Here is a 72,089-nt window from a genome sequence, read left to right as displayed (position 1 = left end):
TAATGTTTTGTTTTTCTAGATTTGAGGAAACCTTTTTCTCATAAGCTAAATATGACTTACAGCGATTTGGTAAATTATACATTTGTAAGCAGAATCGAAACATTTGTCTTTTTCTCCCTACATGATTCCCCCAAAATTTGGAAAGTCTTAGTGAGTGAGTATTCTTATTTTCATGGAAATATAGTTATTTACATTAGTTCAATAAGAATCTGTTCTTCTTATAAAGGGTCACAATTGGAAACATTGGTTATACTATCAAGGCTTGGACTGGAATGTCATATTTGAGAGAGACATACATAGACTCAGATATGACTAGACAACTTTAAGGAACAAAGGTAGACTTTATGGAACAAAATAAAGCCCCTTGGAAATATCAGCCTGTTACCTCGCTTACAGGGTTCTCAGCAACCCTGCCAGATGAGTAAAACCAGTCACTTCCTGGCAGGTGCTGTAACCTCAGAATATTTGGAGGGCCTCAAGTAAAGAGGAATTCACTTAAATCTATAGGTATTGCAAATGAAGTCTGATGACAAGTCTTTGGCATGGCTTCCTGGCCTTGAGAGGCCTTTAAAAATTCAATCTGAGATTCCTTATGAAAAGTTCCATCAAAGCAGATTTAAAAGAGCCTACACGATCAATCACTATTCTTGTTTCACTTATGCAAATAATTGGGCCAAGTTTATCGAAATTAGACTTATGTTGGAAACCAATTAGTCTTAATTTGGCTATCTTGGGAAGAAATGAGGGTGATTTTAGAGAGAAAAATTGTGTTTTAGCAGAAAGGATAATACACATTTGTGGATATTTGATTCTAGTTCTGTTAATTGTCTTTAACATTTTGTTTTCCACCTGTAAACTGGACCGGATCCTAAATTCTTCTAGGTTCCTCAGACGTTTGGCTACAACTCTCCAAACTAACGCTTCCAATTTTTCTCCTTCTTTGACTTAGAATCATTGAAACTAAAGTTGCCCTTTCCCTGAAACCCTGATAACTGAAGCTGAACAAATTCTTACAAACCTAAGAGAGATCACCACAATAGCCCATGTTTAGATATTCTTCCTGCCTGTTGCTGTGTAAGCCACTCAGCAAGTTACCTGAGCAACAGGAGACATTTCAAACTGAAAAGATGCTTTGACTCAGACATCTAGAAATCTTGACTGGTTGTCCCCTGGGCTCAGGAACTGGTTTATAATTTGCTGCAACCATTAATCTTTATTTTTCTTTTTTTTCCCATAGAAATGCCTCATGAGATAAGTGACTGCTTGCTTACACAACATACAGATAACTTTGGGAACCCACCTATATCACCACCTCCTGAAATGAATTCAACTGGACTGAACCATTGCTAAGATTAAGAGACTGCTTCAATGAGATGGAACAATATATCAACTTAGCTCCTGGACTGTGAAATTTCTTGATTGAAATTTCAAAGGCAGAACTGAAGGGGAACAAAATTTGCCACCCCTAAAAGTGTCTCTTTAACATGACAATTATGTTAGGCTGAATATTTATAAGAAACAAAAGACTTAAAGTTTTTTTTTTTACCTCCCCCTTAACTGCCTAATAGAATTTTGTTTGTTTGTTTGTTTATTGCAGAAACATTGGTTTATAACATTGTATAAATTTCAGGTGTACATCGTTATACTTCTATTTCTGCATAGATTACATCATGTTCACCACCCAAATACTAATTACAACCCATCACCACACACATGTGCCGAATTATCCCTTTCACCCTCCTCCCTCTGCCCTTCCCCTCTGGTAACCATCAATCCAATCTCTGTCTCTATGGGTTTGTTTGTTGTTGTTATTATCTACTACTTAATGAGGGAGATCATACGGTATTTGACCTTCTCCCTCTGACTTATTTCACTTTGCATGATACCCTCAATGTCCATCCATGTTGTCACAAATGGCTGGATTTCATCGTTTCTTATGGCTGAGTAGTATTCCATTGTGTATATATACCACAGCTTCTTTATCCATTCGTCCCTTGATGGGCACTTAGGTTGCTTCCAAGTCTTGGCTATTGTGAATAACACTGCAGTGAACACAGGGGTGCATGTCTTTACACATTGGTGTTTTCAAGTTCTTTGGATAAATACCCAGCAGTGGAATAGCTGGATCATATGGTAGTTCTATCCTTAATTTTTTGAGGACTCTCCATACTGTTTTCCATAGTGGCTGCACCAGTTTGCACTCCCACCAGCAGTGTATGAGAGTTCCCTTCTCTCCATATCCTCTCCAACACATGTTGTTTCCTGTCTTGTTAATTATAGCCATTCTGATGGGCGAGAGGTGATATCTCTAGTTTTGATTTGCATTTTCCTGATAGTTAACGATGTTGAACATCTTTTCATGTGCCTGTTGGCCATTTGTATATCTTCTTTGGAGAAATATCTTTTCAGGTCTTTTGCCCATTTTTTAGTTGGGTTGGTAGTTTTTTGTTGTTGAGATGAGTCAGTTCTTTATATATTTTGGAGATTAAGCCCTTATCAGATGTATGGCTTGCAAATATATTCTCCCAATTGTTAGGTTGTCTTTTCGTTTTGTTGATGGTTTCCTTTGCTGTGCAGAAGCTTTTTAGTTTGATGTAGTCCCATTTGTTTATTTTTTCTATTGTTTCTCTTGCCCGGTCAGACATGGTGCTTGAAAATATGTTGCTAAGACCAATGTCGAAGAATGTACTGCCTATGTTTTCTTCTAGAAGTTTCATAGTTTCAGGTCTTACATTCAAGTCTTTAATCCATTTGGAGTTAATTTTTGTGTATGGTGTAAGGTAAGGGTCTACTTTCGTTTTTTTGCGTGTGGCTCTCCAGTTTTCCCAACACCATTTGTTCAAGATACTTTCTTTTCTCCATTGTATGATCTTGGCTCCTTTGTTGAAGATTAGCTGTCCATAGATGTGTGGGTTTATTTCTGGGCTTTCGATTCTATTCCATTGATCTGTGTGTCTGTTTTTGTGCCAGTACCATGCTGTTTTGGTTACTACAGCTTTGTAGTATATTTTGAAATCAGGGAGTGTGATACCTCCAGCTTTGTTCTTTTTTCTCAGGATTCCTGTAGCTATTCGCAATCTTTTGTTGTTCCATATAAATTTTAGGATTCTTTGTTCTATTTCTGTGAAAAATGTTGTTGGAACTTTGATAGGGGTTGCATTGAATCTATAGATTGCTTTAGGAAGTATGGACATCTTACCTATGTTAATTCTTCCAATCCAAGAGCACGGAATATCTTTCCATTTCTTTGTGTCTTCAATTTCTTTCAGCAATGTTTTATAGTTTTCAGTGTACAGATCTTTGACCTCTTTGGTTAAGTTTATTCCTAGGTATTTTATTCTTTTTGTTGCAATTGTAAATGGGATGGTATTCTTAATTTCTCTTTCTGCTACTTCATTGTTAGTGTATAGAAATGCAACTGATTTTTGTATGTTGATTTTGTATCCTGCAACTTTACCATACTCGTTTATTACTTCTAAAAGTTTTTTGGTGGATTCTTTAGGGTTTTCTATATATAAAATCATGCCATCTGCAAATAGTTACAGTTTCACTTCTTCCTTTCCAATTTGGATCCCTTTGATTTCTTTCTCTTGCCTGATTGCTCTGGCTAGGACTTCCAGTACTATGTTAAATAGGAGTGGTGACAGTGGGCATCCTTGTCTGGTTCCTGTTCTTAGAGGGATAGCTTTCAGTTTTTCACCATTGAGAATGATATTAGCTGTGGGTTTGTCATATATGGCCTTTATTATGTTGAGGTACTTTCCTTCTATACCCATTTTATTCAGAGTTTTTATCATAAATGGATGCTGTATCTTGTCAAATGCTTTCTCCGCATCTATTGAGATGATTATGTGATTTTTATTCTTCATTTTATTAATATGGTGTACCACGTTGATTGATTTGTGAATGTTGAACCATCCCAGCGTACCTGGAATAAATCCCACTCGATCATGGTTTATAATCTTTTTAATGTATTGTTGTATGCAATGTGCTAGTATATTGTCGAGGATTTTTGCATCAATGTTCATCAGTGATATTGGCCTGTAATTTTCTTTTTTTGTGTTGTCCTTGTCTGGTTTTGGTATCAGGGTAATGTCAGCTTTGTAGAATGAGTTAGGGAGCTCCCCCTCCCTCAAGTTTTTGGAAGAGTTTGAGAAGGATAGGTATTAAGTCTTCTTTGAATGTTTGGTAGAATTCACCAGGGAAGCCGTCTGGTCTTGGACTTTTATTTTGGGGGAGGTTTTTGATTACTGTTTTGATTTCCTTACTGGTGATTGGTCTATTCAAATTCTCTATTTCTTCTTGATCCAGTTTTGGAAGGTTGTATGATTCTAAGAATTTATCCATTTCTTCCAGATTGTCGAATTGGTTGGCATATAGCTTTTCATAGTATTCTCTTATAATCTTTTGTATTTCTGAGGTGTCTGTTGTAATTTCTCCTCTTTCATTTCTGATTTTACTTATTTGTGCCTTCTCTCGTTTTTTCTTGGTGAGTCTAGCTAAAGGTTTGTCAATTTTGTTTATCTTTTCAAAGAACCAGCTCTTGGTTTTATTAATTTTTCTATTGTTTTTTTAGTCTCTATTTCATTTATTTCTGCTCTGATTTTTATTATGTCCCTTCTTCTACTGATTTTGGGCTTGGTTTGTTCTTCTTTTTCCAGTTCCTTTAGGTGCATTGTTAGATTGTTTATTTGAGATTTTTCTTGTTTGTTGAGATAGGCCTGTATTGCTATAAACTTCCCTCTTAGAACCGCTTTTGCTGTATCCCATAAATTCTGGCATGTCATATTTTCATTTTCATTTGTCTCCAGGTATTTTTTGATTTCTCCTTTGATTTCTTCATTGACCTAATCGTTGTTCAGTAGCATTTTGTTTAATCTCCATGTATTTGTGGCTTTTCTGATTTTCTTCCTATAGTTGATTTCTAGTTTCATACTGTTGTGGTCAGAAAAGATGCTTGGTATTATTTCAATCTTCTTAAATTTATGGAGACTTGCTTTGTGGCCTAATATGTGATCAATCCTGGAGAATGTTCCATGTGCATTTGAAAAGAATGTGTATTCTTCGGTTTTTGGATGGAATGCTCTGTATATATCTACTAGGTCCATCTGTTCTAGTGTGTCGTTTAAGGCCAATGTTTCGTTATTGATCTTCTGTTTGGATGATCTATCCGTTGGTGTAAGTGGAGTGTTAAAGTCCCCTACTATTATTGTGTTACTGTCTATTTGTCTTTTTATGTCTGTTAATAATTTCTTTATATATTTAAGTGTTCCTACATTGAGTGCGTAGATATTTACAATTGTTATATCCTCTTGTTGGATTGTTCCCTTGATCATTATGTAGTGCCCTTCTTTGTCTCTTTTTACGGTTTTTGTTTTAAGGTCTGTTTTGTCTGATATGAGTACTGCTACTCCAGCTTTCTTTTCATTGCCATTTGCGTGGAGTATCTTTTTCCATCCCTTCACTTTCAGATTGTGAGTGTCTTTAGGTCTGAAGTGTGTCTCTTGTATGCAGCATATATATGAGTCTTGTTGTTTTATCCAATCAGCCACCCTATGCCTTTTAACTGGAGCATTTAGTCCATTGACGTTTAAAGTAGCTATTGATAAGTATGTACTTACTGTTATTTTTTAACTTTTTTTTCTCAGTGTTTTAGTAGTCCTTCTCTGTTCCTTTCTCCTTCTATACAGAATTGATGGTCTCTTTAGTTTGACCTCTGTCTGAAAGCTCTACTCTTTAACTCCCCTCCTCTCTCAATTTATGTTTTTGATATCATATCTAACCTCTTTTTTGTGCATTTCTATCAATTACCCTCATATCATGGAAGTATATTATTTTTCCTATTTGTGGTCTTCTCTTTTCCCCTTAAATCAGTCCCTTTAACATTTCTCATAGCACTTGTCTTGGTGACAAACTCCTTTAACTTTTGCTTGTCTGGGAAACTTTTGATCTCTCCTTCCATTTTGAATGATAACCTTGCTGGGTAGAGTATTCTTGGCTGTAAGGTTTTTCCTTTTAGCACTTTAAATATATCGTGCCACTCTCTTTTTTTCCTAGCCTGTAAGGTTTCTGCTGAGAAGTCAGTTGATAGCCTTACGGGGTTTCTTTTGTATGTAACTTGTGGCTTTCTCTTGCAGCTTTTAGGATTCTCTCTTTATCTTTAATTCTGGACATTTTGATTATGATGTGTCTTGGTGTGGGCCTCTTTGGGTTTAGCTTGTTTGGTGCTCTCTGTGCTTCCTGTACCTGGATGTCTGTTTCCTTCCTTAGGTTAGGGAAATTTTCATCTATTATTTCTTGAAATAGATTCTCTGCCCCTTTGTCTCACTCTTCTCCTTCTGGGACACCTATAACACAGATTTTAGTGTGTTTGATGTTGTCCCAGAGGTCCCTTAGACTGTCCTCACTCTTTTTAATTCTTTTCTCTTTTACCTGTTCAGCTTGGGTAATTTCTTCTAGTCTTTCTTCCAGCTCACAGATCCGTTCTTCTGTATCCTCTACTCTGCTTTTGAGTCCCTCTAGTGAATTTTTCATTTCCAGTATTGTATTCTTCATTTCTGATTGGTTCTATTTTTATATCATCCATTTCTTTGTTGACATTCTCACTGAGTTCATCTATTCTTCTCCCAAGATCAGTGAGCATCCTTAACACTCTTTGTCTGAACTCTCTGTCTGGTAGGTTGCTCACTTTCTGGGGTTTTGTCCTGTTCCCTTACTTGGAATGTATTCCTTTGCCTCCTCATTTTGCCTCTTTCCCTGTGCTTGTGTCTATGTATTAGGTAGGTCAGCTATGTCTCCTGCTCCGGGATAGGTGAGCTTATATAAGTGATGCCTTAGGAGGCCTGAAGTGTGCTTCCCTCAGTTCTCAATGTTCCAGGGGTGACACCTATGTGGGCTACGTGTGTCCTTCTGTTGTGGTATGTTTGATCTCCCTGTAGGCGCCCAGGGAGGCTGAGTTGTGCTCCTGGCCAGCTGTTGTAATGCTCAGCTGCTTGTAGTTGTTGTGGGCCCTTCAGTCTCTTTATCCGGTGTGGGGAGCCCCAGCACAGTTGGCTGCAAGTTCTAATACCACATTTGTGTTTCAGTATTTCCTTTAAATGAGTAGGCCTCCAGCATGGCAGGTTGTTAGGCTCAGGGCCTTACAATTGCTATAAGCCTGCAGCCTTTAGGTCTCTTGTCAGCTCTCTGAGGATTGCAGCTGTGTGTGGCTGGCCTCCGGCACGGGAGCACCCAATTGTTTCAGGCTTTGGAAGGTGGGGCAAACCCCTATGTGGGTCTTTGAGAAGCACAAGTCTTCTGCAGCTGACACGCCCTGCCGCCCACAGGTCCACAAACACAGTCAACAAAGTCCTGCCCCATGTGCACGCCCCAACCTCCCGAAGTGGACCCAGTCTCTCCACGGTGGGAGCCCCACATACTCCACCACTGCCCTACACTCTCCACTCACTCCTTGTGCATGCCCTACCCCACTGAAGTGGGCTCAGTTGCCAGGCTGCAGAGAATCCAGTCACCAATCTATGCAGGCCCACAAGTTCCCTGAGGTCTTGTTGTTGGATGGGGCCAGTCTCCAGGGTGGGCTGCCTGTCCTGGCTGAGCTGGATTAAATTGGTGCACTAGTGGGTGGGGCAGACCCTGGGCTAGCAGGCCCCAAGGAGAACTCCAATGGCATCTGTGTCAGCATGCCCACACCAGGCCACAACAATGGCTGCCGCCAATGTCCCAGTTCCTGGAGAGGTCTCACCTCTCAATGCAATGCACTCAGAGCCTATCAGGTGAGTCTCTTTTCACCAAAGCATTGTGCACCTTTCTTTCTGGTAATTTTAGGTTGCTTTCTGAAACGGGTGAGTTCGCACGTGGGCCCTTTAAGAGCCGGTTTTAATTTCTTTGTGCACCAGCTTTTCTGGGGGTACTCCCCAATGTTTTAGCAGCAGGCAAAACCAGATATTATGCCACTCGTCTTGATTGTGCTGGGTCCACAAAGTGCCCACAGCGGGAGCGCTCCCCGGCTCAGGGCCCTGTGCCTCCAGCGAGGGCTGCGTGCCTTTGGGCTGCTCCCAGGCGGCCGTGAAGCGCTGTGGCTTGTGAAGGCGGCGTTTTTTTCTCTCCAGAAGGGAGTTTCTGCCACTTCCACCTCAATTAGGATTGTCCTTTGTTGCAGGAGTTCCTCATCCAGTTTTCAGTTCTCTCTCAGGGGTAATTTTTCCATGAGTAGTTGTAAATTGGCTGTGTCCGCAGGAGGAGGTGAGTTCAGAGTCTGCTTATGCTGCCATCTTGACTTCTCCTCTGCATAATAGAATTTAGATAAATAGCCTGTAACAGGAACAGAACTATGACCAGAGATATTTACAAAGACTATTGGCTAAGTGTGGAGGGGAAGACTGAACAGGGCCTAGAGATCAAAGGCCTCTCCACGTCCCACAGTCTTTGCATGGCATGGCAAACATTTGTTTATCAAACATTTGCTTTTCCATCTCCATGTGAATTGCTTTCCTCCCATCTGAAGTCCAAACCACTACCCCCAACATCCTTTTTTGTCTTTAGAGGAAGATGGAATTTAAGGTGGTGGCTTCTGTCGTTTTGGTGAGTTACTTAGTTTTCCTAGATCTCTTCCATGAATACATGTCATTAAACTTTGTTTGATTTTCTTCTGTGCATCTGTCTCCTGTCAATTTAATTCTTAGACCAGCCAGAAGAATATAGAATTGTAGAGGATAATTTCTTCCTCCCCTACAACACTATATATAGTATAGTATATAGCATACACGTAAAATATGTATAGTATACATATTATATATCTAGTAAACATGTTATCTATAGTATACAGTACATATATAATATATATAGGATAAATTTTATGTATATATAATGGATTCTGTGTCCCTGAAGAACCCCGACAGATACATCATCCAAGAAGTTCAACAAAATCTAAGTGGGATAAACACAAAGAGATTAACAACTAAACATAGCATAATCAAAATGTTAAAAGAAAAAGTCTTGAAAGCAGCAAGAAGAAAATGACTCATCACATACAATGGAGCACTAGTAAGGTTACAGCTGACTTCCCTTCATAAGTAATGGAGACTGGAGGCAGTGGGATGACATACAGTCATTCCTCAGTATCCATGGGGGATTGGTTTCAGGACCCATCTGTGATACCAAATTCCAAAAAGGCTCAAGTACCTTGGTTGGCCCTCCATATCCTTGGGTTCTGCATTCCACAGATATGAAGGGCCAAGCCGTTCAAACTGCTGAAAGGAAAATACTATCAACTAAGAATCTTATATTTAGAAAATTTATCTTTCAATTATGAAGGTAAGATAAAGACGTTCCCAGATAGATAGCCAGTGGAGCAGAGGCTTTGTAAATCACTGTCTTATCTTCTGGGTGTTCTCCATACAAAATAGAGAGATTTCTACCAAATTACATATGCTTATGTATAAAATGCATCCCAAATCTACAATGAAAGAATTTGAAGGAAAAAAACAATTAGGGGTTTTTGTCTCATACATATATTGAAAGGGATTTTTTATTGGGTGGTTGGGAAATAAATCTTCCCCTGATTTCTTAGTGCTCCTATAAAAAGGTCCAGCCTCTTGGGACATGGAGATGTATACAGTTTAAAGATAAAAATGTTTGCTTTCACTGCTCCTAGAAACACTTCGCTTTTCATAGACCATGAGAATTACACCTTTAACTATTTATCTACTTAATTGCTCTGATCCAGAAGAAGAATAAAATTCTCTCATCTCTCTGAAAGGGCCAAACAGTTACAGCCTGAATTTGGCCCTGAGGGGCAGCTCCCAAGGTCCTGGGAAGATTGGAGCGCCCTTACCCAAGGCATTGACATCTCAGGCAACGATGAGTTCTGGCTTTGGAGAGACCTCTAAGAGGAGAAGGCCACAGACAGCTGCAGTTATCTAGCCCCTAGGAGAGATTCCACTTACATAGCAGAGAGTTACAGTGGGAATCCCACAGGAACTTTCATATCCCATCTCTATGGGGCAAAGATTTTTCTTCCTCCTTTCAGGAACGGATTAGGATGGTTATCTCTCTTATAAATATAAATGGCCAAAAATCAATTTTCTCCAAATTTACCTATTGAATGTCCAGCCAATTCTTAAGAGATTTTTCTTTTCATCATTTATTGCACCACCAGAAGAGGAAAGATTGGAGCAAGGGGAACCACAGACTTAATAGTTACTATTAGACAATTGATACAAAACGCCTCTGATGTAGAGCATCTTGTGTGCACATTAGGGGTAAAATTAGTAAAGAGAAATGTTAAGAGCCCAATAAGTGATTCATTAGAAGTAAACATTGTTCTTCTGCATATATTCAGTATACTATACACTGGAACCTGGTAGAGAGTCATATATTCTGGATACAGTGATATTTTAGTAACTCTGAAAACAATTAATACCTCATATCTTAAAAAAAAACAACAACAAAAAGTATTGGCATTCACTGCAGTGGAACAAAATCATCATAAAATTTAAGTATAAAGTATTTCCTTAGAATTATTAAGGGCACACAACTGGGAAAACTCATGTTGATGTTCATCCAGCCGGTGTTGTTGGAATCCCAGAATCATAAAGCGGGAGCAGATTTTGCCCATTGTCTCACCCTCAGACCAGACACAACAGCAGTAATGCTTACGATTCACAACACTGTGCGAGAGCCACCAAAATGTTTAAATCCTTTTAAAATCAGAAGAAAATAAACTTTTAAGCCAAAGATAATATTTTAATATATGATATTAATATATTTATCTTTATATCAATGCATTATTAAATTGACTTTTAATACATTTTGTGGAAGAAGAGGCCTATAAATGCAAAAGTCTCCTAGGGCACACAGAAGTCATAATGCAGCCCTGCTTCAACAGCATCTATTCAATTTACTCAGGTATGCGCTAGAATGAAAGTCTGCATCAAGGTAACAATTTTTCCTCCAGGGGCTGGGAAATTGGGGTCAAGCAAGCCCCATCCACTTAGGTCCCTTGAGAAGGCCACCAGATGAGGCAAGGCGGGGGACTCAGCAGCACCTGTGACCGGAGCAGATGCAAGTGGGCAAAGGCAGGAAGACACAGGCACATGGCACCCAGCCTTCCAGCCCAAATTTGGGCACGGTAGACTCAAGAGAATATGCAGATTCCCTTGGAGATGAGTGAGGGAGATACGCTTAGGTTGGCCAAGATAAATATTTTGGATACAGTTATAAAGACCTTTCTCCTTAAAGAAAACCATGTAGCTTGGATTTTTGGTACTTGTGATCAATTGAATATTGGTCCTCAAAGATGTCCATGTCCTAATCCCTGGAAGCTGTGAATGTGATCTGAAACAGCAAGGAGGGGCTTTGCAAATGTGATTAAGGATCTTGAAGTGGGGAGAGTAAATTGGATGATCTGGGTGGGTCAAATGTATTCAAAAGGCTGCTTATAAGAGGAAGGCAGAAAAGACCAGAGTTCATAGCAGATGTGATGATGGAAGTAAGAGGTGGGAGGGAATAAGAAGGGGCCATAAGCCAAGAAATGCTAGCGGCCTCTAGAAGATGTAAGAAATAAAGAAAGGACTCTCCCTTGGAAACTCTTGAAGGATCCAGCACTGCCAAGACATTAGTTTTATCTCCACAATACTTATGTCGGACTCTGAACACTAGAACAGTAAGAGAATGCATTAGTGTTGTTTTAAACCACCAAGCTTGTCATGACTTTTTACAGCAGCAACAGGAAAATAATATAGTACTTTTCAGCTTTACACTGAATCTGGGACTATACTTTATTCTTCCCTAACTTAAGTGAACAATTGCAGATATTCCATTCCTTCTGTCCCTCCTCTCCCAGCCTATGATCATAAAATCCTCTAAAGGAGAGAATTTATTCTGTAAAGCTATTTTCATTTTGCATCAGGTCCAAGGCATCAAGAAAGTTAAATTAACCCTCAAATAATAATGAGTACTTTCAACTGAGCATTGACCCAGAGCCAGCCACTCTCCCAAGAGCTTCATAAGCATTTTCCACTTGATCCTCCATACTTCCAATGTGGTAGGTGTTATCACTCCTGTTTTGTGACTAACACAGAGAGTAAGCAATCTGCCCAGGTTCACACAGCTAGTAACCCTCATTCCACACTTGGGCTCCAGATCTCTGTAACACATCACCTGGGGGCTCCCTGCCTTGACACAGTCCTGGAAGACTCTGTTCTTCTCCAGGAGACAGTCCCGGACACATGTAACTATCTCAGCAGAAATTGCTTTTCCATGATCCCTATGCTCACCCCCACCATTACCACAGATTTCCTGAGTCTAACCTTAGGTAGAATTGGCCCTTTGGTGATGTCTTGGCTTTCTGAGAGGTCTTATTTGTGCCCCCATCCTGACCTCCAGAAGCATATGGACTAAGAAGAACTATTTCATCAAATGGTTCTTCTTATGCTCCTGATTCCATAAATTCTGAAGAGCTCAGATAGGAAGAGGGAGTAGGCCTAGCTGCTTAAGTCAGCCCGGAGAGGTTCATTCCCTTGGAGATTCTCCATGATTCTCTCTACAAAGGATCCGGTCCAGAGGACCCTTCTGGCTTCCAGTGCATAGTGCGCCCTTCCTGGGTTATGACAGCGTTGTAATCACTTCCTAATTACCCCGTTGGTGAAGGAAAGATTTCCACCCTAGGGTTATGAACGTGGCCAAGTATGCAGCCTGGGACATGGGAAAGATGAGATGAGAGGGGTTTATCAGTCATGTATTCTCGTAGCCAGGGGGAAGAGGACACAACATGTCATACAAGGGCATAGAGTGTTGCATGTAGGAACAGAGTGAACAAGTAGGGGCTGTGGAAGGCAGGCTCTGTAGTATTAGGAGGGCGGGTGAGCCTGGTTCTCTAGGGAGTGTGTGACTGACTCACTTGAATCATTCCCTGGCTGGCAGGGAATTGAGATGTGCTCCTCAAGGAGCGGTAAGTGTACCCAGAGCCCTTCATGAGGAGGCTTGTTGGGCTGGAGAACCTTCTTCCCAGGAGCAGAGTCAGAAAGGGACTTAAACTGTTAGGCCATTTGAGACCTTCCAGGGTTCACCAGATGTCTTAGCAGCACAGAATATCAAACCTTAATGTTAGGACTTACCCCCCACAGAGACTGAGGGCTGAACCTCTGGACCTCACAGAGCCTGCTACTGGTACAGTGATCCCCGTGGTGTGTGTGTATGGGAGATGAGTGCTCATATGGGTAATATCTTATGTTCTGAAAAAAAAAATCAAGGCAAATTGCTTTCATAATACAACCTACAGAAGGTAAAACATGACAAAATGCTGACTAATGAGAATTCACAGAAAGAATACTTCCACAGACTCTCAGTGGGTGCATTGGGCCTGGAACAGGAAGGTAGACACCACACTCCCTTAGGCAGCTTGTTATCTTGGTGGTATTTGGGAGAAGAGGATTGACTATGTGAAATATTTATGATTAACAAAATGGGTGGAAAGTTCTTAAAAGATTGAGAAGATGTGCTACAAGGCCTATGGCTGTCACTGGTAGGAACTGCAGGTCCTGTGGGTGGGGAGGGGGTGCACGGGGACAGCGCTGCTCTTCCCAGGCTCATGGGGTGGGGGTAACCTAGAGATGGCAACTGAATCTGGTAGACAGCAACGTTTTCATCCAGTTTCCACACAAACATACAGTTATGGGCTGAATTGGGTCCCCAAAATTCATCTTTTGAAGTCCTAACCAGAAGTAACTCAAAACGTGACGGTACCAAAATTTAAAATCTTTAAAGGAATTATTATGCTAAAAAGAGGCCATTAGAGTGGGCTCTAATTCACTCCAACTGGTGTCTATATAGAAGAGAGAATTTGGACACATAGACAGACAGCAGATAGACTGGCCCGGGCAGAAAGGCCCATGTGAGGACACAGCAAGAAGGTGGCCATCTAGAAGCCAAGAAGAGAGGCCGCAGGAGAAACTAATCCTGCCAACACCCTGATCGTGGACTTTTAGCCTCCAGAGCTGTGAGAAAATTCATTTCTGTGGTTTACGCCACCCGTCTATGGTGTCTGGTTGTGGTAGCCCTAGCAAACTGAGACAGCGTCCACACTTACATTCAATAAGGCTTCAGGCAAATAGCCCACGTGTCTCTCTCTTCTCTGGCTCTGTCCTCACCTCTGTGAGGCTTCGCCTCTGAGCCTCCCACATGGAAGGTCCTTTTCTCCATTCTAGGTCAGGAAAACTGCAGTTCTTCCTTGAGGACCCAGCTCATATGTCACCTCCTGGTTTCCCAACACTCTGTGGTGATCTGTCACAGCATTTACCCACACTGCAGTCGACTTGACCTGTTCGTGTGACCCTCACCTGGGCCCCTCAGAGCCCTCATGGGCAATACCATGCCCTGGTTCTCTCTGCATCCCTAACACCAGCTGGTGTCTGGCACAGAACAGGCCTCAGTGAATGTGGAACACTACGCAGGGCAATGAAGTTCTGGGTCACAGCTTTTGAAAAAGAAAGACATAAACTGATTATAGAGGAGACTTTCTGGGCACAAAACAACGTGAACAACCCAAATGTCCTAGGCCTTAGCAGTTATTGTAGTCATTCAAATCACATAGTCCTTGGCCAATGTCCCCCAGCAGCACAGGAGATGGGCCTTTGTAGACTACCCCTCCTCCAGGGGAGGGGCAGCATCCCCCTGTATCCATCCAGACGCTGTCTGTGCTGACACCCTTGCTCAGCTCCAGGCTCCCCCACCTCCAACACCACTTCAGCCCCTCTGTTCTCCCCTCTGTGGGGACCTCAGCCCACCCTGGGGGTGCTCAGCTGGAGGCTGCCTGCTCCACTCTGCACGGACAGCTATCAGCAAAGTGCCCGTCCCCTCCAACGTGTGCCAAGGGAAATGTGTGGGCATGTGGTACACATGCTTATTTCTCCTAAAACGTTTAATACTAATGCCCCGTCTCATTTCTCCTGTAAAAGGGTGGTCATAGTTTTCTTCTATGTGTTTCTTTTCTACATTGATGAAACTTGTGGTTTTATTTATTTGTTATTATTTTTGTGTGTGTGAGGAAGATCAGCCCTGAGCTAACATCCATGCCAATCCTCCTCTTTTTGCGGAGGAAGACCGGCCCTGAGCTAACATCTATTGCCAATCCTCTTCCTTTTTTTTCCCCTTTTTCTCCTTGAAGCCCCAGTAGATAGTTGTACTTCATAGTTGCGCATCCTTCTAGTTGCTGTATGTGGGACGCGGCCTCAGCATGGCCAGAGAAGCGGTGTGTCACTGTGCGCCCAGGATCCCAATCCGGGCCACCAGCAGTGGAGCACGCGCATTTAACCACTAAGCCATGGGGCTGACCCCTGAAACTTGTGGTTTCCACACTGTTTTTGAAATAAATGGAACATAAATTGTTTCACAGTTTACTTAAAACTACAAGAAAATCATTTGATGGTAAGTTCAGAGGTGAGGGATGAGGCTGGGAAGAGAGACATCTTTTCCCTCATCTTTTCCACATTTTTTACCCCATCAGGATGGAAAAAAGAGCTCTGTCACCTCTATTCCAATCCTTAAAAAGTGTCCAAAATGGAGTTCCCCACTACTCCCTTTGTTTCACGTGAGTCTCATTCATGTCTGCTGCCCTACCAAGGTGATGTCATTCCGTCAATAAACAGTCACAGGGATTTCAGAAACTGGTACTTATGGGACTTCTGTGTGTACACAAACATGAACGACACTGATATAAGAGCTCAATTAGAATAATATATTTGCTGTCTTCAAACTGCCATCTGGTGAGACATATGGCGTCTCGCCCTTTCTCGTTTCATTGGGAAGGACCCAGTTCTTGCTGTATCGGGGGGTTCTCAAAGTTCTTTCCCCTGTTATCTTATTACACAGCACCTTTAGCTCACCAGCCCCTTCTCAGTTCTGTCCCATTTCCTATTTAAAGATTGATGAAAGAAGCAGTGTGGTGCTGGATGAGGGACTCGGGTTCTAGAGGAGAAGTGCCCAGGTCCAAATCCTCTTGCTGCCACCATTCGCTGTGTGACTTTGTAACTGAAAGTGGGTTCGTCTCTTGGTGAATGCAGAGCCATAAAGCACAGTCAAAGCAGAAATAGGTAAAGAAAATGTTTATTGCTTGCACAATCAATGGAGAACACCAGGGATATCTCCCATAGCAGTGTCTCTCCCAGCCGGTGGAGACTTCATATGTAACAGAGCAGAGGATAACAGGTTTATTTGTAACAACTGTGTAACAATTGTTCTTATTCAGGGCACAAGCATAGCAGATAAACATGGTACTATATACATGGCATGATCTGAAAATGGCTGCTTGGACCCTCCCAGTGGAGGAGAATTTAAAATGCTAATGAATTTAAGGTAACTTAAGGATGCTTGGAGCTGGAGCATTTTCAGGGGTCATGCTGCAAATGTGAGTTTCTATGTAAGATAGAAACATCTGCAAAATGAGGCCATTGAACACATAGTTTCTTTCTGTCCTAAAACATTTGACAGACCATGGACCATGGAGTTGTTGATCGGATCCTCAGTAACCCTTTCTTCACCTAGTCCCCTGGTCACAAAATCCCCCCTGAGATAGTTTGTGCCTCATTCCTGAGGGATGAGGGATGATGTTCAGTCTTCTGTAACTACTTCCTGCTGGCTGGGGTTGTTGTCAGGGGAGTTAGAGTAGTAAAACTCATGCTGCCAGGCTAAGATAAGTTTTTGGGCTATCTGAGGAGTTTTGCAATGGTTTGTACTGTCGCAGAACTATCATTTGGAACTTGAATTGTTCCAAACTAGAGCTAATAAACTTAACTAGCCTGTTGAAGATGCAAAGGCCAAAAACTAATAATAACAGAAGAAGTCTGAGGCAGCCTATCAAAGGCAAGGACCAGGTTACAGAGGAGATGAGCTTTTTTACAGTGTCCCATACCTCGGTGGCCATACTGCCCTTTTGGTTAAAGGTGTATAGCCATATACCTTGGTCAAATATTTCTTTAATATTTACCTCTACTTCCCCTGAAGTATTTACCCACATGCAGCAGGAGGTGTTAGTTAATGCCCATGTACCTCCTTGTTCTGTCAGCAGGTAACCCAAGGCCAATCTGTTGTCCAGCACCATGTTGGCTAGTGAATCTAAGGACGCTCATATGTTGTGGAGTGCTTTTCCTGTATTACTGGCTAGTGATTCTCAGAGATTTAGTTAGGTTCCTCAGGGTCACTTCACGCTGTGTGAATCCTCCCCAGGATGTAGCTACTCCCACTGTTGATCCATTTCCCGCCAGGATCAATCCAATAGCTTTTTTTTCTCTGGGATAGTGTTGGGTGTGGTTGTATATTGTTACACCTGTGGGACATAGCATTCCCATTGTACATTGTCCCACATATTGTACATTATCTAAGCATGGATGGGCTATTGCAAGCAGCAGGGAAAGGAAGACAGCAGAAGAGGAATGATAGTGAGGGAGCCTATGGTGTGGTGAGCCGCAGAGGAAGACATATCCTGGGGGTGTACAGGCCCGTCGGGGCATGGTACTATTAAACAAGTTGAGTAACTGTGTAACTGGGAGATAATGGTCCCCCACAAATTAAGTTATATTTTATGGGACCTGTGGGTACCCCTCCAGCTATCCAAGGAGACAGATAAGTAAGCCCTCAATATCCAATGGGCTTTTGCTTTTGTATCCCTGTCCAAAATTTGTACTACTTTAGAAAGTTTTCCCTCAGCCCTTTTATATACCTTTCAGTTTTAGGGCAGCAGTGAGTTTCATTTGGGCTGCAGGATTAAGTAATATCAAGTGATGGGTTATACAGAGGATTGGTTTATGTTGCCCTCTGCTGGTGAACATCGACCGGTTTCACTGACTAAAGTGCAATGTAAACATGTTACCCTCTCACAGCTAGTGTGGTTTGTTACTGGGGTAAGATTTACACATTTTATGTTTATGCCTGAGGAGCCCAACTCTACTGCAACAGATGGGAGTCCACTAAAGGCCTCTGGGTGCCCTTCAAAGAGGCTGATGTTGGGTTCAGATGGGGGTGCTTATGGCATATCCAGCATTGGGATAATCCATTTCCTCTTGCTATGATGCTGGAAAGGTTTACTATTTGCTGGAAAGGTTTAACTACTGCATTTGTTTCCCAGGACATTAGAGTGTCTGTGTTAATGTCCTTTGTGAATAAAGGTAAATAAGGATAAAAGCTATAATACACCCAGCAGATTTAGGCATTACTTATCTTTGGATCTTTGGTACCCTTCTTGAAGAGGAACTTCAAGTCTGATATTGGTTCACAGGAATAGGAGTCTGTGGGAACAGTGACAGTCTCAGGCTCTTAATCTTGCTTAACCCAAGTATGGTTGATCCCGGGGGTCACACCTTGCAATTTAAGAGAAGAGTGAGTGGTTAGTTAGACCAAATAGGCTCTGTCCAAATGGGTTTAAGCTGATCCTGGGGGGAACCAAACTTCCAGGTTTTCAAGTACACCCATTCCCCTGGCTCACAGGGATGAAGCTTTATTCCTGTAGGGGAAAAAAGATTTAGATTAATATATATATTAAGATTAGACATTACTTGCCCTAGATTAATTGTGTGCTTTACAGCTGATTCTATCTCTGTATGAGGGCGTATTATTGAACCAGTATCACCTGGAAAGACCCTTCCATACAACATTTCAAAAGGGCTTAGCTTACGTTTTCCTTTAGAAGCAGCCCTGATGTGGGTCAGGGCAATATGCAAGAGCTTCAGCCAGTTGTCCTGTGCTTCTTGGCAGAGTTTGGCCAAAGTGACCTTCAGGGTGCAATTGGTTCTTTCCGTTTTCCTGGAAGATTGAGGTCTCCAGGCCGCATGCAGTTTCCATTGTCCAGTATTTGAGAAACTCTGGAAACTACCTTTGATATGAAGGCCAGGCCATTGTCACTTTAGACTGATGTAGGCAGTCCAAACCTCGGGAAGATTTCTCTTATCAGTCCTTTCATCACTTCCCCTGCCTTTTCTGTTCTACAAGGGAAGACTTCAACGCATCCAGTAAAGGTGTCCACAAAAACCAGGAGACACCTAAATCCTCCTGGTGCACTTGACATAACCATAAAGTCCACCCTCCAATCTTCCCCTGGCAGAGTTCCTCTGGACTGTATGGCTCTTGCCAGGGGTAGTATTTGTGGCCTGGTGTGTACATCATTTTGTTGGCAGTGTACCCACTGCTCTGTTAACTTGTCTATTATCTCCTTTAAACCTGGGGTTCTCACTATGCCCAGAAACCAGTTGACAAGGTTTCTTTCCCATAGTGAGCGGAATTGTGAGCAAACTTTTTCATTGCCCAGGCTGTGTTTTTAGGCAACCATACCTTTCCTTTGTTGTCCATCATCCACCTCCTTGATATAGGAGACATTGGGAAGGCAGCTTTTTTAGCTCTCTCTGTTTCTTCTGGAGTGTATATAGGGGTGAATTCCTAGAGGGGCAGAGAGGGAAGGAGGGCCAGTTGGAGAACCTCCTCTGTTAATGCTGCTCATTTGGCAGTTGCATCAGCCAAACGGTTTCCCTTAATTTCTTCTGATTCCCCCTTGTGATGTCCTTTGCAGTGTACAACTGCAACCTCCTGTGGTTCATTGACTGCTGAAAGCAGCCTGAGAATTTCCCTTCCATATTTAATTTCCTTACTGTTGGCTGACAAAAGACCTCTTTCTTTCCAAATAGCCCCTTGAGCACGAATAACAGAGAAGGCGTAATTGGAACCAGTATACATAGTCAAAGTTTTTCCTTTTCCTAATTCTAATGCTCTTGTCAGGGCAATAAGTTCTGCTGTTTGTGCTGACATCCCCTGGGAGAGCGCCTTTGCTTCTATGGTGGTGTGGAGGGAAACCTACTGGCGCTGACCAGAACAGAACAACAGAACTGCTTCCATCTACAAACCGTACTTCCTCTGTATTCTGCAAGGGGTCACTTTGGATGTCTTTCCTGCCTGAATATACCTGATCCACTGGCTCAGAACAGTCATGTACCAGAGGCTCCTGTGATACAGGAAGAAAGGTGGCTGGATTTAGGACCTGGCAAGGCTTTAAGAGTAGCTGAAGAGTATCTAGCAGTGTTGCTTGATACTGCAACATTCTGCCATTCATGAACCAGTGGTGTCATTTCATTTCCAAAACACTTGAGACCTGGTGTGGGGTCCACACAGTTAGGGACTATTCTATAGTGAGTTTTTCTGCTTCTTTAATTAACAGGCAGATAGCTGCTGGCCAGCAAGCAAGGTGGCCAGCCTTGGGACAAGGTGTCCAATTGTTTCAAAAATAGGCCACCACTCTCTTAAGAGGTCCAAGCATTTGAGTTAATACTCCTAAGGCTACTCCTTGTTTTTCACGCACACAGAGAGCAAAAGTTTTAGTTAAGTCAGGTAAACCCAAAGCAGGAGCGCTCATCAGGAGCTCTTTTAGTCTTTTGAAGGCCTGCTCACATTGTTTGTCCCACTCAAAGGGATCGGTGTCTTGCCCCTGCAGCTTATCATATAGCGATTTTGCTATTAATCCAAAATTAGGAATCCAAATGCAGCAGAAACCTGCCATTCCCAAAAACCCTTGTAATCGTTTTCGGATAGTTGGAGGGGACAAATGGTAAATGGCTAATTTCCTTTCTTGGGGAAGACTGTTTTGGCCTTGCAAAATTATGGACCCCAAATATTTAACAGTGTCCTTAGATATTTGTGCCTTCTCCCTAGAGACTTTATAACCTCTTTCAGCTAAGAAGTTTAAAACCATAACCATGTTCCTGTCAGAGTCCTCCTTTGTAGGGCTTGCAATAAGGATGTCATCCACATATGGCAATAAAGTCCCACAGTTTAATTTTAAGTCTCTTAAGTCTCTACTCAGGATTTCTCCAAAAATAGTTGGGGAATTTTTAAGTCCTTGTGGCAATACAGTTCAGCAATACTGTTGTTTTTGATGAGTCTCAGGGTCCTCCCATTCAAAAGCGAATAATTCCAGAGACTTAGGGTCCAAAGAGATACAGAAAAAAGCATCCTTTAGTCCAGAACAGTATATTTACTGTCTCTAGACAAGTTTGCTAAGAGGGTGTATGGGTTTGGGACCACCAGGTGAGTGTTCCTGACAGCCTCATTTACAGCTCTGGGGTCTTGTACAACCGGTATTCTATTCTCCAGTCTCTGGTTTCTTAACAGGCAGGATAGAGTTGTTGCAGGGAGATCTGCAAGGCCTTTTTAATCTTTGCCTCAAGCCTGTTCAACACAGGCAGGATCCCAACTAAAGCCTCAGGTTTTAGAGGGTATTGTTTCACCAGGGGCCAGTGGTCACTCTGCTTCAAGTTACCTTAACAGGCTGGGCACTAATAGCTGGTCCCACCTGCCCTTGTGCCCAAGCGTTGGGATCAACTTGAGTTAAAACATTTTCTGCAGTAACATCAGCTGGTTTGGTCGGCTCATGAAGGAGTGCCACAAATTCTGCTCCTCTGTTCCAAGGAACCTGAACTTCTATTTTATCCTACTGAAGACTTAACGGTCGCCCCTAATTTTGCCAACAGATCCCATCCCAAAAAAGGAATTGGACACTCTAGAACATAAAAAAAAGGAGTGTTTTAAAACTTTGGAACCTCTTTCACAGGTCAGAGGCTCTAGGAAATGCTTTGTTTCTCCTTTTCCTGATACCCCTTTTATATTGCACTCCCTTCTGGGTAGAGTGTCCTTATTAGTAGTCAAAACAGTAGTAGAGTATGTGGCTCCCATATTGAGCAGGAACTCAATTTCCTCTCCAGCAATATGTAAAGTAACCCAGCGCTCCTGAGAGGAGACTTTGAGAGCCAAGCTGGGTCTCAACTTGGCTGAGGATTTGAGAGCCCTTGGCCTCATCAATCTTCCTCTCTGGTCAGGGGTAGCTGGAAGGAATTGGGCTTATCCATCCCCTTCCCTCTCTGGGGATGGTGTGAGCATTCCCTCTTCCAGTGTCCTTCCTGCCTACAGTAAGCAAATTGTTTAGGCCCGAGTTTTCCAGGCACCCTTTTGGCCCCAACTTGGGGGCCGAGAACACTCACTCACTGCAACTTCTTCCTTCCTTCCAAGTTACCTGGGATAGACTGCAGCACTACTGCTAACAAGGCCACTTGCTTTTCCATCTTCTTTTCTTCCTTTTCCTCTTCTGCCACATCTTGGTTGTTGAAAACCTTAAAGGCAATCTCCACCAACTGGGAGGGGTTGGTCTCAGAAACAATGGCCAATTTTTGGAGTTTCCTCTGGATGTCAGGGGCACTCTGAGATATGAAATAGATTCCTAACACTATTTGGCTGCCCTCACCATCAGGGTTCCAGGGGGTATATTTTGAAGGCATTCCCTCAATCTTTGCATAAAATGCTGATGAATTCTCATCTGACCTTTGTTGAATCTCCCTTAATTTATTCCAATTAACAGGGGGTTTTCCTGCTGCCTGCATCCCTTTCAAAAGTATGTTTCTGTAGTGCTCTAGGACTGCATTTTCTCCTTTTCTTTTGGGATCCCAGCCCACATTTGTGGTGGGCACCGACTGTTCGGCAGGTGGCCAAATATGGCGGTCAGGCTGACTGCATGCTGTTTGTCTGCCTCCTTCCAGGCTTCAACTAAAACTACTGCCTTTTCTTCTCCAGTCAGGAGGGTTGACAGGAGAGTCTGTATATCAACCCAAGTGGGGTTATGAGTGGAAAAAATACCCCTCATCAAGTTAAGGAATTCTCCAAGGTCCACCCACAGACCCTGAGAATGTACCTTCCAGTTGTAATGGTCAGAGATGGTGCAAGGCACATACACATCTATAAGGTTCCTATCCCCCATCAGGGACTTGGTGGAAGGGAAAAATTCCACCTTTTCCTGGATTGCAGCAAGTCCCATGTCTGGTAGTACTGTCAGGCAAGGGAGGATAGATAAGTTTAGAAGTGGCAGTGGATGGGTGTGGCTCCCTCGGGACAGACAACTGATTAGGAGGACTAGGAGGAGGCTGCCCTATGGGTCCTATTGGAGCCGGGGTAAGGGGAGCAGATGGCATAGTTTCCCTGCCCCATCTCCTAGTGGGATAGAGCAGGTCCTCGTCATCTGGAGGGCTTTCCAGCACCGAGAAGGTATTCCCTTTGGGGGTGGATGGTTTGGTCTTTAATTTGGTCAACTTGTATTTTTGCTGAAGTCCCTCATTCTAATATAAATCCATAAAGCATGTACATAGGAAATTTCTTCCTATTTCCCTTCCCTTTTACAAAATGGGTCTAATCATAGGACGGTATTGTATTTCAGTGACCCATTTTCTGGCTGCCTTTCTTAATCTCCCAAGCTATATTGGGGCAAAGCTGTACTACAAAAAGAATATCATTCTCTTTTTAGTCACGGGAGCATAGCCAAATAATTGCCAATGACAGAAGAGGCACCCTTTGGTATGGATGCTGTATTGGAGCATACTGGAGGGTTTTTTTAGATTTGTTTTCAGGTCCCAAGGGGGTTGTCAGTAATGGTTAATAGACACACAGATTCCACAGTTTTAACGCAGATGTAATTGAAATACCATCCCCACTCCCACCAGAGCTCTCTCTGATGATGTCTTAGAATCACACACCCAGAGGGCTCAGAGATGTCATACAGCCAAGCCTCCCTTTCCAGATCTCGGGGTTGCCTGTGGAGATCTCTCTCCCCAAGTTAGGGAGGTTTCTTCTCAGTCAGGTGTCCCAGACCAGCTTCTCCTTCAGCCGAGCTGGAGATGTCTCGCAATCTCCCAGACCTTAGCTGTTCAAAACCTGGAACCAAAATCTGAACAGTTTATACCCAAAACCATTCTTCACCCAATTCAAGAAACTCTAACAGCTGACTTGCAGGTCTGGCACTACTCACACCTCCAGGAGAACTTCCAGGAAAAATGGCCCAGTGTGGCCGCTAAGTTCATCCAAGGCAGCAGCGGTGCAGGGCCAGCGAGTCAGGCGCCAAGAGGAGCCTCTCCCTTCACCTTTCGCCAAGTCACCAGCAGCATGGGAGAGTTAGTGCAGGTGAACTTCCACTGCCCACTGCTTCCCCTGTTGGAAGCTGAGTGACAAGGATCTCAGGGATCAGAGTAGTAGTCCCATCTGCGTCGCCAAATTTGTAATTAAACTCAGTGGATTCATCTCGGTGAATGCGGAGCTGAAAGCACAACCAAGGCAGAAGTAGGTGAAGAAAAGGTTTATTGCTTGCACAAGCAATGGAGAGCACCAGGGATTATCTCCCAAAAGCAGTGTCTCCCTGAGTCAGTGCTGGTGGAGACTTGATACAAAGAGAGCGGAGGATAACAGTTTTATTTGTAACAACTGTGTAACAACCGTGCTCATTCAGAGGTGTGCATAGTAGGTAAACATGATACTACATACGTCACATGATCTGAAAACGGCTGCTTGGACCCTCCCAGAGGAAAATTTAAGATGCCAATGAGTTTAAGGTAACTTAAGGACACTTGGAGCTGGAACATTTTGCAGGGGTCTTGCTGCAAACATGTGGGATTCTCTGTAGATACAAACATCTGCAAAACAGGGACATCAATTTCTGCAAAACAGAACACATAGTTTCTTCCTGTCTGAAAAACATTTGACAGACCAGGTAGTGGTTGTTCAGACCCTCAGTAACCGCTTCTTTGCCTGATACCCTGATCATAACTTTGAACAAATTCCTTCACCTCTCTGCTTCAAGAGTAACAGGGGCATAACAAAACTTACCTGGTGGCATCGTTATGAAGATATTATGAAACGGTGCCTGGTACACATAAGTTCTTGTCAAAAGTCAGTCACTACGTGCTGATGTTATGTGGAATGTCTTTATCAAAGCAAAGGGCCATCTATTCCAAGTCTTAGCCTTTAGCAGCACTAAAGAAACGCACAAGTAAATAAATAAATAAATAAATATATAGAAATGGAGAAAAGTTTCAAATGTTAGCTGTGCCTTCATCTTCAAAGTTTCTGTTTCCTGAAAAAACGAAGCAGGGAAGGAAAGACAATACAGACAATTGCTGTTTGGTCACCACTACCATGTGTGTGGCTGCCTAACTCGCATCTGTAACAGTGAGAGAGATTGTCCAGAGGACTGACCTGGGGTCTCATCTAGGGAGTCTTCGGGAGATGTGGAATAGCTGCTCATCCTCACTCCCAGGGGCTTTGTGGGTCAGCAACTCAGCCTCCCCAGCTCTGAGCTATGAGGATTTCTATTGTCTGCTACATCCTGGTGGCAGCAGGTGACTTTCGTCTCTCATCTTCCTCTTCTTCACACGTTAACCTCGGTCACCTGAGAATTCAAGGCTGGGCAGGTGGAGGAGTCTTAGCTCTCGTGCAGTCAGAACAAACTGAAGCAAGACTGCACCCTGTGTGCAGACTCTGCAGCCGAAGGCACAGATTCAGCCTGGCCCGCTGTTCAACAGCCCCTGTGGCACTGCGCTGGGCACACGTCTCTGCTCACATCACTCTTCAGAGGATTTTCCTCCTTCCTGTGGGTGCCGATGGACACTTTGACCTAGAAGGCCCAGCCCTCTCAGGTTGCTGGGAGACTTCCTCTTGGCCCCCTTCTCCTTTCTGCTTCAGAGACCTGCCTGTTCTGCAACCTCTTTGTAGGGAAATGCCGCTCAACTCAAATTCTTCCTCTCCAGTCCTGGTGTGTCCTTCCTGAGGAAACACTCGTTTCTGTGACATCTGTCCTCCAGCAGGTGTTCCCTGGATGGGCACACAGTGCCCATGGGATTCTGTCTCCACAGATGGAGCCAGTTGGGATCCACGGACTAGTCCAGGCACCTCTGCCCCGGGCCTGCCCTCCCCTACCCAGGAAAGCCTCCTGTTTATTTGGCAATTCTGCATCCATGCACGTGGGTGTAGGCAGCACTTACTTTCTCTCTCATGGTCACTCTTGGCTTCAAGTTCTTCCTTTCCCTGGACTCGTGACCGCACAGCATTTCGCCTTCCACAGCTTCCCTCATGTCTGTGCTCACACCCACCCCACAAGGAGCTTATCCTCTTTTCTGAATTCATCTTCTCCTCCAAAGTGACAGAAGGCATTTGTGTGCACAAGGGTTTTGAGAGTCTGGGGGTTTAACAGAAGGGTTTTATACCACCAGGTTTTTTTTGCGTGTGTGAGGAAGATCAGCCCTGAGCTAACATTTGCCAATCTTCCTCTTTTTGCTGAGGAAGATTGGCCCTGGGCTGACATCCATGCCCATCCTCCTCCACTTTATATGGGATGCCACCACAGCATGACTTGACAAGTGATGTGTCAGTGCACACCTGGGATCTGAACGGGCAAACCCCGGGCTGCCGCAGTAGAGCGCGCACTTAACTGGTTGCATGACCGGGCCGGCCCCACCACCAAGATTTTTGACCACTGTCTTAGTCAGCTCAGGCTACTAGGATAAAATAATCTAGACTGAGTGGCCTAAACAACAGAAATTTATTGCTCACATTTCTGGAAGCTCAAAGTCTAAGATCAGGGTGCCTGCGTGGTCAGGTTCTGCTGAGGGTCCTTTCCAGATTGTAGATTCTTACTGTGTCCCAACATGGCAGAGAGAGGGGAAGTTCTGGTGTCTCTTCCTCTTCTTATAAGGGCACTAATCCCATCATGCACACACACACAGATATCTTTCTTTGTCATTGAAACTTTACTATCTGCTAGGCAGTATGATAAGAACTTTTTGTGCATTGTCTCAATTAACTCTCATAACAAGCCTACAGAGTAAGTACTCTGAGAATCTACTATAGGAAGGGAAACTGAGGCTTAGAGAAGCTAAGTAGCTTTTCCAGTCACACAGTCTTTAAATGCTAGAGCTCATACTTGCTCCAAAGTCAGTCCATCTCCAGAGCCTTGAGCTTAGTCATTACACTAACATGCTGCCAATCTTATCCCCCAACTCACCCTTATGAACAAAAAGGACTTGTTTCTAGTTGGTACTGGAAGTTACAGACCCCCAAAAAACTCAGGACTTATTAATCTTTTTCAATGGGAAATTTTTAAAAAATAGAAAATCAGGAATTATCTTCTAGATAATAAATTATCTTCTGCTCACCCTTAACCAAGCCCTCAAAGACAATAAAAACCAATAAAGAAGCTACAACTGTCTTAATCATGGATTCTGTCTTATACTTCTCCAGAAAATCCACCAAATTTTCTAATATGTTCCACTCATAACCACTGTATCCTTAAATCGTTTTTCAGATATCTTCTGGTGTTCAGCCCCTCAGACAGCCTCATCAGAGTATAAGGGAGACAGGTGATGTTGACACTACCCTCATCTTGTGCAAACTCAACGAACCTATAGCTTAGGTCTCACATACTTCCAATTTCTTTCCCTAATCTTTTCTGGTCACACTTGGTCATATCCAGCCTTTGGGCTCCAAATCACTAGAAACTCAAGTCCTTAGGAAGACCTAAGGAGACTCTTTAGGGGTCCTTTGGGAGAAATTTCAGGGGCAACATCTGCAAAAGCATCTGGTCATAATGAGGTTGTTTAGAAATACCAGGACGTGGAAGAAGAGCCAAAGAAGAGGACCTCAGGGCTTCAAGGCATTCAATGTAGACGGCCAAAGCAAGCTGAACTTATTAACTACCCACCCACCTCCTATCCCAGCTGCTCAGTCAATCGTGACCTGGCAAAGAAAGAAAAGATCATAAGAACAGCACTCTGGTTCCACTCTTCCTTGTGCATGCCCTTCTCTCCACATTTTTCCCTTCATGTTTACCAGGAAAAATGGTAGCCAGGAGAATCTACTAGTCTAATAGAATAACAAAAGACCCCTATTTTCCAAACATCAGAGTCTCATTCTCCATCACTTCATCCTTTCCCTTTTTAGGAAATGTTCCCCTCTATAGTGCCTACAAATTAAATCTCCTGGAAAGGGTATTGTGAAAATAATCCATGTCTCTGTATAGATTGATATATTCATTGATCTTTCATACATACTGCTTTCCTCAGTCAATCACTTCCCATCCCTCACCTAGAACTACTCTTCCCAGGATTCTTTTCTGCTAAAATGGTTTAAGGATCCGGATTGGGTTTTAATAAGACAGCACCTTTTCCTTTAACTCTCATATCGGCTTTCCCCTGGGCCAGTGGAAGAGATAAAAATCCTACCTTCCCTGCCTCCCAGGAGGGCATCGTCTTCGCTCTCCTCCTGGTTCTCAGGAATACAGTGATTTGACCCTTTCTCCCCTCCCCCTGTCAATGCAAGCTCCCAGGAGAGTGCTGGAGACACTGACATATGCTTCAAAACCCACAGACCTCCCACGAAGCTGATCCACGATTTCTTGGGGCCACACTCTTAGATTTTCTCTCAAATCCCAGAACACACATACAGAGTCAACACTGTGAATGTCACAATTCATTATTTGTATTCTTCTTTGCTAACAGTTAGTTTTCCAAAAGTCAGTATCACGTGTGAGAGTGAGAATACTTTATCCAGAAAACCTCCAGCTCTGTAAGCCTGGTGTTTACCTCTGTAAGCCTCAGTTTCCTCATCAGGACAAAGCAGGTTCACTGGGTGACATCTAAGGTGCCCTCACCTCCAGTCATCTCAGATGCTGACATAGATTTTGAGCTCTTGAGGTACTACCTGTGGCTCATCTCTTTGTCCCACAAAGTTCCAGGAGCATCTGATACAGGGATCTGCACCTGCAGCCTCTGAGCCAAATCCAGCCCACTGCCTGCTTTTGGATGGTCCATGAGCTAGGGATGGTTTTACATTTTTCAAAGGTTTGAAAAATTCAGTAGAAGAATAATATTTGATGACATGTGAAAACTATATGAAATTCAAAATTTAGTGTCCATAAATAAAGTGTTGTAAGGACCCAGCGATGCTCATTCATTTACATGTATTCTGTGCCTGCATTTGGGCTAGAAATGGCAGAGTTGAATAGATACGTCAGAGACCATATGGCCAGCAAAGGCTAAAACGTTTACTCTCTGTTTCTTTATGGAAAGATTTCCTATCCCTACTCCAATCAATAACTTTTGGATGGGAAGGCAATTTGTGAAGTTTGGAGACAAGAGTATCTGGGTGGGAATCTGTTCCATTGTTTTGGGAACATATTACGCTTCTCTAGGCTTTAGTTCCCTCATCTGTAAAATGGGAATAAAAGCACAACCTTCTTCACAGAGCTGTGAAAGTCAAAAGATATAATGCATGCAAAAGTACTACTTTTTTTTGTGTGTGTGTGAGGAGATCTGCCCTGTGCTAACATCTGCCAATCCTCCTCTTTTTTTTGCTCAGGAAGGCTGGCCCTGGGCTAACACTCATGCCCATCTTCCTCCACGTTATATGGGACGCCGCCACAGCATGGCTTGCCAAGCAGTGCGTCGGTGAGCGCCCGGGATCCGAACCAGTGAACTCCGGGCCACCGCAGTGGAGCGTGCGCACTTAGCCGCTTGCGCCACTGGGCCAGCCCCCAAAAGTACTACTTTTGATAAATGCAACTTATGATTATTATTGTTGGTATTATCATTGGCTGTTTCACCTGAAGATATAAATGCTGAGAGCAGATACAAACATAAGAACTGGATACATTTTAATGAGATTGAACAGCTTTGCTAATGAAATGCAGCTTAAGGTGAGATATTTAAATATCAGTCAAGCACACTTGGATGAAAAGTGGGTATTCAGTGTGCCAGAATTAGATCCCATAAGCACTCTACTTCTTTCTAAAGAGAATTCCACCACCTCCTGCTCACTTCACTCTGAGATTTTCCTGTCAAGCCTCAAGCCAGTGCTTTTCTGCACCACTGCAGGAAAGAAGGTAAGATGGAATAAGAGCAGCCTATTTGGCCCTTAGGAAAAGGCAGAACTGAGAAGACTGGAGTCAGCAGCCTTGGGAGAAGAGGTCGCTGCATGAGTGAGATGCTGGGGGTAGCAGACACTGTTGGTGCCCTGTCCCCATCCTCCTCTTAGCACTCCCTCTCCATCCCAAAGGCTGCTCACAGCCAACACCTACTGCTCTGTGCCTGAGACGTCTTTTCTGGCCATTGGAGCACACGTAACACATGCACAGGGCAGGTCAGAAGTGCCAGTGGGAAAGATGCCAAAGGACCTGAGTGTGCAGCAACCCGTTCCTCTGTGAACAGTGGGGTACCTGGTCAGGTTATGAAAGCCTGCCTTCCCCAGCATTCTACTCCAGCTCACAGCACCCACCACCCAACCACTGGGACTTGTCTCCCAAAACATGGAGCAGGGCAGCCATGAACAAGCAGCTGAATTGTCTCATTGGGTATGTGCTGGAAAGACCCTGGCTCCAGAGAAGAGCTGAGCATCAGGGAGAGATGAGGAGGCCGGAGCAAGGCCCCGTTACACACTTGGGCTTGGGAAAGGAGTCTTCAGTGGCCATGGTGTTGTGGAGCGTGGTGAGTGAAGAGCAAATTGACCTTCACGGACTCAGTGTAAGCCCTGCCCTTTCTGTTCCTGAATGTAAATGGGGGATGACTCCTTCTCTCTGCAGCATTGCTCAGGGCACCTGAGTAAAGAACACCTTCTTTTGTTGTTGGATTGGTAAAATGGACTCATTGCAGACCTGATTGGGGGGAGCAGTTCTTACGGAACCTCTCTTGATTCCTCTCCATCCATCATTTCCAGGAATTCCTCCCTCTGCTAGTTTGTTACTTTTCTCTGAAAAATTCTAAGTTTCCAGTTTTCCAGTAGAAATGCTGAAAAATCCAGACACTGACCTCTCTCTGTAGTAATTTCTAGGGTCTCTCCTGCTCCAGAAGCTGGGCTGTGCAACTAGACTTTCTTGCCCATTAATCCTCTCTTTTCTCCTCCTCTTCCTCCTTCTTTCTCCTTTGAAGGGTCTCAGCCATGTCTAGAGCCCAATTAAGACCACAAAACTCCCTTTCCTGGTGGCCACAATTCTCACAACCCCTCCTAGAAATAGACAAGCTTTCCAAAATTCTGCAGGGAAGTTTCAGGGAATAACTAAAAACTCTCTACACTACCGTGACCTGAGAGAGTTCAGGACATACCCTCTGATGCTTCTCAAGTGAGTGGGCAGCACTAACATGAATCATGCCTGGCTAAGAATGGGTAGGATGTGCCACTATCCTACAGACACAAGAAAGAGGAGGATGGAGGATATATCTGGAAAGTTTGGAAAAAAAGATAATTCAAGTAAGAGAAGAGGTTTTTCATGAAGCAGAATCTGATCTTCTACCTCAAGGCAGAGTGACAGGACCTACATTTACCCTCCTGGCCCAAAACAGTTACAAAGCCAAACATGGCTCCCTGCACACTTCCTGTTTCCATGAGGCTTAGCTAAGTTTCTGCACTTGCTGCTAGGAAATTCTCTTGTACTCTGACAGGAAATCCCCTTTACCTAAGTCAACTTGAGTGGGTTTTCATTCTTTTCAATCAAATGCACTGAGGGACAGCCCACATAGAGGGCACCTCTACCTCTCAGGGTGGTGTTCCCACACTGACTGCCCATCCCTGGGGAGTCGGGAGGGGGGCATGGCTCTAATATCAAACAATTCACCCAAAGATTTAAGCCCCGGATCCATTGCCTCTCCTCCTCACCCCTCCAGGACTCTCTCTCCTGCAAGATGAAAATGTTCCCGCCTTTCCACGCTGCTTTCTTTTTGGGAAATAAATCTTAAGTGGGGCAAATGTTCTGAGGAAGGGGGGACATCCTACAAAGCTAGGCCCAAGGTTACAGACACCCACCCACTCTTCCTGCCAGCATTTTCCAAACAGTTTGAACAGGTGCAATTTTCTTATGTGTTCACTGACACCACCAGGCAGCTGGAGACTGATTCTCCAGGAACTGCTGGGTTTTGCTATTTATTGTAGAGAATTTTCAGCCACTGTTGGTAGCTCATTTTCTCACAAATCCAAACATGAGCCCCAGTCAAACTAGCTTAAGCAAAAAACAAAAAAGCAAGTGGATGAATATTTTGACTCGCATCAATCATGGACACCATTGTCAGGAATTTCTCCTGGTCTTAGCTGGGGGTGGGAGACGGGATGCAGAAATCAAGAACGACAAAGAGGTCAGAACTTCAGGCTCTCTCACACATAGATGCCTCTGCTCTCTCATGTTTACTTCACTCTTCTGTGCTTGCAGATAGATTTCTCTGGTTCTCCATCACATGGATGAAGATGGCACCCCTCAGCACCTGAGTTTCATATTACAGCTCTAATCACACACAAAGAATTCATCTCTCAAATTCAAAACAACACTCCCAGGAAAGAGAACTTTATTGGCCCCACTTGGGTCAAGTGTCCACCACTGATCCAGTCAATCAAGACCAGAGGAGAGAGTCTTGAAATGTTCACATGTTTGGCCTTTGAGGAGATAGGTCTAAACCCACTGTCCCACCCAGCCCACAGCATGTTGTGAGCCTGGGCGTGACCTCAATACAAAGGAAAGCTTGGCCATCCTGACACCACTACCAGGTGATAACCACAGTTATAAAGGGAAAACTTCATGAGCTAATGAAACTCCCAGTGGATGAGAAAACTGTTTTCATAGAACTGCCAGGTCACATCAGATTCAGTGGGGTTAAAATCAGAGTGTGTACAGCATCAATACAAGGATCCAGAGGTAACTGAATCAACAAAAGTATCAGGTGTCTCCTGCTGAGCCTAATCAAGACTCAGGTGTGCAGCTAATGGCGACAGCTCCAACACCAGCATCAAAACTCAGGAATAATTTACATGTGCAGAGAGGAGCCCTGGGAAAAGGAAGTTAGGGGTAGGTGCCTGTGATTGTAGTAATGCAGGAAGCCAGACAGGGAACAGTGAGTTTTCTGACTCTGTCCAGCCCCATGGATGGCTTTGAGTTGAAAGGGTTCATAGTATGCCACCCCAAAATATGTCACTTTGACATAAGGATAATTTTGTGCTGAAGGCAATTTGGAAGAAACAAATACAAGAAAAGTCTCTGGCCTTCCCCTCTCTAGTAGGGAGGGCAGGAGGATGCTTAATCTCCAGAGACATCTCTAGATTCTCTTCTGCCCAGAGGAATCTATATGAAACATCTTACTAAGTAGCCCTTATCTTCCATTAGGTTCCCCATATATTTACGTTCCTAAAATTTGTTGCCCCTAAAAGCCTAAACCCCTTTCCTTTGTCTTCTCACTTCTTTACAAAGTTATTTTTCTTGGTTGAGATGTTATATAAGCCCAAGTTCTAATAAGTGCTTTGAGTTACCCATCACTGAGTACTCCCACGTGTATGCATGATGCAATTATTAATAGACTTCTGTCTGTTTTTCTCTTGTAAATCTGTCTTTTGTCACTCTAATTTGCAGGGCCCCAGCCAGAGAACCTAGGAGGGTGGAGGGAAGAGGTTTTTCCCTCTCCTACAGAGGCCTGTGAATAAAGGAGCTACAGGCAGAAGCTGAGGAAGCTGTTTTCACCAAGAGATGAGTGGGAAGGATAGGAATTGCAGATGTGGATGAAACACCAACAGTCTGCTTGGTCCCCTTAAGGACAGCATGTGATGGAGAGTCAGTGAGACCCGTACCCATCCCGAGGGCTGGCTGCTCTGGGAGAAGGAGGACATGACACCAGTGACAGGCACACTGGGGTTCTCAGGGAGGTCCCCGCAGGAAAGAGAGTGCTGAGACCCCTGGAGAAGCACTGAGGGAAGCAACAAGGAAACTGGAGAAGATGCAGAGACCCGGATGCCCACAGCAGGCTGGTGAGCACGTCTGAGACATGCTGGGCTCCAGCCTCCATGTGGGGAGATTCTGAAAGGATCTGAGTGGGAAATCTGGTCAAGTCACAAACTTTTTACTTTTAGTCAATACATTATGCTTGTATTCCTCATATGCTGGGTTATTCTTTCCTTTGTAAGAGAGGTCAAATATCCTAGATGCAAGGTGACAAGTCTGAACAGCTGAGGGGAATGTGGGAACCAGACAGCATATGCTGTGTTCATCAAACCATCTGTTTTTCTCTTAGGCACACCAGATTGCGTTGCAGATTACAAGATTACATTCTCGCAATATGGTTGGAATCAAGTGATAGTGGAATGTGGGCAGAAATTATGTACAAGACTTCCAGTTCTGGCCATGAAAGCCCCTGTGGGTCTCCATACTTTCTTCACCTTCTGTAGAGACCTTGGAGTCTGCGTGAAACATGCCGCATAAAGACTTGGAAGGAGCTTGAGTACCTGAATAATCACCACCACCTAGTTGAAATGTGAAATGAATTGGCAATCATTTTTTATTGTTTTAAGCCACTGATATATCAGAGATGTTTGTTATAGCAGCTAGCCAACTGAACTAATACATCATTTAGGGCCACCTCACTGTTCCTACTCTTATCAGGTTTTGAAAACTCTCCCTCTTCCTTCAGCTACTGCCTACAGAGCACCCAGAATAGAAGCCTCACCGTCTCCCACAGACCCTGCCTTTTTAAGTGGCAACCAATGTGACTCTTAATTAGGGCCTGAAAAGGGAGAAAGTGTGCTTGGACCTAGCTATGACCACCAACCTTCACCCCAATTTGCTTTTAAAGATATCCCGGTAGCATCCCACATGAGGGAAAGAAAAGGAAATGGGGCCTGAAAACAGAGCTTGTCTGAGACTTCTTGGAGAGAACCTGTATTCAGGTCACAGTAGTCTTGAAGATTATGATAGATGAAAGGTGTGCCGAATCAGCTTTATCCACCAGATCAGGGCAGAAGCTGGGCCCTGTCGTTAGAACTTGTTGCAGAAAGAAGAGTCATGACAGCATTTCAAATCCACAGCAACATGGTGACTAAAAAGCCACATATCAATACATATGCTGCTACAACCCTGGTATCCATGTGAAACTGTGTCGTCTGTAGAGAGGCAGAAAAGAGGACAAGTGAGACCCCAGAAGCCCATGTTGCAGACCTGGGGTGTGGGGTCTAGCACATCCTGGCTCGCAGAGCTCAATAAATATTGCTGGATGAAGCAGTGGATCAAAGCATCAACAAATTAATCAAAGAATGAGGAGAAAAAGGCACATTCCATTAAGAATTCATGCTCTTGGGTATGGTTGACTATCTGCCTCCTGGGATTGAGAGGCTTGAAGTAGGACCCCCTGGTGGGCTTTCCTAAGATAGCTCTGGAGGTTCTGTATCTTAGGGTTCGATTCACCTCCCCACACAAGAGAGGGCAGATAGGGAGGAATAGATGTTACCCTGCGCACCCTCTCCAACCCTCTCCTCCAACTTCTGTCTTCAGTTCCCAAAAACTTCACCAAACTCAGGTCCCACTCAGGGGAATTTGAGCAGCCCAATTCCAGTCACCCTCAGGTGCTAAACAGAAGATCGCTGCTTCTCGTTTTACAGGTCACCAGCCCAGTTAAGGGCCGACGGCAGCCCAGAACCAGCTGATACTGCTTCACTAGTTTAGGTAAAAAAAGAAAACCAGCTCCCTGCCTATGTGCTTGTACCCCCAGAGATCCTGAGGGGCCACCTTCCTAGATCTACAGCCACACTGCCATGTCATTGGCCCAGGCTCCCAGGCGGTCCCATGGGTGGTTCATACCACCCTCCACCTTGAATACAGGCTGTCAACCCTACCCTCAGGCAAAGGTCACCCCAGGAGACTTCTCAGGATGCACCTACCTTCATAGACCTTCCTCACATAGCACTGCTGGCTGCCTTGAGTCTGGCAGAAGCTTTCCCCACTCACACAAACCCCACTGGCATTGATTCGATCACACTCGAAACATATTAGAGCTGCAAAGTCAAAAACAACATAATGAGGCTCTTGTGGCCCAGCCATCCTGCTTGTCAGATGAGGAAGCACACCCTCTGGCCCAGACTCAACCTGGACAATGACCAGTTCCCACTGCCTGCTGAATGTGCTGAAATCCTGGTGTGATTTCTCAGTGCTTGGCTTAATCCTGGGAGGAGACATGCATGTCTCTGGCTTCAGGGTCTGTGCTCAAGTACAGACAGGATCTCCCTTGACCTCCAGGGATGGAGTACGCTGCTGGTGGAAGAAGGTCATGTGTTACACCGCTCTCTGCCTGACCCCACTTACCAACTGATTATCCTCCCACCCCAGGGCTGTCTTGTGGCACAACACAAGAGGACACCCTTCAAAATATGTTACATGTGAATTGCATTGGCAGGAGAACAACAAGTGAATTGTTGGTGTTGTGCAAAGAATCAGAAGTGCCCATGCCCATTCTGTCCTTCCCTCAGCACCACAAAGCCCCTCCTCACCCTCCTCCAAACACAGCTGGCATCCTCCACTCTCCCTTTTCATCCCAAAAGCAGGGCTCCTTTGGAGAACCCCAGGACTCAACCGAAAAAGGACACTGATGGGGATGGGGAAGGGAGAGAAAGGAAGCTGGGGGGAAGGGAGAGAAAGGAAGGGGTGAGGGAAGGGAGGATGGGAAGTAAAAGAGAAGATCAGAAGGAACAGAGTGAGACAGACAGTGGAAGATTGAGGAAAAAAGAAGAAAGGAGAAGAGGGAGGGAGGGAGCTTTGGACATCACCTACAAATATTTGCCCTGGAGCTGCAGCTCCTCTCTGTTCCACAGCCTTGGGGTGAACAGCCAGCTCGCCCGTGCAGAGATTCAGCAAGAATTGAGCACCTGTTGTGTTCTAGGAACTATTCCAGGGCTTAGGAGTAGATGATGAAGGGAGGAATGAAACATACATTTCACTTGTTTACTTAAACACTAAACAAATAAACGGGGAGAATGACTGACAATGAGCACATGAGAAAGATTATTTCAGATCTTGGTGACTTATGAAGAATGGAAGACTGAGTACACGTGATAGAGATAGTGGGTGAGGTAGTGGGGCTGTTACTTTAGATAGGGTGCTCAGAAAAGTTCTCTGAGAGGTTACTTAAACTCAGAGTTGATTGATTTTACGAAAAAAAAAAATAAAAAGGTGACTATTTAAATAACTGAGAGAAGTTGGGAAACTGGTTCCAGGAAGATCTAGGGGCAAGTGCAAAGGTTCTGAGAAGGAATCAGCTTATTCAGTTCAAGGAAAAAGAACAACACCACAGGTGGAGGAAAGTGAAGATGGATGAAATTGTTAGACAGTGAGATGGAAGAGGTCAGTAGAGGCCAGACCCTAGAGCATCTCTTAGACCTGCATTTCCAATATGGCAGCCACCAGCCTTATGTTGCTATCAAGGATGTGACATGTTACTAGTCACAATAGATGGGATGTAAGGGGATTTCAAACACTTAAAACATTTCAAATGCAGTAAAACATTCTTTTAACTGCTAATCAGTAAGTTATATGCTGATTACACGTTGAAATGATAATATTTTAGAAATATTGGTTTAAATAAAATATATTAATAAAATTAATTTTACATGTTTCTTTTTTATTAAATATGCCTGCTCAAAAACTTAAAATTACATGTGTAGCTTGCCTCATATTGTAGTTGGACAGGATAGTTCCAGGCCTTCAGAAGAAACGGAATTTTATTCTCAGTTGGAGGAAACCATGGGAGGTTTTTAAATACAGAATGACGTTAACTCGTTTATGATTTGCAAGTATGCTCTGGCATTTGTGCAGACAATGGATTTTAAAGAGTACAAGAGGCCCAGGTAAGAGATGGTGGAGACAGAATGTGGGAATAAAGCCACCTGTCACAGGAGTCAATGCAAAATGTGAGAAATTGTAGATCAGGTATAAATGAACTATGTATGCAGGAAACAGAGGCTGAGAATCTACAACAGAGCAAGGAGAAGGGAGTCTAACGTTCTCGCCCCAGTTTCATCACTTTTTGTGGAGTGTAAATCTGAGCCCATACACTTACATTATGATTTACTAATGTTTTTTTATGTTGTGATAAACCTTTCAACAGGAATGAACTTAGAAAAGTGCAGGCTCAATAAAAAACTGATCATTCAAATCCTCTTCCCACAAGTTAATGATGACTATATAACTCTACAAACCATTTGTCAACGTTTACCATCCCCCATGGGCCTGCGCCATCACTGATCACAGGAAACCTCCTGAAGACACAAGTCTGCTTAAGGATTCCAGCGGCTATTTTAAGAGTGAGTAGTTATTTTAAGAAAACTGTGCACAAAGATGACTTACCATGTGCTGCTGCAGTAGGTGCTTCATGTATCACAGACTGAAGCAGATGCAATGAGTACCCCTCCCTGGACCCCTCCCCTTCACCTCCAGGTGCTGCAGGTGCTCCTGCAAACACCCGCAACTCCACAAGGAAGGTGGGAGCACACTCGCTCGCACCCAGGACAAGCTGGAATACTGGGGGGCAAAGGCCCCTGGGAGCATCCCCCTCCCAAGAACAGTGGGGATACTGGTGGATAATACTCCAACCTTCTCACCCTTTAGTTGGAGTAGCTTGAGGCCGGCTCTGCCCTGTCCTCAGAATTTCCCCACAGGATTAAGCTCCATTTGCCCACCATGGTGTCTAGCTCCATGACCCATCCTTTATCAGCTTCCTCCCCTTCCCTGTCTTCCTTCCTCACTCCCCAAACTGGCATTTCCTGGGACCACCTTCCAGACAGATAATTTTTACTCATATCTTTCTCTCAGAGTCACCTTCCAGGGGAATACCAGCCAGGATGATGAATTTTCACTTAGATCAGGTAAGTGTCAGAACACAATTATGTGGCAGAAACCAAGTCTTCCTGTGCATAGAGAAACAAAGAAATGCTGACTATTGGTAGGCTGATTCCATTTGCAGAAGAAGAACGTTGCAAGCAAATGATGCCAGTTAATGCCAGTCATCGTCCCATTTTTCAATCAATCCATGGTATCAAATAAAAGCTGTGGAAATGTGTTCTGTAGAAGGTGAAACATCTGACTTTTTGAATGCTATATAAATTCAGTTTAAAAAGTGCACATTGAGCATAAAATCATTAATTTTTGCATTGATAATATATAAACAAAAATGCTGGTAGAGCATAACATTGCAGCAAAAACAAAGTTCTTACTCAACCGAGAATTTATGGAACCGAAATACACTTATAATTGGTAGTGGTGAATACATAATTCTTAATTGTGTCCTAATTGTGTCCAAACAAGTGCGACAGTGTGTGAGTGTGTGTGTGTGTGTGTGTGTATACACACACATATGTATATACATATATATCAGGTATAAATGATTTTACATATTTGTATACATGAATGTATGTATACACACACACGAATAGAATGACTATAAAAGTGAGTGAAGAAGGTGATGTGGAATAAAAAGTACTCTTCGGCAAGCTTTCTCCCTGCTGCCTCTCATCAACCAGAGTTTGAAAATGGTTAAGCCTTTGAGGAATTATTTTGTGATTCAATCTAAGTGTCCTACAATGGTATTAAATATTTGTAACCCCTAATTTTTCCCCTAATTTTTATTCATGTAATTAAGTGGCCGACTCCATTTTTTTGACGTTTGATAGCTGACAGCTTTTACGTCTCACCCCTTCTCCCTGCATATGGACCCCAGGAGCTCCCTCCTTCACCACTGGTGGGAGTTTCAAACCATACAAGCCCCTGCCTGCATGCAGGAACCCTCACCCTGCCTCTCTTCCTCACTGCCGTATGAATCCCAAGCCAGTCTCCTTTCCCTGCTCCCTCAAGCCATTTTAAGATTACCCTGGAAGCAAGCCCTGCTCTCCCCAGATAGCTTCAGCAGGTAAGGAATAAACTTTTTCATACCCTCTTGGTGCAGGTCAAGTCTTGGCATCATCAGTCTTGAATCTGAATCAAATTTTGGTGAGGGCCTATCCTATTTCTACAGGATAACTTCAAATCTTAAAGTATTCAACAAATAGAGTACCAAAACACCTTACCTTTCAAAAGTGTTTAACTAGTTGAAATTATGAAAAACAAATTAGAATTAGAAAGACATTGAAATGTATCCCTAGAAAAGGATAATGTCCGGAATCAATCGTAACTTATCTGGTAATCTCACCAGTCGTACATTCTAAGGACAAGGCAGGCAGATATGGATTCAAAGAGAGAGGTGATGCCTGGAAATATAAACTACCACTCACCCAGGTTCTCCTCAGTCCCACTGCCCTCCTATATTCTCCCCCAGCTCACCTTGCAGGAAGCCCAGCAGTGAGGACAGGATAACCAGCAGTGGCAGCAGGAGGTGCCTACCCATCTCTGGGTTTGGCCTCAGCCCTCAAAATTGGCAGAAGGCAGGACAGAACTGTAGATAATAACAGCCTCTGAATATCCAAGCTTTATAACTCCAGGCAAAGCACTGCACTTCCCCAGGACACAGAGGAAGCAGACTGCCTGAAGGAGCCAGGGCCCTGCATTCCTCTCAACATTACTGGCCCTGCTCACCTCGACTGGCCATACTGAGGGAACTGAGCCATATAAGAAGAGCTGGCTCTTTTCTGTCTCAATTTCACATTTTTAAAATGGCAGAAAAAGTCTGACTTACATAGTATAAGGATTTGGGAAATTCAAGTGAGTTAGTGAATGTGCCATCATCTATAGAGGTTTGCCATATTTAAGGAAACTGCGGAAGTATGGTGTGAATAAAGATATTCAGATTAAAGAAGGTCTCCTGTTAAAATAAACACAAGGAAATAAACACACACTCAGACTTTTGTGAAGTGCAGGCCAGAACACAAATAGATTTTGGTGGTAGTATTGTCTCATTTCCTGGAAATAAAACACATATACATTTGTTTTGTCATGTTTTGGCAAGCAGGAGCAGAGATTATTCCCCAAATCTTTAAGATCTATGCTACAAGTAACTAACAGTTGTTTTTTTTTTTTTTTTAATCTCATCATTTCTTTTTCAATAAAATGTTCTTGTCTATTCTGGATGCTAGATTACAGCCACTGAAGTATTCCCATTCCAGAATGGTGTCATGAGGAGATTTGCAGACCCACCTCTACCCCATCCAGTGAAACAACCATAATGGGCGAAAAATAGCTTTTAAACAATCATTTAAAGTCTCTGGAAATTGTCCTAAGGGCATACTGCAAATGAAGAAACATCTATTCCAGAAAATCTACTAAATCTCAGTAAGAACAATGAGGCACCTGAGCCATGACTCAGTTACTTCCTCCCTTCTCCTCCCAGCTCAGCATGAAAGAACTTCCACTCTGGGTAGGTTTGGACAAGAACATGGGGCATCCTTTCCCCTATAGCTCCCAGTCAAGGGATATGTGTATCTACTGGGAAGTCAGACCACTAGCATTTCTCAACCACCCCAGCTCCAAGTTGCAAGGCTAAATTCCTGGCAAGTGTGGCCAATATTGGCAAGCTCCCTTCCTCCATCCAGCCCCTACTTAGAGAGCAAAGCCTCTAACCCAGACACGGCAGGCTGAAAATATCGAGTCCCCATGACCCTCACTCCAGCTATTTGTAGAGCGGAGATTGCACACCAGGATAGGCAAGCCAAGAAGACCAGAGGCTACTGCCTCAGCCCAGTACCTTGCTCATAATGCAGGGATGCAACTCTGAGGTAAATAGGCCTCTGCCCCAGCCATAAGCTCTGGGGCAGTGGCTTAGAGAACTTCCCAGGGAGAAAGGCAGTCCATGAGAACATGAGAATCTGAAAATCTCCCAAAGGAACTAACTTTATTCAAAACAAAGTGTAGGTATGTTCAAGCCTAAGGACACCCTCACAAACAATGGAAGGTACTGGCTCCGTGGAGTAGTAGTTAAGTTCAGTGCTCCACGTGGGCAGCCCAGGGTTGCAGGTTCAGATCCCGGGATCCCGGGCACTGACTTACACCACGCTATGGTGGTGACCCACATACAAAATAGAGGAAGATCGGCACAGATGATAGCTCAGGGCTAATCTTCCTCAAGCAAAAAAAAAAAAAAGAGGAAGATTGGCAGTGGATGTTAGCTCAGGGCAAGTCTTTCTCAGCAAAAAAAAATTTTAAAAAACAGTGGAGATTTTGACAGTAAGAAATAAAGAGGAGGCTCTTATCTCCATGCGAACAGCAAGTTAAACAGTAGGTCAGCTAGTTTACCAGAGAGAGCCAGAGAAAGAAACAGCTAAGAAAAACCCTACTGAGGGCAGAACAAACATGACAGACTGGCCAGAGAAACGTACCTTTGCAAAGGGGCCTGAAATTAATTGGATCAGACTGTGAAGCCTTTTATGCCCCAGGACAGTGTTGAAAACAATAGAGTCATCATCCAGTAATTAGAGGATCCTGATAGCTTGGTGTGATACCAACAGATGCAGACAGTTAACATAGAGATCACGGAAAGAGAAAGTCTATAGAGGTCTGGTAAAGCACTCTCATCCCAGGAAGACTGTGAGCATGCACAAGGCTATGCCCTCTGCGCAGGGACATCAGACATTTACACTGCATGGGAAATAGATTTCACTAAAACAGTCCAGCCACATCACTAAACAAATAAACAAGAAAACAACAACAACAACAACAAGTTGTGGGAGGTGGAGTGAAAGAGTACAAATCAATATCCACAGCTGCTACAATAATTTACCTAAAATGTCCAATTTTTAACCAAAAATTATGAGACATGAAAGAAACAGAAAAGTACAACCCATACACAGAAAGAAAAAACAGGCAATAGAAACTGCCTGCGATTGGCGGGTGAGAATGGATGCAGAGATGTGCGTCAAAGGGTATAAGCTTTCAGTTATAAAATGACTAAGTTCTGTAGAGCTAATGTACAGCATGGTGACTATAGTTAATAACACTGTATTGTAGACTTGAAATTCACTAAGACAGTGAATCTTACGTGTTCTTACCACTAAAAGAAGTAACTGTGTAAGTTGATGGATGTGTTAATCGCTTGATTGTGGTCATCATTTCACAATGTATACATATATCAAATGATCACATGGTATCGCTTAAATGTATGTATAATTTTTATTATCAATTTTACCTCAATAAAGCCAAGGGAGAAAAGATACTTCCTATGAGACAGCCGAGATGTCACATTTAACAAAGACTTCAAAGTAGCCGTTATAAATATGCTCAAAGAACTAAAAGAAACCATGCTTAGAAAGTACAGGAATGTATGATAACAACATCTTGTCAAGTAGCAAATATCAATAAAGAGAAACAAATTATTAAAAAGAACCAAATGGAAATTATGGAGGTAGAAATTATAACTTAAACATAAAAATTACTAGAGATTCTCAACACTAGGTCAAAAAAGGAATCAGAAAATTTTAAATTTAAGTTGATAGATTTATGCCATCTGAAGAAAATTAAGAAAGAATGAAAAAAAAATGACCAGTGCCTGAAAGAAATGTGAGGCAACATTAAGCACATCAACAACATATGCACAATGAAAGTATCAGAAGGAGAATAGAGAGAGAAAGGAATAGAAAAATTATTCAAAGAAATGGTGGCTTAAAATTTCCCAAATTTGATGAAAACCATTAATCTACACATCTGTGATGGTAAGTTTTATGTGTCAACTTGGATAGGGTATGGTACTCAGTTATTTAATCAAACACTAATCTACATGTCGCTCTAAAGATATTTTGTAGATGTGGACACTAGGTTGACTTTAAGTAAAGGAGATTGTCCTCAATAATGAGTGCGTCGCATCCAATCAGTTAAGGCCTTCAAAGCAAAAATGGAGGCTTCCTGGGGAAGAACTTCTGCTTTAAGCCTGCAGCATCAACTCCTGCTTGAGTTTCCAGCCTGCTGGTGGCCTGCCCTATACATTTCACTCCTCAACTCCACAATCGTGTGAGTCAGTTCCTTGCAATAAATCTCTTTATATATATATTTTTTATACTAATATATATGTATGTGTGTGTGTGCCTATGGGTAGTGTATAGTGTATATACTATATACTGAATGAGAACAAAATTTGCCACCCCAACATGTGTCTCTTTAACATGAAAATTTTTTAGATTATTTTTTTTTAATTTTTTGTTTATTGCAGTAACATTGGTTTATAACATTGTAAAAATTTCAGGTGTACATCATTTAGATTATTATTAAGAAACAAAAGACTCAAAGTTTTTTCGTTACTTCCCCTTTAACTGCCTAATAGAATTTAGGAAAATGGCCTGTAATAAGAATAGAGCTATCACCAGAGATATCTACAAAGAATATGGGTGGGGAAGACTGGACAGGGCCTAGAGATCAGAGTACTCTCCATGTCTTATCATCTCTGCAAGGCATGGCAAACATTTGTTTATCAAACATTTGCTTTTCTATTTCCATGTCAATTGCCCTCCTCCCTTTGAAGTCTCAAACCACTACCTCCAACATCCTCTTTGGTCTTTAGCTGAAGATAGTACTTCAGGTGATGGCCTCTGAGATTTTGGTAAGTTATTTAGTTTTCCTGAGTTTCTCCCATGTATACATGTGATTAAACTTTGTGTGATTTTTCTCATGTTCATCTGTCTCCTGTCAATTTAATTGTTAGATCAGCCAGAAGAACCAAGAAGGGGGGAAAATTTCTTCCTCTCCTATAGTTGGTGACCCATATGGGACAAACTTAACTAGCTGGATACCCTTGGCTCTGGGGCTACTGCCGCTGAGAGATCTTGGACCAATTACAAAAGCTGGCAGGACGTAAGAGTTCTTACCATGTCAGTCTCCCTGCAGGCAGACTCCCGCCTGCACAGTCTAATGGAAGCGAGTGTTGAAGGAAATATTTGTGAAACTAGTTTCATGAACTTAGCAACTCTGATAAATTTGGCAGAGTACTCTTGACTTTATTGATCCTTTTTCTCCCAGAGATGGTCACTGTGTTTCTTTGTTGCTCTCTGTTGTATCATTGTCTTATTCTATGTCTTGAGAGCTTGGCTTTATGACTAATGAAAATGTTCTCTCTGATCTTTGCCAGCCAGAGGATGAACATACTGGTGTGCATCTTGGCGGCCAGCTTAATAGACTGTGATTCCAAGACACAGAGCTCTTTGTCTGACTGTGCTAGCTCAGGGAAATTTGTCATAAGAGGTCCCAGATTATAAGCGGCTTTTGTTGTCTCAACATTCCTTGCTTTGTTAGTGCTGGAAAAGTCCTATTCCAGTTGCACTCGTCCAGTGTCACAAATTAGTGGGTTTGTGAATGGAGACATCCTACGTTTCCATGGGAAAGTAGAGCATCATTACTGCCTGTGCAACACAGGCTTTTGCTTTCTTAGACTATTTTTGAGAGTGAACTTTCTAGATCTCATGAGGGCTGCTTCTTTTGCATTCTTCTTTGGGCATCTGATGTCCATGGTTAAGTCATAAAAAACTGATTGGTCTGAGTCACTATTAAGATCCTCCTTATTGACGGCCAGAGGACGGAATCTTTAAATTGGAAAAACTGCTAAATTTAAAGAAATTTTAGAGGGCTCTCATGCTAAACAGCTATTTTATTGGTACCTATGGAAAGACTAGATTTAAAAACAGGATACAAAGAACTATAACTAGCGTTAAGAACTTAATGGAATTTGCAGTCTCAGCTTCCCCACATGGGCCTTCAGATGCTAATGAGGACATTAGGTTAATTAACAAGAGAATGGGGAAAGTCAAGGGACAATTCCCAACAAGGTGGAAATTTTTAAAAGGGTTATTAAGAAATAAGGTAAATAAAGCAAATATTGAAAGGGAGGGAAACAAAGAGGAATCAGAAAGGGAAGAGTCATAGGAGTCATCCCAGAAAGATGGAGATCTTTAATGGTTATTTAAAAATGGGATAAATAAAATGGATATTGATGGGATTGGAAAAAAATTGTTTTGGGCCAGCACCAGTGGCCTAGTGGTTAAGTTCGACATGCTACACTTCAGGCGCCTGGGTGTTGTTCCCAGGCATGGACCTATACCACTCATCTGTCAGAGGCCATGCTGTGGTGGTGGCTGACATACAAAAAAAACAGGAAGATTGGCAACAGATGTAAGCTCAGGGTGAATCTTCCTCAGCAAAAAAAAAAAAAAAGGTTTTAATACAGCACTACCTGAGGTTGGGCCAGCCAAAGGGACCCCCACCTCTGGGGTCTATTTATCCCAGTTTGGAGAAATTTTAAGAGCCAGAAGGCAGAGATCACAATGATAAACAAGACCAACAATCACTTGGGACAACAGTCAAGCCAGTTAATCAAGTGGAAGATTGATAAAAGGGCTAGGGTCCCTTGGCTCAACCTCTCAGTGTGGACCCAAAACCTTTGGCACAAGAATGAATAAAATGGACAGGAGATGGAGAAGAGGAGTGAGTGGGAACCCCATGAGCTTTGGTACGAAATCCCATTGGTAGGACACTGACTCAGCTACAATTAGATTGACAAAACATAAACATGTAAAGGTTGATAGCCTTATAAAGTTTGGAATGTTTGAGCTAGTATTCTATGAAGAGGTTATGTCAAATTTGCCTGAGTGTCTTATGCGAATGGCTGTCATGTCTGGATGGGAACACTTTCTCTACTCAGTGTTATAAGACTGAGACTTGGTGATGAGGTCCTAATGGAAGCTATGGTTAGAGGTATAAGAGTTGATGGAATTAAGATGAAAGTTTGCAGCAGAATTAGTGTATTTGAATGGGCTTTATGTGAAGTGACTGCATCTCTTTTGCCTGATTGCATTATGGGGATGGACGTTGTGTCTCATGGGGGAACACTTCCCCTGCCTCATATTGTAAAACAGAGGGCATATACATCTGCCCTTCAGGCTATCTTAATCAAACATGCTATAGGGAGTCAATAGGGTTGCCTGAGCCCACATAGTGTGAGTCGGAAACCGGAGGCTGATATTTGGGGGCCAATAGGAAGGATAATGGAGCCCTTCTCTCCCCCAGGGTGAATTGGTCTAGGGTTGAATTGTGCACTTGGAAAGCGGGCCTTTGTTAAACACTTTGAGTGAACTTTTTGAAGGTATGGTACATGGTCCTGAAGCTCTAGAACAGAGAAATCTTTTGATTTACCTCTTAGTTGGAAATCTCTGTGATATAAAAAAGGTAGTTTAATTAGATGAGTGGGTCAATCTCTGGATATTCAGGCTAGGAATTGAAAACAACTGTCTTTCTTTTGCAAATCTCTACAAGGCCAGAAACGCAGCTCCAGAGACAATCCAAAATCCTTCTTGGAATAATCTACATTTTTCTCCTCTGCCGTTGTGATATAAAAGCTTTCCCAGGACTCCTCCTTGGGAACTCTTATCTAGACCACGCCAGATTCCTAAGACTAGAGGGAAAAAAAAAAGAGGAAATATATGGAATTGGGCGAATAAAAAAAAAATCTTAAGTGTCCCCTCCACAAACATTAGTAAAAAGCTTTAGCAGGTGAACTTAGCTTGTTCCAACTGCCAAAACAAAATTTAGATCCAACTATTCTTTTATAAACAAGTGAGTTTTGTATTGTACCTAATTCATAGCAAAAATTTAATGGAAGCTAAGGGTCTCTGTCTGTGTCTGTCTGTGTTTATGTATGTCCATGTGTGTATGTTGTAAATGTGGGATATTTTTCTACCTTCAGATGGCATTGCCAAACTTAAGAGCTCTAATTGGGTTAAAGGTCAAGAGCTTATAAGGATTGGGCACTTTAAAGTTCTCATAAATACAACAGAAATTAACCCAAATATTTTTCAATTTAATGTGATACAATCTTTAGCAAATAGAAACTTATTTAAGAAGTTTATTGGTTTGATTGAAATAGACATGTCCTAAAAGTTTTCAGCATTGGATATGATGCAGACATGCAGCTCTTATTCTACCAAGTTTATTAATCGAATAAGCTCTTTTTATCTTATTTTATCTCTTTTACAAAATTTGTCAGCAAAAATAATAACTTAAAATGATAGCTGATTTTGTCTAATGTCTCATGAAGTTTTTGTGGATAATATAAACATAATTTTTAGGAGGAAATGATTTAGGTAGATGTAGATGGGATAAGGATTTACAGATAAACTTTTTAGTAGTAATTATATTTCATGGCATGTGTACTTAAAATAGCTTCTAAAATCTGTTTAGTAACTTAAAACTTTAGAGTTTTGTTAAATTAAATTGGATGGTGGAAAATTCATTGAACATCTAGACTATTTTCAAAAAAATAAAATATTGAACCATTTATTGCTAAACAAGTCCCAGTTTACCTCCTTTGCCTTCTTATTAGAGAGAAACTAAAGATGTTTAGGTCTATTAGTAAACATGTCTTATGCTTTATTGAAAGTTTGTACTATGGAGTTTCATATTTTTTTAAAAATTTTGAAAAGTATTTATAAATTTGCCAAGCCACAGAATGCCAGTGTAAAAGATAGTTCATAATTGTTTATTTCTTTATTTTTCACTAGAAATTAAAATTTCTAAGGGATAAAAATTTTAATTAATTTATGTAATTAAAACTACTAAAATAAGAAGGGAAATATCTTTATATGCAAGGAAATTAAAAGGTGTTTTCAGTAAAACAGAAATATATACATATGAAATATATGAAATGGAAATGCATTTTGATAAGGAAAAAGAAAGGAAACTCATAGGACAAAATCTGAATGTGAAAAAGAAGTTATAGAAGGCTTGTGAAAAAGGAACCTTGAGAAAAGAGTTTTATGCATGGTCAAGCTGGCTAAGATTGGAATAAATTTAATTAAGTAAATGAGTTTTAATATCAGAAGCAAGCTGCTGAAAAATTAGAATTTAGTTTTCTCTCTTAAAAGGAGAGTTTTCTTGGAATTTGTTCTGCTCTTGATAAGGAGATTGTGAAAGTTTTTTTTTTTTTTTAACCTTTGAGTAGTCTGCCTAAAAGCAGGGATTTTGCTTTATCAAAATAATTTTCTTTGTTCAAAAGCTGAGGCCTCTTTATTAAGAGAGTTAAGGGTTTGTTTTTCAACTGTTTAACCTTGTGTGTTTGCCTTTAATGTCTTTTACTGTCACTCTGATTAATTAGATAATTAAGTATTATTTCATATTGATCTGTGATCCTATTTAGTCATGTCCAAACCTTTGATATTTTTAACAAACTTCCCCAAATTCAAATCCTAACTAAAGTCTTTTTTTTAACTGAAAGTAACATTGAGAATTTTCAGAGGGCCCCAGGGACTTGTCTAGAAATTTGTTCTCTCTTCGTATAAAAAGGCAGATATTAAACTAATTAGGCTTAGTTGGTATGTTCAGTTGCATGAGAAGCATTGTCAAATAAATGATGATAAACTTTCTTGAGTTATATTGTGTAGTTGAATGGTACTAATATACATGTTCTAAAAATTATATAAAATTCTTAAAATTTTGATATGTCCTGGTATAATGTTATCAGTCATAATTTCAGTCAATATCCTAAAATATGTGTTACAGAAATAACTACATTTCCTTGTTAATTGCATTATAATCAGATCTCTAACCATGCTGTTTTAACTCTTGTGTCATTTACAGACACTTATTGTTTCATTCTGATGATTTGGCAAATATGTTTCCTCTTCAGAGAGAGTCATGGAAAGGACTCTGAAACTTCCTTTAGAGTACAGGTTTCTGATAAACTTTCAGATCATAAAACTGAACTGGATAAGAAATTACTGTACTCTAATGGAGAAACTGATGGCTTCATAAAACTGCTGTCAAAAGATTAAGATCAAGAATTGATTTCATGGGACTGAATGAACTGATGAGGATGATTAAAATTTTTAGGACTTTTTCTTTAAAATATTGCTTATTTTTTAATGTTTTGTTTGTCTAGGTTTGAGGAAACCTTCTTCTCTTTCCTCTTAAGGTAAATATGACTTACAGAAATTTGGTAAATTATACCTTTGTAAGCAGAAGTGAAACATTTGTCTTTTTCTCCCTACCTGATCCCTACAGAATCTGGAAATTCATAGTGAGTAAGTTTACCCATTTTCATGGCAATATGATTATTTACACTAGTTCAATAAGAATCTGTTCTCCTTGTAACAGGACACAATTGGAAACGTTGGTTGTATTACCAAGGTTGTATTGGAATGTCATATTTGAGAGAGACATGCATAGACTCAGATATGAACAGACAACTTTGAAGAACAAAGGTTTAGTTTATGGATCAAAATAAAGCCTCTTGGAAATGTGGGCCTGTTACCTTGCTCACAGGGTTCTCAGGAACCCTACCAGGTGAATAAAAAAGGTCACTTCCTGGCGGGTGCTGTAACCTCAGGATACTTGGAGGGGGCTCCAGAAAAGAGGAATTCACTTAAATCTATCCTTATTGCAGGCAGAGTCTGATGACAAGTCCTTAGCGTGGCTTCCTGGCCTCAAGAGGCCTTTAAAATTCAATCTGAGATTCCTCATGCAGAGTTCCAACAAAACAGATCTAAAAGAGCCTGTATGATCAATAGCTATTTTTGTTACACTTATGTAAATAATTGGTCCAAGTTTATTGGAACTAGACTTATTTTAGAAACAAATTAGTCTTAATTTGGCTATCTGTGGTAGAAAGGAAGGTGATTTTAGAGAAAAAAATTATGTTTCAGTAGCAAGTATAGTACACAGTTGTGAATAATAGATTCCAGTTCTGTTAATTGTCTTTGAGGTTTTGTTTTCCACCTGTAAACTGGACTGGATCCTAAATTCTTCTAGTATCCTCAGATATTTGGTTATAATTCTCCAAACTAATACTTCTAATTTTTCTCCCACTTTTGACTTACAATCATTGAGAATTAAAATTGCCCTTTTCCTGAAGCCCTAAAAACTGAAGCTAAAGAAATTGATGTGTGGGCCGGCCCCGTGGCTTGGTGGTTAAGTGTGCGCACTCCGATGCTGGTGGCCCGGGTTCGGGTCCCGGGCGCGCACCGAGGCACCACTTCTCTGTCCATCCTGAGGCCGAGTCCCACATACAGCAACTAGAAGGATGTGCAGCTATGACATACAACTATCTACTGGGGCTTTGGGGGGAATAAATAAATAAATAAAATCTAAAAAAAAAAAAAAAAACTCACTTTAAAAAAATAAATAAATAAATAAATAAAGAAATTGATGTAAATGTAATAATGACCACCACAATAGCCCATGTTTAGACACTCTTCCTCTCTGTTGCTGTGTAAACCACTCAGAAAGTTACCTGAGCACACATGACATCATCAGAGACATTGCAAACTGCAAAAGAAGCTTTTACCATGACATCTAGAAATCTTGACTGGTTGCCCCCTGGGCTCAGAAACTGGCTTATAATTTGCTCCAACCATTAATCTTTGTTTTTCTTTTTTTCCATAGAAATGTCTCTTATGAGATTCCTTATTGCTTGCTTATATAACATAGACCTAACTTTCAGAGCCTGAATGTATCATCACCTTCTGAAATGAATGCAACTGGACTGACCCATTGTCAAGATTAAGAGACTGGTTCAGTGAGATGGAACAATATATCAACTTAGCTCCTGGATTGTGAAGCTTCTTGATTGAAATTTCAAAGGCAGGACTGAAAGAGAAGAAAATTTGCCACCCCAAAATGTGTCTCTTTAACATGAAAATTAATTTAGGGTGATTATTTTTAAGAAACAAAAGACTCAGAAAGTTTTTTTTGTTACCTCCCCCTTAACTGCCTAACATAATTTAGATAAATAGCTGTAACAGGAACAGAGCTATCACCAGAGATATCTACAAAGAATATGGACTAAGAATGGTGGGGAAGACTCAGTAGGGCTTGGAGATCAGAGTCCTCTCCACCTTTCATTGTCTCTGCATAGCATGAAACATTTGTTTACCAAACATTTGCTTGTCTATCTCCATGTCAATGGCCTTTCTCTCCTTTGAGGTCCCAAACCACTCCCCACAACATCCCCTTTTGTCTTTAGTGGAGGATGGTATTTGGGGTGGCGGGTCCCGCCATTTTGATGAGCTCCTTAATTTTCCTGGGTCTCTCTTAAGTATTCATGTTATTAAACTTCGTTCAATTTTTCTCCTATTCATCTGACTCCTGTATTTAACTCTTGGATCAGCCAGAAGAACCTATAAGGGTAAAGGAAAATTTCCTTCTCATCTACAATACTACATATAGTATAGTATAAAGTATACATACAAAATACATATAGTATACTTATTACATATATAGTATACATACTCATATAGTATACATATATAGTATAGTACAGAGTACACATATAATATATGTATAGTACATATTATATATATATAATTGGTTCTGATTCCCTTGAGAACTCTGACTGATACATCATTCAAGAAGATCAATAAAATCTAAGTAGGATAAACACAAGGAGATCAACACCTTGACATAGCATACTGAAAATGTTAAAAGACAAAGAAAAAATCTTGAAAGCACAAGAAAAAAATGACTCATCACATACAAGGGAACCCCAATAGGATTAAAGTTGACTTCTCTTCAGAAACAATGGAGGCTGGATGCAGTGGGATTACATACATTGTCTGTCAATATCTGTGGGGGATTGGTTCCAGGACTCCTCTCGGATACCAAAACCTGAGGACGCTCAAGTCCCTTGGTCAGTCTTCCACACCCATGAGTTCTACATCCTGAGAAATGAAGGGCCAACTGTATTCAAATGCTGAAAGAAAACATCTGTCAACCAAGAACATTATATTCAGAAAATTCATCTCTGAAAAATGAAGGTGAGATAAAGATGTTCCCAGATAGACTGCCAGTGGAGGGGAGGCTTTGGGAGTCACAGTCTTCTTCTCTTAATTGTTCTCCACCCTAAGCAGAGATATTTCTACCAATTAACATATGCTTATGTATAAAACACATCCCCATTCTAAAATGAAAGATTTTGAAGGAACAAAATAGGTTTTTCTGTCATATATATATATATAGAAAGGGATTTCTTAATGTGTTTTGGGGAAATAAATCTTCCCTGGATTTCTTAGTGTCCTACGAAAGAGTCCAGCCTCTTGGGACATGGAGATGTATACAGTTTAAAGATAAAAATGTCTGCTCTCACTGCTCCTAGAAACACTTCACTTTTCATAGACAATAAGGATTACATGTCTAACGATTTGTCTAATAATTACTCTGATCCAGAAGAATAACAAACTTCTCTTACCATTCTGAACGTTCCAAATTGGCCAAAGGTCCTTAACATGGCCCCTAGGGGAAGCTCCCAAGGTTCCAGGAAGATTGGAGCACCTTTACCTGAAGCATTGACATCTCAGGCAGGAATGAGGCCTGGCCTTGGAGAGACTTCTAAGTTGAGAAGGCCACAGATACCTGCGGTTATCTAGCTTCTGGAGAGATTCTATTGACATGGCAGAGAGTTACACTGGGAATCCAGCAGGAACTTTTATGTCCCATATCTATGGAACAAATATTTTTCTCCCTCCTTTCAGGAAGGGATGAGGACAGCTGTCTCTCTTATATATATAAATGGCAAAAAATCCATTTTTTCCAAATTTACCTATGGAATGCCCAGCCATTTGTGTAAAGGATTTTTCCATTTCTCTTTTATTGCCTCACTCAACAGGAAAGACTGGGACATGGGGGAACATACACTTATTAATAACTGAAAGACAATTAACAAAAATATCTATGATATAAAACATCTTCTGTGAACATTAGAGATAAAATGAATAGAGAGAAATGTCAAGAGCCCTAGTGTTGTATTAGAAGTAAATCATTGCTTTGCTGTGTAAATGCTGTATACTATACACTGGAACCTGGTAGGAAGTTATATATTCTGGATGTAGTGATCTTTTACTAACTCTGAACAACTAAAACCTCATATTTTAAAGAACAATAAAAAAAATAATGGCATTCACTGCAATGAAATTGAACTGTCATAAAAGGTAAGCACAAAGTATTTCCTTGGAATTATTAAAGGCACCCATTGGGAAATGTCATGTTGACATGCATTCGCCAGCATTGTTAGAAACCCAGAATCATAGAGCAGGGAGCAGACTTTGCCCATTTCCTCACCCTCAGACCAGGGCTGACTTACCCACCAAGCACAACAGCCAAGTGCTGAGGATTCACAACACTGTGAGAGACCCACAAAAATGATTTTAAATACTTTTAAAATCTGAAGAAAATAAATGAAATGTTAAGTCAAAGAAAATATTTTAATATATAAAATAATCATATTCACTTTATACCAATAGAGTTGTAAAATAGAATTTAATACACTTTGAGGAGTAGAATGCCCAGAAAGACAAGTATCCTACGGCCAGGTAAGTCACAATGCAGCTCTACTTCAACAGCATCTATTCAATTTACTCAGGCATATTCTAGAATGAAAGTCTGCATCAAGGTAACGTTTTATCCTCCAAGGGCTGGAAAATGGGGATCAAGCAAGCCCCATCCACTAGGGTCCCTTGAGAAGGCCACCAGATGAGGCAAGGGAAGGCAAGACCACATTCTGACCTCCATAAGCATATTGACTCAGCAGCACCTGTGACCAGAGCAGATATGAGTTGGCAAAAGCAGGAACGCACAGGCACCTGGCATCCAGCCTTCCAGCCCAAATTTTGGCATGGTAGACTCATGGCAATATGCAGATTCCCTTGGGGATGAGCTGAGGGAGATATGTTTATGTTGGCCAATATAAACATTTTGGATACATTTATAAAATACATTTCCCCTTAAAGAAAGCCACATAGCTTTGATTTTTGGAACTTGTGGTCAACTAAATGCTGGTCCTCAAAGATGTCCATGTCCCAATTCCTGGAAGTTGCGAATATGACCTTATATTGCAAAGAGGGGCTTTGGAGATGTGATTAAGGATCTTGAAGTGGGGAGAGTAGATTGGATTATCTGGGTAGGTCCAATGTGTTCACAAGCGTCCTTATGAGAGGAGGGCAGAAGATCAGAGTCCGTAGCAGGAGACGTGGCGATGGATGTAAGAGGTTGGAGGGAAGTGAAGAAGGGGCCACAAGAGAAGGAATGCCAGCAGCCTCTAGAAGTTGAAAGAAGCAAGGAAAGGACCCTCTCTTGGAAACTCCAGCAGAAGGATCCAGCCCTGCCAACACCCTGATTTTATCCACATGAGACTTATTACAGACTTCTGAACACCAGAAGACTCGGAATAAATTTGTGTTCTTTTAAACCACTAACTCTGTGGTGACTTTTTACAGCAGCAACTGGAAATTAGTACAGTATTTTTCAGCTTTAGGCTGAATCAGGGACCATACTTTATTCCTCCAGAACTTAAGTGAGAGTTTGTAAAATTCCATTCCTTCTGTCCTTCCTCCGCTAGTCTATGATCACAAAATCCTCTAAAGGAGAGAATTTATTCTGTAAAGCTATTATTATTCTCCACTTGGCCCAAGGCCTCAAGAAGATTAAATTACCTCCCAATAACAATGAATATCTTCAAGTGTGCATTGACCCAGGGCCAGCCACTGTGCTAAGAGCTTCGTAATCATTTTCCATTTGAACCTCCCAACTTCCCATGTGGTAGATGTTATTCTTGCCATATCAACAGTGAAGGTAAGCAATCTGCCCAGGTTCACACAGCTAGTAACTCTCACTGCATACCTGGGCTCCAGATCTCTGTAACACATCACCTGTGGGCCCCCTGCCTTGACACAGTCCCAGAAGACTCTGTCCTCTTCCAGGAATGGACAGTCCCTGGGGCATGTAACTATGTTGGCAGAAATTGTTTTTCTATGATCCCCAAGGCCACACCTACCACTACCACAAATTTCCTCAATATAACCTTAGTTAGAATTGGCCCTTTGGTAATGTCTTGGCTTTCTGAGAGGCCTTATTTGGGGCCCCATTCTGACCTCCATAGGCATATTGACTGAGAAGAACTGTTTTATCAAATGGTTCTTCTGACGCTCCTGATTCCATAAATTCTGAAGAGCTCAGATAGGAAGAGGGAGTGGGCCCAGCTGCTTAGCTCAGCCCTAAGGGATTCATTCCCTTGGAGCTTCTCCCTGATTCTCTCTACCAAGGATCCAGTCCAGAGGACCCTTCTGGCTTCCAGTTCATGGTGCTCCCTTCCCTGGGTCATGAAAGCTGTAATCACCTCCTAATTACCCAATAGGTGTTGGAGACATTCCCACCCTAGGGTTATGAAGATGGCCCAATACACAACCTGTCTCACTGGACAGGTGAGATTGAGAGCAGTTTATCAGTCACGTATTCTCACAGCCAGGGGGAAGAGGACACTGCATGCCATACAGGGTCATAGGGGGTTGCACGTGGGAACAGAGTGAACAGTAGGGGCTGTGGAAGGCAGGCTCTGTAGTATTAGGAGAGTAGGTGAGCCTGATTCTCTAGGGAGGGTGTGACTGGCTCATCTGAATCATTCCATGGCTGCCAGGCAGGCAACTGAGATGTGCTCCTCAAGGAGGAGCGGTAAGTGCACCCGGAGCCCTTCATGAGGAGGCTTAGGCTGGGGAACCTTCTCCTCAGGAGCGGAGGGAGAAAGGGACTTACAATTAGGTCATTTGAGACCTTCCAGGGTTCACCAGATGTCATGGCAGCACAAAATATCAAACCTTAATGTTAGGACTTACCCCTCACGGAGACTGAGGGCTGAACCTCTGGACCTCACAGAGTCTGCTACTGGTACAGGGATCCCCGAGGTGTATGTGTGTGGGAGATGAGGGGTAGGGTGAATAATATCTTATGTTTTGAGAAAAAAATCAAAGCGAATTGCTTTCATAATACAACCTACAGAAGATAAAACATGAAAAAATGTTGACTACGAGGATTCAAAGAAAGAAGACTTCCACAGATTCTCAGTGAGTGAGTTGAGCCTAAAGAGGGAAGATGGACACTGCACTCCCCTAGGCAGCTTGTTATCTTGGTGGTATTTGGGAGAAGGGGATCGGCTGTGTGATGTATTTATGATTAGCAAAATGGGCGGGAATTTCTTAAAAGATTGAGAAGATGTGCTACAAGGCCTATGGCTGTCACTGGTAGGAACTGCAGGTCCTGGGGGAAGGGCGGGGGTGCACGGGGACAGCGCTGCTCTTCCCAGGCTCATGGGGTGGGGGTAACCTAGAGATGGCAACTGACCCTGGTAGACAGCAACATTTTCATCCAGTTCTCACACAAACATACAGTATGTCCCAAGACCACCCAGCAACGGTCACAACACTCCCACCAGGCCAAGTGTCTCTGGCATGCCCCAGGGCCTCTGCCCAGAACCTCTCCTCTTACTGAGTGTGGGGGACAAACCAGGGGATTCTATAGGGCAGCTGCTGTTGCCTTATACAGCTTCCCTAGAACCCTCTTTTCCTGTCATATGACATTTAACTAAAGGAAAAAAAAAAGTGTGTAGCAGGAGAACTTTCTGACACACTGTTTTTTTCTTTTTCTCTCTCCTCCTCTTCATCTTTCTCCCCTGTCTCAGAATAGCCCTAACTTGCTTCTAAGAAGTTCCAGGTCCTTGAGCCCCTTGCCTCAGGGGACATTTTACAGCAAGCACAAGCAGTTGTTTGAGGACAATCTCTTTCTCTCTGACTTTTATCTGGAAACCTGAAATCCTTGAGAGGATTTCATAGACAGGAGGAGAGAAGAATGCCTTTGAGAGCTGTGTGTGCATCCAGTCACTTCTCCCCACTCTACTTCTACTCCCCTGGTCTGAGCTACCAGGATCTCCTACTGGATTTCTCTCAAATTCTCCTCGCAGGTCTCCCTGCCTCTGCACAGTGCTGCCTACCTCCCCTGTCTCCTCTGCAGAGTCACGAGAGTGATCCTTCCAGAGCTCAGTCACATCAGATTACTCTTTCACTCAGACTGTCTGGGTGGCTCTCCTTCTCTCTCTCTCTTAGACTATTCTCTCCACCAGGAATGTCTCCTTCCAGTTACCTGCATGGCTAATTCCCTCTCTTCAAGTTGGCCCAAATGTTTCCTCCTCAGAGGCCTAAGCTGCCACCTATTAAAAATGCAGCCACATTCCAGCATTCACAAATCCCCTATCAGGGTTCTTTTTTCCCGTAGTTCTTATCGCCTTGTAAGAAGACTGTCTATTTCTTTATTACATTTAATGTTTCTGTCGTCCCAATAAGAAAGAAGTATTTTAATTTTTTTCTTCCCTGTTCACTCACTAAATATCCCAGGTTACCTAGAACAATGTGTGGCACATGGCAAGTGCTCCGTCAATTTTTGAAATGGAACAGATTTCTCTGAGAAGAAGAAGGAAACTGGGAGTTCTAGGACCCCATTCTTGGTTCTGGCAGCGCCTGAAGGAGCGGACGACCTCAGAGGGGTCTGGCTGGTGGTACATTCAGAAAGGTGGCCCCCTCATCTCCACGGATTTCAGACTTGGCAGGAATCAGTTTGTTTCACACATGACAAAAAAAAATAAAAAACAGGGACAGAGAGCTACCTCATGGGCATCTCCACACTATATTTGGAAAAATATTGACTGGTTTCCACTGATGTGTTTCTCTTTTGAACACACTCCTCTCAAAGGAGATGAGAATGGGAAAACCGCCAATAATGACAGAGATTGAAGTCTCTGCCAACCAGGTATATGGTGGCTGGGACTCAAATTAAAGTAGAGTAAAGAAAGTAGAAAATGTGGCATCCTTGGCCACCAGTACACAGTCATGGCAAATCCATACCTACCACACTTGTAATGACTGCCCCAGGTCAGCTTTCAGAGAGCCATCAAAAATCATGCATCAGTGATTCATATCAATTCAAGTGAGTCTGAGTCCCCTCCTGGCTTCCTAGGTCTTTATCTTTGTCAGGCCTCACTTGATTTTGTGGGAAACTAAGGCCCTCTCACTGCCCCATGCCCTTCCTGACCTATCCTTACCTAGACATTAAAGTCTTTTCTGTTAAACAGAGCAAAATGATGAGTGTGTGGGGAAGGATGGGGACAGGGAAGGAACCTTCTCAAATTCTAATTCAAATTCCATACCTAGGCAAGTAAGGAGGAGTGAGATGTGCCTCTTTTCTACCTGGATCACTTCTGAGGGCCCGAATCCTGTGGGGAACCAGGGAGGCACACTTCTCTCATCAGAACCTCTCTGCTGGTGCTGCTCCCCCATTGTCAGAGACATGTCAGGCCTGGACTCACATGCAGTGCAGGCTGCTTGGTGAGTCTTCTTCCCAGAGAACCCACCAAAGGAAATCCCATCCAAGGCAGCTGCTTCCAGAAGCTTCAGCTGCTCTCTGGGATGCTGAGACAAGTGAAGCCCAGAGGAGGAGGGGCCAACAAGAAAATGCCTGAGGCTCTGAGTGTCTCCCTGAGGAAGAACCACAGGTAGATAGTGATGTTAGTCATCATGTGAGCACCTGCTCACGGAGGTAGCAGGGCATTCAGCTCCTGGGAGGCTCCTCTCTGGCCTGCACTCAGTTCCTCCCAGGTATGGACAAGTCAGAGGACAAAGGTTGGGGTGATCATCCCTTGTGGTGTTCGTCTCTGTGTTCCTAGTCCCTGTCACCTGGTGCTCATGCTGATCTGGGAGCTGCCCAAACATAAACGTTCTGTTCATGATCCTGAAGGAGACAGAGAAGCCTGAGAGGGAGGCGGATGTGGACCCTTTTGTGGCACAAGACGCCCTCAAGGACAGGGGCAATCTGCATCAGAGAGGCTGATGCAGACCTCCCAGCTATGAATGTGTGCAAGTCCATGATGGATAGGTGGTTGGCGGGAAATGGGGACAGAGGCCACTTTCTCAGTGGCAGGGGTTAAGAGAGACAAGACTGAGGATGAGGTGAGGCCAGTGCTGCCTAAGGCTGCAGAGAAACCACAGAAAAGTTGGGTCCCCTATATGAAGAAGGTAAAATGACCAAGAAAGGAAGAGGGCCCCCCCTTCGCTTGTCCTCAAGCAGTCAGGAGTCTAGACAACATGGAACTTGTTCAAAGGAGAAAACACCACCAAATGCTCCAGAGAACTAACAGAATTGCATCTTGTGTTCTGGGGGACAAGCCCTGAGGACTGGAGCTGGGACTTGCATGATGGAGTCACTTCCCCACCCAAAGGCCCCACATAGGGATCCTCCTTTTCACAGGGAGCATCCCAGGGACAAAGAGCAGGAAGAATGTATGAATTTTCCCTCTGCTGAGCCCTTAAGTGCTGTGTCAGTGAGGCCTTCAGTAGACTCCTGCAGAAGCCTCTGGGTTGTTGGCTTAGGCTGAGGGCTGGGGCGGGTGGGAAGGCTGAATACCAAGTGGATCTGAGGGATGTGCCATTTGAGGTGCTTCCATTTTTTAAGTTATGTGTGAGCAACACCAGCTTCAAAGCATTTTTTACAGGACCTGGAATTTTAGCCATTCAGACCCCATCGGAGTTGGCTGTCCTCTCAGAGGCCACCTGGCCCTGAGCTTCACATGGCCACAGAGGACAGGAAGCTCAGGACACTGGGACTCAACATTGTCAGCCCCTCTCTTCCTAAGTCCCCTGAAGCATTTGTGATCTGTTGCTCCCTCCTTCTCAAAAACCTGTTCCAGGATATTGCACCCTCCTCCCTCCCCTCCTGCCATCTCTGCCTTAGATCTTTCAGAGCAGGGAAAAAAGACATAGACAAAAATAAATTATTCAAGATATGGAGGATCAACCCAGAGTGCAACACTAACCGATAGGCATTCCAGAAAACAAACAGATACACAAAGATGAATGGTAGAATTCACAAAAAAAAATGTAAAAGCAATTTTCCTCACAAAATGAGGCGTAAGTGATCAAATAGAAAGGGTCTAGCAAATGTTAAGAAGGTAAAACAAAATAAGACCCAACTCAGACACATTATTGCAAATAATCCATAATCAATCTATAAATCGAAATTGTGGTGAGTTTATTATGAGCCAGGTCTGAGGACTATAGCCTGGAGTCTTCCCTCCCCAAGGACAGAACGGCACCAAAGAAGTGGGGCGTACAGAGTGGCTATGTACCACCTACGAACAAAGAGCATACATCACATATGACAAGACTACATCTTTTACTACTGTCTCGAGGTGCTTTGCTGGCACAGCAGGTGAGTCATCACAAGGTGAGCACAGCAGGTCGGTAATTAATCCTTAGTTTACAGGAAGAGATGCTTATCCTTAAAGAAATGCCAATATGGGGGGAAGCGATATCCCTATCTTCAAGGGCATCATTCTTGTCTTTGAGACATCATAAATGTTTGAAGCAGACATACAATGCATGCTCAACAGGCCACGTCAGTCCTTTTTGGAAAAATAAGCTTAGGCCGAATTAGTTTTCAATTAAATGGCTTCCTCATAGACTCCAATATATCCTATTACTTGTCAATTATTCATCATTGTGAAATTTCAGTATGTCAGGTAGAAAGAAGAGATACTCCCCTTTCCTAGAGAGAAGAGCTGGTCAACTACTCACAAATCAATGGGCATCGTTCTTTTAGTGGCAGATCTGGATGCTACAGTCAGGGGAATAATGCCTCACACTTCTCAGGGGGGCTTCCAGGTTTATGATGACAAAGATATTTCTGCCCTCCTTTCCTCTCAGAAACCTCTCAACACAACAAGGAGGATGGGAGACAGAGTGCACACTTTATCTTGGAGGAAACGTGAAAGCACTTGGAACACCAAACTACAGCACGTGGAGATGGACACCCATGGGGGAGAGATAGAAGACTTGACAGATGCGGATCCTCAGGGCCTGTGGAGGGAGAACCAGAAGGAGTTGATGGACCCTGTGGATCCCAGAAAGGCTCCAGAATTGGAGCCTCCAGGTACTGCAAAGAGGGATGAGGTTGGGCCTAAAAACGGTGAGGAGGTTGTAGAAGCAGCCAGGTTCTCACTGCCCACAACCCCCCACCCTGAAGAACAACTCTGCAGCCCCTACCCCTCAAAGCTGAGACATTAATCAGAGGGCTCCAGCCTCAGGACTTGAAGCACAGCAGGACGCAGGAGGGAAAGGCCAGCCTGGAAACGGGGGTATGAAGTGCCTGTTTGAGTAGTGATGGTGAGACCCTGAGCCTCCCTTCCTCTACCTGCTCGCTGAACGTGGTGACCAGGCTTGTTATCCCCCAGCCCCACACAGATAGGAGATCTGAGAGCCATTCTCTGGAGAAAATGACCAGTGTAAAATAAGAGAACCACCAATACTGACATTCTGAGGCCCTCCTGGAGAAAGTCTGCTCTCCTAACCTCCCCATGGTAAAGAGCACAGGCAAAAAGCTTTGCTCTGCACACAGAGATCCGTCCTGGTGCAATCTCTCAATCTAAACCTATGACAAGTAGAATCACAAGACGTTCTGGAGGGCTTCCAACATGAAAGACAGAAACCAAAGCAAACACTTTATCTTTTCAAAAGATAACTTAGATAAACAGAAAAACAGGAGAAAGTTTCAAAAAATGTTAACATACTCAGAGAGTATTGTAAACTTTTTTTATTTGATAGGAAATTTGGAAAATAATGTTTTTTAGAACTCTATCAGAATTACAAAAGAAAAAAATAGACAAAAAGATGGACAACAGAGATGATGAAAATTTTGGAATTTTTCTTGACTCCACTGTTTCCCACAGATCCCTCAGCCTATCCAGTAATAAATCTTGTGAACTTTACCTTCAAAACATATCCAGCATTGGTCCTGTACCACCTGCCGTGTTCCTCCCAGCAAAGTCCCCCTCTTCCCTCCCACGGATGACCACAGCAGCCTCCTGCCTTGTCTCCTTGCCTTCATCCTTGCTCTTGTTCTCACCCCTGCCACTGTTTGTCCTCTGTAAGTGCAGCCAGAGTGCTCCTGCTAAAACATAGGCAGATCAGCCCAACACCTTCCATTGGCTCCCCATTTCATTCAGAGTAAAGCTGAAACCATTACAGAGGTCCTCAAAGCCCTGCAAGATCTGGGATCCCAATGTTTCTCTTACCTCATCTGCTGCTACTTACCTCACTCCAGCCTCTCCTGGACCCCTTGCTGTTCTTCAAAATCCTTGAGCAAAGTCCTGCCTGGAAACTCTTTCCCTAGGTAGTGTCATGCCTCACTCCCCACTTCCTCAGGTCTCTGCTCAAATATCACCTTTTCAATGAAGTCTGCACCCGTGTCAATTTAGCAAGGTAACATAACGACGTACAAGTTTTGTCATCTCCGTTAAAGAATCCCATGAATGGCAAAGTGCCAATCATAGCCACTTCTATTCGGCACAATATTGGATAATACTCCAAGCAGAGAAAATTTTCATCAATTTCCTTCATTCACAAATAGTAAGTAGCAATAACTCATTTAGCAAACAAGAAGAGGCAGTAACTTTTACACATTCATCATTTCAATACCTTGTAACATCATTATGCAAAGATTTTTAAATACCACTAAAAATTCCCTCATATGTTCACTAGCATCTATAGGCATAAATGGTACATATTGAATTGGTATCTAGAGAAACACATGCTAGGATGCTCTGTGGGTGTCCAGATACCATGGAGTGATGGTTTACATGGAAGGATAGTCTGAGGAAGTTCCTGTTCAAGCACCAAGTAGAGTTAGAAGTTTTCTCTTTAAGGAAAGAAAGACTGAAATATCATGCTTAAAAACACTTGTATGCATTGAAACATATAGAAAAGTTTAGATGGTTGACTGCCCCCTCTATCGAAGATTATACCTAACTGTAACATTTTGGGTATCTCCCCCTCACCAAGTGTTGAGTAAGTATCTCCTGACCCATTGGTTTACTACATTAGGCTATCTAATTTATGTTTGAACAGCATTTGTCTTCCACAGCAGTCCCCATGGAAGACTATACAGTGTCCCTCACTAATTTAAGTGTGTATTGTTTCCTTGATCTTTCAGATAACAGTTCAGGGGCAAGTGGTGAGACCAGTGCCCACAAGAGCCAACATCTCTTGTGAGAACTCACAAGGCAAGCTTAGCTTTTGAGGTCCTCCCAAGGGGCATGACAGGTCTGGATGCAACTTACCCAACAGGATTCATTTTGAACCACAGGCAGTGGGAACTAGTGACACAGCTTCCTTGCCTCCTATCGGGTTACCAGAGACATAACAAGTTTGCTTAAGAACACGGCTGACATATTTTCTTATAAGGTTACAGGGGAACCAAAGTCGTAAGTTAATCCAAGGTCAAATTCATTCACAAGGGAGAAAAAAACTACCCCCTTGACCTTTGGTTAACTTTCTTAACCTAGGGAGGAAAAGGACATCATCAGAGAACTCAAATTATTCTGTAGGACATTAATGTCCTTTTCACCTCTTAACCAAATAGATAATAATTTTGGCCAAAAATAATTTTGCAGAACCCATCATCTTTTCTAATAGGCAAGTTTCTACCAAATAACAGTGCATGGCAATATTTAACACACCAAATGTCATTATGTGACAAGTTTAAGATATCAAATAATGCTATAAAATCATCTTAAAAATCCCTCTTAGGAACAGTGTACCATCTCAGGCATCTCATGTTTGGTATGGCAGCCAGCCCCCATGATGGCCTCAGGGGTCCTCACCTTACACGGAGAACACTCATGAGGCTATGGTATTAGTTCCAGGTGGAAGGATGCCCTAATCGACACCCCAGCAACACTATGGAAACTGAAAGGATGTCCAGTGTCCTGTACTGAGGAGGGTGTGCAGTCTCTGAGATCCCTGAAGAAGGCTGACAGGGAGAGGAAGGCTGAGGGGGGTCAGAGAGGGCACAGGGTAAAGGAAGGAACCTCCCAGCAGGTCAGGAAGACCCAGACACAGTACGTGTCAAGTGTTTCAAAATTGTGACAACAGACTACCCTTACTTCAGTGGTTTGAATGACTGAAGTTAATAAAAACATACAAAAGAGGAAAGAATGAGGGGATGGCTCGTGAGGGATACTGCCTCCTTAGAAAGAATCTAAGTCTTTAAAAGCCTTCCTTTAGACATGCAGGAAAAGCCTATCTATACTGTAAGTCTTTTGTGAAGTTGCTCTGAGTTTTCAGTAAGGAAATTCCCACACAGGACCTGGCGTGGAGGCCTTGCGGGGCCATCATGGGCTAAGAGTGTCAGCTTTCTGAGTGGAGCCCGACCTTGAGTTCAAGTGTGGAACAGAGGTCTGGAGGGCAACCCACAGGAGCTGGGAGAGGCAGGAAAAGGATCCAAAGAGGACCCTCCAAGAGGAGGGATATGAGAGAGACAGACAACAGTTGGCTACTTCAAGGATGCTGCCCTCTAAAAAACAGGGGGGAGAGAATGAAGGAGGGAAACTAAACAATTGGGTTACGTTTGTAAAATGGGCATGATAACTTTACCTCGTCTATTTTATTGGGTTGTTTTGTGAGGATTCTATTTCATGATAAATGTGGAAAGTGCAAATATTATTATATAGGTACTCACTCAGTTTTGAACATACTCTGATCCTGAAAATGCACATGAAAATTAGCTCCTGTGTTATAACCAGGTTTCCATCCCTATATAACTAAAAAAATCAAATTCCTAATTACATGCCATCACTTAGAAACAATCTATGATATATTTACTTTCAGCCTTTGAAACACATTCCTTGTGTCTAATTATCTCCACAACTGTTCATGAAGTGACTAGATTAAGTCCACTGAGCATCCATTTGAAACTCTAAATCCTGCTTTCACTGTAGTAAATTGCTTTTCATTCTTAGGTCAAGTACTAAGTTTATGAAACCTACAGTTCTTATTTCTGATATCATCTTTTTTATTTTTCAATTTTCCACTTAATTTTGCAATCAAGAGAAGCAAAATGGAGCAATTGTCAAATAATCTCTCAAACACTGCTGAGACCCAGCTGCCCAAATTAGGCTAGGTGGAGCTGGTCGGTGGCGCCCCCTTGTGACGGCTAGGAGCATTCTTTGTCAGTAGATGCACCAAAGCGGGCACCTGGCCTATGAGGGTGGGTCAGGGAGTATACAATTAATGTTCAAAAGTACAGATTGATTTAAACTAAATATAGGAATGTACAGGACTGCCTGTATATCAGTTTAGAGTGGGAGTTTCAACAGCCAGCAGCCGGACAAGATTAATATAAGAAATGACAATCAGAACTAGGCTCCAGGGGCTGGCCCAGTGGCGCAAGAGGTTAAGTGCGCGAGCTCCCCTGCGACCGCCTGGGGTTTTCCGGTTTGCATCCCAGGCGCGCACCGACGCACTTTTTGTCAGGCCATGCTGTGGCGGCGTCCCATATAAAATGGAGGAAGATAGGCATGGATGTTAGCCCAGGGCCAATCTTCCTCAGCAAAAAGAGGCAGATGTTAGCTTGGAGCTGGTCTTCCTCACCAAAAAAAAAAGAACTAGGCTTCTGAGCTTTTCTCGTGGTGTGAACAATCAGACCTGCCCAGTACTTCCTGGTACACGTTGAACCTCAGATTTGCAGACGGCCTTCTACATGGTAGGAGTTCAAAAACTGTTTTCCAAATGCCTGATAAAAAGTCTTTGGAGAAATCTATTAGACATTGGCAGAAATGTGTGTTATAGATTAATTAAATGAACACGTTATTCATGTAAAAGACACAAACATAATCTTTGAAAACTCTGAGTTCTAAGTGAATTGGCATTGTCTTAGGCTGACTAGTGTCTCTACTGATGAGGAAGAAGGAAAAAACACATTCAATCTTTTCCATCTCTGAAAACTGAGACCTTTGTTAATGTAGAGAGACAGTTGAGTCTGTAGATCTGTGAAGATGGGACCAGGGCCAAGATAGAGGATGGAGAAAGAAATGATGTGAGGAAGATTTGGGAAATACTGTGGTACTTGGGCCTTAGAGAAAAGAGAGAGGATAGGGGAGAAGAGTCTGAAAAGACAGACGGTCAAGCAATATGGTGGTATAAAACCCCCCTGTTAAATCCCCTGACACTCAAAACCCTTGGGTACACAAATGCCTTCTGTCACTTTGGAGGAGAAGATGAATTCAGAAAAGAGGATAAGTTTCTTGTGGGGTGGGTGTGAGCACAGACATGAGGGAAGCTGTGGAAGGTGAAATGCCATGAGGTCACGAGTCCAAGGAAAGGAAGAACTTGAAGCCAAGAGTGACCACGAGAGAGAAAGTAAGTGCTGCCTACATCCACATGCATAGATGCAGAATTTCCAAATAAACAGGGTGTTTTCCTGGGTAGGGGAGGGCAGGTCCAGGGCAGAGGTGCCTGGACTAGTCTGTGGATCACAACTGGCTCCGTCTGCAGAGACAGAATCCCATGGACACTGGGCGCCCATCCAGGGAACACCTGCTGGAGGACAGATGTCACAGAAATGGATGTTTCCTTAGGAAGGACACACCAGGACTGGAGAGGAAGAATTTGAGTTGAGCGGCACTTCCCTACAAAGAGGTTGCAGAACAGGCAGGTCTCTGAAGCAGAAAGGAGAAGGGGGCCAAGAGGAAGTCTCCCAGCAACCTGAGAGGGCTGGGTCTTCTAGGTCAAAGTGTCCATCGGCACCCACAGGAAGGAGGAAAATCCTCTGAAGAGTGATGTGAGCAGAGACGTGTGCCCAGCGCAGTGCCACAGGGGCTGTTGAACAGCGGGCCAGGCTGAATCTGTGCCTTTGGCTGCAGAGTCTGCACACAGGGTGCAGTCTTGCTTCAGTTTGTTCTGACTGCACGAGAGCTAAGACTCCTCCACCTGCCCAGCCTTGAATTCTCAGGTGACCGAGGTTAACGTGTGAAGAAGAGGAAGATGAGAGACGAAAGTCACCTGCTGCCATCAGGATGTAGCAGACAATAGAAATCCTCACAGCTCAGAGCTGGGGAGGCTGAGTTGCTGACCCACAAAGCCCCTGGGAGTAAGGATGAGCAGCTATTCCACATCTCCCGAAGGCTCCCTAGATGAGACCCCAGGTCAGTCCTCTGGACAATCTCTCTCATTGTTACAGATGCGAGTTAGGCAGCCACACACATGGTAGTGGTGACCAAACAGCAATTTTCGGTATTGTCCCTCCTCCCTCTCTTTTTTTTTGAAGAAACAGAAACACTGAAAATGAAGACATAGCTAACATTTGAAAGTTTTTCTCCATTTCTATCTATTTGTTTGTTTGTTTGTTTAGTGCTGCTAAAGGCTAAGACTTGGAAGAGATGGCCCTTCACCTTGGTAAAGACATTCCACATATCATCAGTAGATAGTGAATGACTTTTGACCAGCACTTATGTGTGGCAGGCACCGTTTCATGTTATTTTCATAATGTTCCCGCTGGGTAGGTTTTGTCATGCCCCTGTTACACTTTAGGCAGAGGGGTTGAGGAATTTGTCCAAACTCACACAGCTAATGGCGGCAGCAAGAGGATTTGGATCTGGGCACTTCTCTAGTACCTGGGTCCCTAATGCAGCACCACACTACTTCTTTCATGAATATCTAAATAGGAAATGGGACAGAACTGAGAAGGGGCTGGTGAGCTAAAGGTGCTGTGTAACAAGATAACAGCGGAAAAAACTTTGAGAATCCCCAGATGCAGCAGAACTGGGCCCTTCCCAATGAAATGAGAAGGGGCGAGCCGCCATACGTCTCACCAGATGGCAGTTTGAAGACAGCAAGGATATTATTCTAATTGAGCTCTTATAACGGGGTTGTTCATGGTTTGTTTACACACAGAAGTCCCAGTACTTATGTACCAGTTTCTCAAATCCCTGTGACCTGTTTCTTGAAGGAACTTGAAGTCACCAGGTGGTTCAATCCTATCTATGACATCACCTTGGTAGGGCAGCAGACATGAATGAGACTCACTGAAAACCAAGGGAGTAGTGGGGACCCGATGTTGGACACCATTTAAGGATTGGAATAGAGGCGACAGAGCTCTTTTTTCCACCCTGCTGGGAGAAAAAACGTGGGAAAGAGAGAGAAAAGAGGTTTCTCTCCCCAGTCTCATGCCCCACCTCTGAACTTCCATCAAATGATTTTCTTGTAGTTTTAAGTAAACTGTGAAACACGTCATGTTCCATTTATTTCAACAACTGTGTAAAAACCACAAGTTTCATCAATATAGAAAAGAAACTTTTCTTTGAACTTCTCTCATAGAAGAAAACTATGACCATCCCTTTTCAGGAGAAATGAGAAGGGGCATTTGTATTAAAGACTTGAGGAGAAATAAGCATGTGTGCTACATGCCCACACATTTCCCTTGGCACACATTGGAGGGGACGGACAGTTTGCTGACAGCTGTCCACGCAGAGTGGAGCAGGCAGCCTCCAGCTGAGCACCCCCAGGGTGGGCTGAGGTCCCCGCAGAGGGGAAAACAGAGAGGCTGAAGTGGTGTTGGAGGTGGGGAAGCCTGGAGCTGAGCAAAGGTGTCAGCATAGACAGTGTCTGGACGGATACAGGGGGACGCTGCCCCTCCCCGGGAGGAGGGGTAGTCCACAAAGGCCCATCTCCTGTGCTGCTGGGAGACATTGGCCAAGGACTATGTGATTTGAATGACTATAATAATTGCTACGGCCTAGGACATTTGGGTTGTTCCAGTAGTTATATCCCCAGAAAGACTCTTCTTTAGTCAGTTTATGTCTTTTTTTTTTTCCAAAAGCTGTGACTCAGAGCTTCACTGCCCTGCGCAGTGTTCCACATTCACTGAGGCCTGTTCTGTGCCAGACACCAGCTAGTGTTGGGGATGCAGAGAGAACCAGGGCATGGCACTGCCCACGAGGGCTCTGAGGGGCCCAGGTGAGGGTCACACGAACAGGTCAAGTCAACTGCATTGTGGGTAAATGCAGTGACAGATCAGCACAGAGCATAATGGGGACATGGGGTAGAGAAAATGACATCTCCTGGGAAAACTGGGAGGTGACATGTGAGCTGGGTCCTCAAGGAAGAACTGCAGTTTTCCTGAGGTAGAATGGAGAAAAGGACCTTCCATGTGGGGAGGCTTAGAGGCGAAGCCTCATAGGGATCAGGACAGAGCTGGGGATGAGAGAGACACGTGGGATATTTGCCTGAAGCCTTATTGAATGTAAGTGTGGACGCTGTCTCAGTTTGCTAGGGCTGCCGTAACCAGATACTACAGATGGGTGGCGTAAACCACAGAAATGAATTTTCTCACAGCTCTGGAGGCTAAAAGTCCAAGATCAGGGTGTTGGCAGAATTGGTTTCTCCTGCGGCCTCTCTCCTTGGCTTCTAGATGGCCAGCTTCTTGCTGTGTCCTCACATGGGCCTTTCTGCCTGGGCCAGTCTATCAGGTGTCTGTGTCCAAATTTCCTCTTCTTACAAGGACACCAGTTGGAGTGAATTAGAGACCACTTTAACAGCCTCTTTTTAACTTAATCACCTCCTTAAAGGCCTTACATTTAAATAGATTCATATTTTCAGTTAGTTGGGATTAGGGCTTCGAAATATGAATTTTGGGGAGACACAGTTCAGCCCATAACAGATGTGTTGTTTTGTTATGATTGTATTTCCTTCTTGTCATGTATGCATCATGAAGTGTTTATATAAATGTGCATGTCACTACCCCTGAACTCATGGTTGGATGTGGGGTAGGAGCAGGCTGAGGGCAAGATGAGGGATGAAGTTAGCTGGGTTTTCCAGGATGTGTGGCGTGGGGTGGTGAGGGTGTTGTGGAGTAGACAAGAAGGACCCTCCTCCCGACTCCCACGGCATTGACCTGTCTCTCTGCCTTCACTGTCTTTACTTGAGGACTTGGAGTGAGTCTGTGTTTGAGTCTTCATTTTTGTCTGTGATAAGCAGTGTGACTCAGCACAATCACTTAACCTTTTGAAGCCACAAGGTCCTCATTGGTAAAGTCCATACAAAACTCCTGTCCTGATCCATGATGTGCTGTGAAGAGCCCAGTTGGGGCCCGTGTGTGCAGTTCCTTTGAAACCACAGCTGGCTATTCAGATCTGATGACCTTTCCCCATCTCTGCAGCAAGGAAGAGAACCTTTAAGCCTGCCCTCTGCTCTGTGACCAGTGCTTCTGAGTGAGATAACTCCTCCCTGGTGGGAAGAGGGCTAAGGGCAGAGGGTCTGTTTAGGAAGGTGGCCAGGAGCACGTCCACAGGCACCCGCCTAGGTCAGACACCACACTCTCCCCTGGCTCACTGGGAAACAGGGAAACAGGACTCTCCTGAGCCGGTACTTCTCCTGAGTTAAAGACGTCCTTTCCTCTCCCTCAGCATGTCCTCTTCCTCACCTTCCTCTTTGTGATTTAAACCCTGCTCTTACTTTTCTCCCCTCCTCTCCCATCTCTCTGTGTCTCCCTCTGTTTCTTTCTACCTCTCTTCCTTCCTTCCTTTTTCATTGAGACATAATTGGCATACTATAAGATTCACCCTTTATAGTGTACAAATCAGTGGGTTTTTTTGTATATTCAAGAAGTTGGTCAACCATCACCACTATCTAATTGCTCATTATTGGGCCGGCCCCCGTGGCGTAGTGGTTAAGTGCGCATGCTCCACTGCTGGCTGCCTGGGTTCGGATCCTTGGTGTGCACCAATGCACCGCTTGTAAGGCTATGCTGTGGCGGCGTCCCATATAAAGTGGAGGAAGACCGGCTCGGATGTTAGCCCAGGGCCACTCTTCCTAGCAAAAAGAGGAGGATTGGCATGGATATTAGCTCAGGGCTGATCTTCCTCACAAAAAAACAAAATAATAATAATTGCTCATTATTTCCTCACCTCCGGAAGAAAGCCTGTAACCATTCCCTCTTCCGCTAACCCTGGTGACCACTAATCTACTTTATCTTTTAATTTTTTAATTGAAATATAATTTTCACGCCATAAAACCCACCTTTTAAAACTATTGGGCCAGCCCCGTGGCTTAGCGGTTAAGTGCACGCGCTCCGCTACTGGCGGCCCGGGTTTGGATCCTGGGCGCGCACCAACGCACCGCTTCTCCGGCCATGCTAAGGCCACGTCCCACATACAGCAACTAGAAGGATGTGCAACTACGATGTACAACTATCTGCTGGGGCTTTGGGGGGAGAAAAAAAAAAGGAGGAGGATTGGCAATAGATGTTAGCTCAGAGCCAGTCTTCCTCAGCAAAAAGAGGAGGATTAGCACAGATGTTAGCTCAGGGCTGATCTTCCTCACAAAAAACAAACAAACAAACAAAAACTATATATTATAGTGGTTTTTAGTATACTCATAAAGTTGTACAAACATCACCATTATCTAATTCCAGAACGTTTCCATCACCACAAAAAGAAATCCTGCATCCATTAACAGTCACTCCCCGTATCAGCCTCCTCCCAATCCTTAGTAATCACTTATCTGCTTTCTGTTTCTATGGATTTTCCTATTCAGGATATTTCATATAAATGATGTCATACAATGTGCGTCCTTTTGAATCGCTTCCTTTGTTTAACATACTGTTTTCAATGTTCATTCATGTTGTAGCATGTGTCAGTACATCATTTCTTTTTATTGCTGAATAGCATTCCATGTACAGATACACAATGTTGTGTTTATGCATTCATCCATTGGCACTGATGGGTTTTTTTCCACTTTTTGGCTATTAAGAGTTATACTACTACAAACATTGTATGCAAGTTTTGTGTGAGCTAGTTTCCATTCTCTTAGGTGTATACCTAGGAGTAGAATTGCTATGTCATATAGTAATTCATTGTTTAACTTCTGGAAGA

The 72,089-nt window shown here is 43.1% G+C and overlaps 1 protein-coding gene across 1 annotated transcript; it reads right to left on the bottom strand.

The window, feature by feature from the left end:
* Nucleotides 1–34,615: 34,615 nt before the first annotated feature.
* Nucleotides 34,616–40,004, bottom strand: LOC101398049 (protein PIP-1-like). The gene is made up of 3 exons (XM_004438437.3): nucleotides 39,941–40,004; nucleotides 35,515–35,628; nucleotides 34,616–34,740 (listed from the first exon to the last, which is right to left on the bottom strand). Exons 1-3 carry the CDS (start codon nucleotides 40,002–40,004, stop codon nucleotides 34,616–34,618), a joined length of 303 nt encoding a protein of 100 aa, XP_004438494.1.
* Nucleotides 40,005–72,089: the final 32,085 nt, after the last annotated feature.

The sequence above is a fragment of the Ceratotherium simum genome, chromosome 7 (assembly GCF_057802395.1).
Source record: "Ceratotherium simum simum isolate JZ-2026a chromosome 7, ASM5780239v1, whole genome shotgun sequence".
Classification (NCBI taxonomy): Eukaryota; Metazoa; Chordata; class Mammalia; order Perissodactyla; family Rhinocerotidae; genus Ceratotherium; species Ceratotherium simum.
Note: the sequence above shows the minus strand (reverse complement) of the source record. Positions and strands in the feature narration are given on the sequence as shown.

What these genes read in the sequence shown, in the direction of transcription:
- LOC101398049 (XM_004438437.3), bottom strand. Translation starts at nt 40,004, where the DNA reads ATGGGTAGGCACCTCCTGCTGCCACTGCTGGTTATCCTGTCCTCACTG. An exon ending in ACTGCTGGGCTTCCTGCAAG is followed by an intron (nt 35,629 to 39,940) that starts GTGAGCTGGGGG and finishes TTGACTTTGCAG; the next exon opens with CTCTAATATGTTTCGAGTGT. An exon ending in TGTGAGGAAGGTCTATGAAG is followed by an intron (nt 34,741 to 35,514) that starts GTAGGTGCATCC and finishes GCCTCTCTACAG; the next exon opens with ACGACACAGTTTCACATGGA.